At 35.9% G+C, this 72,089-nt stretch overlaps 1 protein-coding gene and 3 pseudogenes across 1 annotated transcript; 1 reads left to right on the top strand and 3 right to left on the bottom strand.

Annotated features, from left to right (window-relative positions):
• Positions 1-4,328: 4,328 nt before the first annotated feature.
• On the bottom strand, positions 4,329-6,967 carry LOC115963738 (stearoyl-[acyl-carrier-protein] 9-desaturase, chloroplastic-like). The gene is made up of 3 exons (XM_031082876.1): positions 6,756-6,967; positions 5,709-6,204; positions 4,329-5,216 (listed from the first exon to the last, which is right to left on the bottom strand). Exons 1-3 carry the CDS (start codon positions 6,875-6,877, stop codon positions 4,662-4,664), a joined length of 1,173 nt encoding a protein of 390 aa, XP_030938736.1. The 5' UTR covers positions 6,878-6,967; the 3' UTR covers positions 4,329-4,661.
• Positions 6,968-27,226: 20,259 nt separating this feature from the next.
• On the bottom strand, positions 27,227-31,048 carry LOC115962799 (annotated as a pseudogene).
• A 5,253-nt stretch (positions 31,049-36,301) lies between these two features.
• LOC115962798 lies at positions 36,302-37,226 on the bottom strand (annotated as a pseudogene).
• A 1,806-nt stretch (positions 37,227-39,032) lies between these two features.
• LOC115965026 lies at positions 39,033-42,526 on the top strand (annotated as a pseudogene).
• Positions 42,527-72,089: the final 29,563 nt, after the last annotated feature.

The raw sequence follows: 72,089 nt of genomic DNA, 5'->3' as shown, positions 1-72,089 counted from the left end.
TTGTAGGGGCAACAGTGCTTTGGTTTCATGAGTCCTTTTTTTTTTTTTTTAGTTTGTTTTGTGCTTTTAGTTTTTTTATTTATTTATTTATTTTTTATTTTTTTTATTTTTGTCTTTTCTTTCTTCTTTATATACAATGCTTTTGGTTTAGTTAACTGGCATTGGAGCTACAGTCCCTAAATTTTTTTAAAAAAAATATTTATGTAAGTTGGTATATATATTGTTATACTAACACAACAGATTTCACAATATTTTCACAACTATTGACCAACACTATAGCCACAGTGCCTAAGGTTTTTCTTTTTTTCTTTTTTTCAATAATCGGTTTGTGTTTTTTTTTTTCTTTTAAATATTTATGTAAGATGGTATATATATTGTTATACTGACACAAAAAATTTCACAATTATTGACGTGTCAATTTCTTACAAGTCGAAATAAAATAATAAAATAAGAGACTGTGACCAACCACAATTAAAAATAAAATTTTTGAGAAAATGTTACAACACTTATTGTGTAGTGCTTTTACTTTATCACGAATGCGCGTATGCATGGTAGCTACAGTGTTTTTGGTTTAGTTAACTAGCACTGTAGCTACAATGCTTACAGGTTTTTTTTTTCCCAGTAATCGGTTTGTGTTTTTTTAAAAAAAATATATATTTATGTAAGCTGGTATATATATTGTTATACTGACACAACAAATTTTACAATATTTTTACAATTATTGACGTGTCAATTTCTTATAAGTTGAAATAAAATAATAAAATATGAGATTGTGACCAACAACAACTAAAAGTAAATGTTTTGAGAAAATGTTACAACACTTATTGTGTAGTGCTTTTGCTTTATTCAACTGGCACTGTAGTTACAGTGCCTAATTTTTTTTTTAATTTTTTTTTCCTTTTAAATATTTATGTAAGCTGGTATATATATTGTTATACTAATACAACAAATTTCATAATATTTTCACAATTATTGATGTCTTAATTTCTTACAAGTCGAAATTAAATAATAAAATATGTGACTGTGACCAACCACAACTAAAAATAAATGTTTTGAGAATATGTTACAACACTTATTGTGCAGTGTTTTTGGTTTATTCAATTGACAAAGTAGATACAGTGCCTAAAGTTTTTTTTTTTTTTTTTTTTAAATATTTATGTAAGCTAGTATATATATATTGTTATATTGACATAACAAATTTCACAATTATTGTCGTGTCAATTTCTTACAAGTCGAAATAAAATAATAAAATATGAGATTGTGACCAACCACAACTAAAAATAAATGTTTCGAGAAAATGTTATAACACTTATTGTTATCGCAATATTTTCACAATTATTGAGATCTCAGTTTTTTATAGGTCAAATAAAAAAAAAATGCTAAGTCCACAATATTTTAACATTAATTTCTATAGTGTCTAAAGGGTTTTTTTTTTTTTTTTTTTTTTTCTTTTTAATATTTATGTAAGCTGGCATATCTATTAACTATATAAAAAGAGACAAAGGCTCATGAATAGTGTTTTATTGGTTTATTCAATTAGTGAGGTGCACTTTTTGTTTTCATTTTTTTTCCCCCTTCATGATAGGCCACAAATGGATTGGCCCCTTGTGATTGAAATTAATTAATTAATTAGCAAAATTATTAATTAATTAATTTGTCATGGAAAGGTGTGGTAGCACAAACAAATTACCAATAAATTAATTATACAGCAGAAAATAAATAACACGATGATTTGTTTACGAATGGGAAAAACCTAACGGCAAAAATCTCATCGGGTGATTTTCAAGTCACCACTCCCGAAACTCTACTATTATCACAACAAACGGTTATAAGTAAAAGAATCCCAAGTATCTTACCAACCTACACTTGAACCTTTACCCCAATACTCAATTAGACTTGTTCTGTAGTGACAGTTCCTCTTTTCGATGCACGGCTCACAAGTACATGACTAACCAATTGTGTGGATCTCAGTACGCGACTTCAATCACCAACTAAGAAGGTTGTTGGCTGCAAAGTTTTTTAGTTCATCCACACGATGAAGATCAAGAAGATGCTTAGTTATAAACCCCTACGGTGCACATACACAGCAACTTCTTCAAGAGAAAGAGATGAACTAAGGCAAGAACTTCGTCTCCGGTCACAATTTGCTTGAACAGAGTTTGCTCAATGCTTGTGCAACTTGTGAATTATTTGACGGCCCTTAAAACAATCCTTTTATATGTCTAGGGTTAGGAGAAAAGAAGGCCCAAAGATACATCCACGGATCCCAAGAAAAACATATCAGAAATTCTGTTTTTGTAAACCTCGACAGATCGAAATTGTCGAGCATCTGTCAAGCTAGTTGTCGAGCCACAGGGCTGAAACAGCTTCTTAAACCTCGACACATGTTAGCTGTCGAGCTTTAGTAACTCTGCACTTTCAGCTTGTTTTCTTGGATAGACTTGAAAGTTTCAACACTTGATCTTGAAACGTGGTTTCTTGAAATATTTAAACACATCCTAAATCTACTCAAATATAAGTAAAGTGCGTTTTGTCAAAGGATTAGCCTAATCTAAGTGTATATATGTGTAAAACTTCCTCCTGAAAACTTAAACCTCGGCATTTACCCCTCACACCCCACAAGTATTTATACTTGTGGAGTGACCACTGCACCAAGGGTGTGCAGTGGTCTAGATGTTGGTTTTAGTCACCTTAAAAAGGTACATGCATTAACTTTCTTGAGTCGAATGTACTAATTACATATTTCTTAGCACATGCATTAACCTTCTAAGGCACCAAATGTACCAAGTATGTGCTTTAACCATCTTAGTAACAGATATTTGTTTACTTGTTTTTTACGGCACTTTGAAAGGTGTTTGTTTACTCTGAAATTCAACATTTTAAAGCTAATGCTATGCATGCTTTAGTGCTATATTGTTAAATTCAAATACCTTCTTGCATTGCCATTAACCAATAAAACACAAATATTATTATTATTATATAATTTGCTCAAAATATAGTCTTACACGGTTACACCCCTTGATTTCGTCATGTAGCTAACGGTACTATATTGTTCAATTACTATTGTAAAGTGTGGAGCTTTTCCTTTCTCTTTCTTTCCCCCCTCAAGTTTTTTAAATAAAAATTTCAAAATAATATGATTTACATAAAAATCTATTATTAAAATTTTCAATAACTTTAAAGAATTATTCTAGTTGAAACTCTGTCTTTTATAAACATAAAAGGGGAAAAAAATTTATTAAACCACACTAATTTATTAGTTCAACTATTAGTTTTTAATTTACTTCAACTAAATCATTAATTTTGTTTAAACTTGTTAAAACATTAAAAGTTAATCTCAATTCTTTAACTAAACATTGATAATTTTTTTTAAAGTTATATTTATTTATTTCTATTTTACTGAACCATATCAATTTTTATTTTTATTTTTCTGTTTTGCTAAGTGTAAGAACTATGAAGTAAACTACTTTTTTCTTTTTTGATCTAAGAAAGTGAGTGAAATAGAAGAGTGGATAGAGTTAATAGCTTTTAGTTTTAAGTTCTGGGCAGATTAACCTTCTTGTGCGCCAAATGTACAAAGTAAACCACCTATGAATGCTCTTCTTGGTACCAGAAAATGACTCTCCTATTGAGAAGAAGTTAAACTAGCTAACCCATAAAGAGAGCAGTCAATAGAGAAAAAGAGAGGGCTAGTTGGGTTTTGCTTATTAAACTAGGTTGTGTTTTGATTCATATTAAATTAGCCCATAAATTGCTCATAAATACTATTGAAAAATGAGCCAAACAAGTCAAGTCTGACGTCACATGCATGATGCAACAATAGCATTGTCTTAAGTAAATTCTTTGGTTACCGATAGATAGGGCTAAGAACCAAGAGAGTTAATACCATATCAGATGTTGTATTGGTTTGACCAGCGGTACGATATATTTCGGATACCGGTTAACATCGGTGTACAGTTTCGGGTTTACCGCTATTTTTTATATTTATAAATAAATATATATATATATATATATATGTATATATGTGTGTGTATATATATTATAATAAATATAAAAGTTTACCATAAAACATTTCCTCAATTCAGAACTAATTATTCATGGTTTTAAACTTTAGTATCAATTAAAAGAAAAAAAAAAAAAGCACAGTACAAAAAATAGAAAGCTTAAAAGTTACCATTGCATACTAAGAAAACAAATAATACTAATAAGTTAATGCAAATAAGTTACCATTCTACCTTAACAAAAATTCAAAAATTACAAAACTTTAAAAAAAAAAAAAAAAAAAACTTTTTTCTGTATCGGCCGGTACGCCCGGTACTAGTCAGTAATGCCCAAAATTGGCCGGTACGTCCAGTATTTTTTCCGGTACGAAATAGGGAGGTCAAACGTACCGGATTGCTGGCCAGTACGATATATTCTGACCGTACCGGCCGGTACGATACGGAATCGACTCCCTTGCTAAGAACAACACCAACTTATCCTTTATCATTTAACATATGATCTGGACATTATAGCTAAGTGATATTGTTTGGTCTTCTTATAAAGAGAACTAAGCTTCAAACCTTCCTCCCCAATTATTTTAACATTTAAATTACAAAAAAGAAAGAAAGAAAGAGTAATGGTGGGAAGAAACTAGGAAAATAGGACATCTAATAAGCTAGCTACCCCACTCTACCAGAAATCCAGCTGAAAGGAATGGTGGGTGCTTTTTGGGCCTTTGCCATAGCTCTCTCCTCCAGCCTTCTCATCCTTTGAGCCAACCTACATACATAGTCCTGAGCTTCTCGTCCCTCACTTGTAAGTCCAGTCAGCTTCTGTACCTTCCATTTAGTCACCAAAAGTTCCACAATTTCTCTATAGTCCCTCGCCGTGTAGATCCCAATCCTTGATGCAACGATAGCAAAGTGATCAAAAAGATTATGGTCATGGCCATCATACATCAAATGGGCTGGCATTGAGATTTTCCTCTTCATCATGTCTGCGAAGGCTATTACCATTTCATTTGGATCAAGCTCAAAAAGCTTTTCAGCTATTTTTGTATATGCAGTTTCATGACGCTTCTCATCTGAGGCAATTATGCCACATATTTGGGCAAGCTTTACGTCCCCATGTTGCACGGCCAGCTTGGCTGTGTTCGCATGAGAGATAAATGTTGCTCGTTCTTGGAATGATGTGTAAATGGTTAGACGGTATGGATCATCCCCGAAGCCAAGATCCTAGTTGCAAAATGCACATCAAGTTAATCCATATAAATTTTAAGAGTAAAGATCTCCATCCGACACTATAAACTTTAAGAGCTTTGCATGTGGGAATAGTATAATAAGGAACATCTTAAGAAGGGTTTATGTAAATGTAACATGAAAGCAAGGCTTAACTCATCAATAGCTATGTTAGGTTTGAGATGCAAATTCCTTGTGACAGTGTTAAAGAGAGTTGTAATTATTGTATGAGTTAGAGATTAAAACTTGGTCAAAGAAATTATTGCAATTTTGAAAACCAGGAACTGTTCTGATTGATTTTGCACCTATCTAATAATTGATAATCAAATTTGATAAATAGAACAGCAAAGGGTAAAAACTGATTTTTCAAACTACAACTTGAAAATATATAGGATTCGATAGTAAAAATTAATGATTGTTTTCACAAAATAAAAAATATTGTTTTATAACTTAAACTTTTCCAAGAATCAATATTGTTGCATATCTCACCGTTCCTGACCGAATCAAGTACTGAGTTGTCTTCTCGATTTGTTTCATGTCCACTCTTCCGGAAAGGAAAAGGTACTTATTAAGAAGATCACCATGCCTGTTTTCTTCTGCACTCCATGCCCTAGTCCAAATTGCCCAAGGTGTGTCATCTACACCAGTTTCATCGTGAAAAATTTTAGTAGAATTAATTCGAGTTTGGTAAGTTGGAAGGGCTTCTTCAGTGATCATATCACCCACTAAGACCACAAAGTACTCATCTGGAATGTCTCTTGTTCTCTCCCTTAATTCATGGACTTCCTCAATAAATCCATCTGAGGTAAGATTTGGCAAAAAATCTTGTGGTTGCCAACATTCCTCAACAGGTTTTAGGATAGTTAGGACATTGTTTTTAGCCCAATCCTCCATAGATTTGAAAATTTCAACTTTCTTAGGTTGCATGGGATAGGATTTGTTGACATTGAATTCAGTAGGATGGCCTAAAGACTTTTCTGCTATTCTAAATCCAACAAGAAAAGAGACAAGAAATTTATGTTAGGATGCGCCGTGGTCAAATTAAATTCAATATGAAAAACATTTCTTGTTTATGCATGTCAATTTGGTATATATTATTTTTTAGCTTTATGAAAATGGATTTTTTTTTATATAAAAATTGTACCAAGATAAATAAATAATAAAAGTCTATACAATTGGTCCCAAGTGCTTATGCTTAGCTTCACCTGCCAATCGATTCTTTAGCAAAAATGGACATCAATATATCTTTTATAATTTCTAAAGAGTTAAATGATATTATTTGAGTTTCTCAACCAAAAAAAAATTGATATTTTTTTTATCATAAAATAAAAAAGTGATCATCATCATATTATTATGACTTTGTGTGCACGCATATATACCAAGTTTAAAGAGCAAAAAAAATAAAATAAATCAAGATATTATAATCGATGATATGAAAATCAACAATTCAAATGAGTTATTGATCCATCTTTTCATGCTAATTATGAAAAATGTTATCCCTGTGAAAAGAGGAGAGAGTTTGAAGTTTAAACTCACTTTGTGTTGGAGAAAAGGGTAGAAGTCATAGAAAATTTAGGAGATCTCGGAGTTCTCATTCGTGGGAGAGGAAGTATTGAAGGAAGGGAATAAAAGTTGAAGGAGTTGAGTACTAAAGCCATGTCTTCTCTTTAACCTCTTTTTTAGCTTCAGAACACCAAGTAATGAGATAAACAGGGAATTGTTAGTACTTAGTTGTTATGAAATTTGGAATATATATACATATATATATATATATATATATATATATATATATATAGAATTCAGTGAGAGATAGAGAAAGAGAGAGGAAGAGGTACAAGAAGAAGAAGAAGACGTGGCGGGCAATGGAAAGAGTTTAAGAATTTTTTTTTAAGGGAGTTTAATGACTTAGTGGAATTACATCACTCATAAGTCATATCTAAAAGAATGAGGACATGACCGCTGGTGTTTTTTTAACTTCGGATTTATTAGAAATCAATGACTTACAAAATATGTAACTTTATACATAGAGATGTATGTATATGAGAAGTGCTATAGATATTATATATTTTATTATATTGAGCTTACAAACTAATATGTTTCTATAATCACAAAAAGAAAATTAAAAAATATTCATTTTGGAGGTGATTAAAGCTCACCATTGCATTGATTCCCACATTTATAAGTTTTATGCAGTAAAATTTGTAATACTTCTAAGATTTTCCTCCATATTAATAAGTGTAGTGCTAGTTAGTCTACTATCTACATTGTATATGTGGAAATTAGGCATTTTAAGGATGTCGTCCCAATAGAAATAAAGAACTGTTACGTCTACAATATTTTCACAACAAATTATAGATGATTAGTTATTATTGGTTATAATTTGTATCTATCATTAAAATTATTTTTTTGTTCTACCAATAACTACCTATAATTACCTACCACAAAAGATTTGTGATAAAAATATTATGAACATAGCATTTCTCATAGAGAGGTGTTACTTTTAGAATTCTTATACATATATATATATATATTACACTATCTTTGTGTATATTTTTCATACTTACAAAACTCAAAGATAATCAAAGATCAATAGTCATATTATCAATTAATTATTTAAATTCAAATTTTTATAATTTAAAATAAATATAAAAGATGAAGTTATAAATTAAATGATAAATTACATGCCTTCTTTAGAAAGTCCCAGATATTTATTATGACCCATTCCTTTCAGTCGGCACAATTTTAGGTATGTTCAGACAAAAGCATTAATGGAACAGTGTTTTCCAACTAACATCCACCTCCGCAGGATCCACACTAATTACATGAAGCTGTGCCTGTATATGCGCTCGTGATGAATGTATTTTCCAACGATGTTAAAAAAATAATAATAATAAAATAATAATAATAATAATCTAGCAATCTAGCCAGCACTCTGTACTTATCAAAATGGCCATACTTATAATCACGCTTTTCTCTAATACACCAGTCCGTCGCCTCCTTGAAGCAGGGGCAGCTCAACAATATGGGCAATATATACAAACAATGGTGCCTGCTAGAGACTTTTTTCAGAATACCATTAAAAAATATAAATTATACAAAACATAATAAAAAGAGAACTTCATATATTGGGCTGCAATTGAGTTTTAACCTTTTTCAACTAAACTTTTCAGCAAAATGTCTCATGTCTGAAACTATTTAGGGATATGTTCCTATTTTAAATTCAATTTTTAGAAAATTGAGTTTCAATGAAAAATTCGATTTGGTGAAAATTGAGTTGTTGGAAAAAATTTGTATGGAACTCGAGTTACATGTAATTTTTTTTTTTTTTTTTTTTTTTTTTTTAAGTTTGTTTGCATATAACACAATTTTCACCAAATCGAGTTTAAAATAGAGACATATCCCTAAATAGTTTTAGATAGAAGACATTTTGTTAAAAAGTTTGGCTGAAAGGAATATATCCCCATTTTGGCCTCATATATTGACAATAACAAAATAATAATAATAATAATAATAAAACACTCAAATATATAAAGTTGTAAAAAAAATTTCTACGAGTTTTTTTTTTTTTTTTAATTATTTTGAAATCATTGCATGATATTCTTATTATAAATGTTGCAAGCTATATCTATTTTCAAATTTTAGTTCAACAAAAATTTACTTGGGCTTTTTTTTTTAAAACATTTTGTCAAGGGCCTAATATATTGTTAAGGGGATCAAAATTTGGTTATAAACTTAGTAGTAGCCTAAAGACTACATCTCTCATTATACAAATTAACATGACTACATGTTTTGAAAATCTAAATGTTGAATTTCATATTTTTTATATTCTTAACACACTTGTCAATTTTCATGCCAATCAAATGTTATTTACTATTTGATTCATAAATTTATTTTTTATGAATAATTTTATATTACAAAAACTTGAAATTTAAACATTTGATTGATAAATGAAGTTGTCAAAATTTACATTTAATAAAAAAATATTGAGTAGAATTATAATTTTAATCTATAATCAAGTTTGTTGTCAAACTTTGTCAAAAGTGTAATTATATTGAACCTAAAAAAATTTAGGATGATTACAAATTATTTTAAAGATGAAAAAATCATAAAAATTTTTATAAGTCAGCCCGTCAGGGTGGTCATGTCAAAGAAGGCCCTCTTTTAACTAATATAATATATTATACTTATTTATTACAATATTTTAATTAAGGTTGCTTCACTGACTAAAAATTTATAAGTCCCTGGCCTATTCCAATTTTATTGGATGTACCCGAAGGGACGCCCTGGCCTATTAAATGCATTGTTATTGTCTATTAAGATGTGAAGAGAGAATATTAAGGACCGTATTTTATCCAGAACACATAAGTTTTCCTCTTTTTTTTTTTTTTTTTTTTTTTTTTTAAACGTTTTTTAAAAAATGATGCAGCAGTGTTTTCAAGCCTTAACAGTTCTGGTTTTGGTGCTATTGTACGCAATGAGAAAGGAAAGGTTATGGCAGCCATGGCAGCTAAGGGACTAGAAGTATTTTGCAGTACAGAAGCTGAACTCCTTGCTTGTAGGAAAGCGATTGAATTTGCAGTGGATGCGGGTTTCTCAGAATTAGTTATTGAGGGAGATAATAGTTGAGCTATGACAGTTATTTCATCACTGAAGATTGATCAATCCTTGCTAGGGAATGTGGTTGGAGATATTCAACATTTGATTTGTAATTTGTAGTGGGTAAGGATTGATTGTGTTAGAAGAGGGGGAAATCGGGTTGCTCATTTATTAGCCCAATTTGCTAGGGATACTACTGAGGATATGTATTGGATGGAAGATGTTCCTCCAATAGCTAGAGAAGTTTTGTACCAAGATGCTAATTTTGTTGAGTAAATGAATGATATGCTTCTGTTTCAAAAAAAAAAAAAAAGATATTTTAAACCAATGACATCTGCTCTTAATGGTTATTCTTTATCATAAGAGTAAGTCGTCAATTTATTTTTGGTGTAGGCGAGGATCAAATTTCAGATTTATTATTCAGTGATAAGAGATTTTATCAATTAAACTAACTGGAACCCACAATTATTATTAAACATGAAGAGAGAAAATTTAATGTCACTAAGTGTCCCAAAACATGTGAAGAGACAAAATTAAAATCAAACAAAAGAATCCTAACAAAATTAAAATCTCAATTAATAGCAGACAAATTATTTAATAAAATCTAATGTTCATATGCCAAGAGAGAGTATATATATCCCTAATTTAAAAAAAAAAAAAAAAATTCACTATATCTTTCCATCTTAATTCTTGAAAGAATTAAATCCCAAAATTTTTTCTCATTGATCACTTTTTTCCTTTAAATTTACAATTCATTTCTCTCTTTTTCAGGTTGACTTATTCACAAATCTATTGGATTTTATAAAGGCCAAATTGGATGAGTGTCGGTGAGAGACACTATTACTTGGCTGTATGACTTCGAGTATAATTTGGAGTGCTGGTTGTTAAAAATTAGCTCTATAAAAGAAAGACCCTAATTATTTATGGAACTCGAGTTTGATAACTCAAATTCTAGAAATAGCTTGCATAACTAAATAATTTCAACTTAATGTTATTCTCCTAAAAGTTTCCTTAAAATTCAACCAATTTTGCCCTATTTTTTCGATCTTTTAAGGGAGTTTAATGACTTTCTGGAATTACATCAATGATATTTAGAAGGATGATGGCATAACCACTGGTTTACTTTTTATCCCTTGGATTTATTAGAAGTTATTGATTTAAAAAAGATGTAGTACTGTATAGGTGCAACTCTATACAAAGATGGGTTGAACATTTGGCGTTTAGCGTTATCCTTGCAAAATAAAGTCTCCCATATTAAAAGTGTAGTGTCGGCTAGCCTACAATCTACATGCTATGTCATTGTCAACTATATTTCTAGTGTGTTTATTATTAGTATGTCATTGTCATGAGATTCTAGCATTTTACCCTTAATTTTTTTAAAAATTGGCAATATACCCCTGTTTGCAAATTATATAGGAGCGTGCCTCTGTTTCGATACTCAATTATTCTAAAATTGAGTTCAATTAAATACTCGATTTGTAGAAAATCGAGTTATACCTGATCAAACTTAAATAATAATAATAATAATAATAATAATAAATTGCATGGAACTCGAGTTCCATGCAAAAAAATTTTTATAAGTGTGATTGCCCCATATTCAGGGAGTCCTATAGTGGCGTTTTTAAACCCTATAGTGAAGTTTTAAAACCCTATAGCGGCATTTTCCTGCAAAATTTTTTTTATAAGTGTGATCGCCTTGTTTTGGGAGCCTTATAATGGCGTTTTTAAGCCCTATAGTGAAGTTTTAAAACCCTATAGCGGCATTTTCCTGCAAAATTTTTTTTATAAGTGTGATCACCCTGTTTTGGGAGCCCTATAGTGGCGTTTTTAAGCCCTATAGTGACGTTTTAGAGCCCTATAGCGGTGTTTTCCTGCAAAATTTTTTTATGAGTCCCCATACCAGGTTCAAGGGGCCCTATAGTGGCGTTTTTAAGCCTTATAGTTACGTTTTTAAGCCCTATAGTGACGTTTTAAAGCCCTATAGCGGCGTTTTGGAACTCGACTTCCCTAAAATCGAGTTCCATGCTTTTTTTTTTTTTTTTTTTTAAGTTTTATTCGGCATAACTCGATTTTCTATGAATCGAGTATTTCATTGAAACTCGATTTTAAGGCAAATGAGTATCGAAACAGGGGCATATCCCTATATAGTTTCGAAATAGGGGTATATTGCTAAATTTTTTAAAAATTAAAGGCAAAAGGCTAGAATCTCCGTCATTGTCAACTATATTTTTTTATACAATTATAATTGACTTTAAAAAGTTAATTATATAAAAAAAATTACTTTAAAAAGTTCTATTATTTATTTTGGAAAACTCATTGCTTTCAGGTAGCCCAATATTAGGTTTATTCAGATAAATAGTAAAAACATTGATGGAACAATGTTTTCCAATGAACATCTTGTACCCTTTAGAGCATTCCCATCAGCTCAGGTAAAGTTTTTTAAAATGGAAAAAGGTACAAATTTTACACATTTTGAGCCAAAAAAAACCCACATCAATGGGTGTAAAGATGTTTATATATTTTCATGAGCTACAGTACCCGTGTAAATTTACACGGGCACTGTAGCATGTGTATTTAGTTTTTTATTAATTTCTGTTCGCACCAATTTTTCTCTCTCTTCTCCGTGCACAACGACCTCAGCTCCTTATCTTCTTTTCCTCAGATGCACACAAACACACCCACATAGACAAATTAACACACAAACACACCCACACACAAACAAACCCACACAGAAAAACTAACAGAGAGATAGATCGGTGCTCGGAGATCGGTGCTTGCTCGTAGATCGATACTCGGAGATTGGTGCTCGGAGATCGGTGCTTGCTTGTAGATCGGTGCTTGCTAGAGATCAGTGCTTGTAGTATGGGTCTTGCTAGAGATCGATGTGTGGTGGCTATTGAGATCGATGTGCGTCAGCATTTGGGTTTCAGCGTTTGAGATCGGTGGCTGTTAAGATCGGTGTTTGGGTTTCAGCGTTTGGTGTTTGGTGGGTTTTAGCTGTTAAGATCGAAGATTTTTGGTGGGTTTTGGGGATGTGGGTTACTGGATTTAAGGGGTCGTTTGGTGGAGATGGTGGTGGTGGTGGTGGTGGTGGGTTGTGGGAGTGGGTGACGGTTGCGGTGGGTAGTGGCTGTGCGGCTGAGATTTGGTGGTGGATCGGATTTGGTGGGTCAGGGTGAGTGTGTGGTTGAGATTTGGTGGTGGCTGAGATTTTTTGATGGTGGTGGAAAAGGAAGGTGGATGGGTTTTGTGATTTGGAAGAGGAAGGCCAGAGGTGATGGCTGGTGGAGCGGTGGCCAGAGAGATGGGTGTAGAGAGAGAGCAACAAATCAGAAAAATGGGTAGAAAGAGAGAGAAAGCGCGTATGTAAAGAGAGGTAGTTGAGAGAAATAATAAAAAAATTGAGAAGAATGAATATTTTATTGAAATATCTTGTAAAATAGATAAACTGATGTGGGTGTTTTGTAAAAGTGATAGTGTAAAATAGAAAGAGTAGGTTTTTTCGTGTAAAATAGACAGAAAATTTAGAAGAACTGATGTGGATGCTCTTAGATGTGGAGTATTTTAGGTTCTCAAAATTTTTTTTTGGGAGAGTTATTAGGTTCACAATTAGATTAAAACACTTGGTTACATTGACCAATAAAGTATATACTATCATTTTTTAAAATAATTAAATTTAATGCAATTATGTATTTGAATAGAGTCGATGAAGCTAATGTATTGTACCTAAAATATTGTATTTAAGATTTACCATATTATTTATTCATTTCACTTTTTCCAGTAAATCTTCAAGTGAGATTTTCCAATTTATGCTCTGTAATGTTTCAAAGGGAAAAATATTCATACACCTCCTGAACTTAAAGGTAGTGGCCAAAGCATCCCCTAAACTTTTATTTTAACCAATTTACTTCTTGAACTTTATACAACTATCAAATTAACACCTCTATTAGTCTCTCTTTTAAACACAAACATAATACATTAAACCACCAAATTTCCAAGGGCTAAACTGCATGAGAGGGAGAGAGACCTTCGACTCAGTTGAGGGGTCTATAAGTGATAAGGATAAAAATGAGTGCCTATTCATACAAGGCATAAAGCCGACGGTTTCAGGCAAAGCTATCAGACACAAGCTGACGGTACAATTATAACCGTCGGTTACGTCATATAGGAGTCAACAAATGATGTTCCAGATTGAGGGAAGTTTGCGAGATATGCTTAAAGGTTGACGATACCAACAAACTGACGCCAGTAAGGCTGAAGGAAATAAATAAGCTGACGGCCCTGATGCAAGTTTACTTGCTACCCACGATTACATGTATAAGGAAATACCTTGCCCTCCACGTTTGATGTTACTCAAAGGATCCCTATAAGGAAAGGATCCCGCCAAATACGCCCAAGAAGACTCCTATAATGAAATGACTTCCGCACCAAGGAAGAAATGTCAATCCCTTACTACTATAAAAGCCCTAATACCCTCACTAGCCAAGGTACGCATAATTTACCCTCTCTAACACCCTAAAGTTGTGAGAATAGTTCTGACTTGACCTTTGGAGAGTATTTGGCCGGCACCACACCGGTGCTCTCTGTTAGGTCTTCTCTTTTTGCTGTTTAGGTGTTGTTTCAAACGCGCGAGGACCGTGTGGCTTACTGGTGATTTTTTCAGCATCATCAATTGGCACCGTCTGTGGGAAACGTGTAGTGTAAGTCATATTACCGCTTCCTGGACAAAAGTTGCATGGTGCTCACTCGCCCAATGGCAACCGCTAATGACATTCAAGAAGAAGAGCCATCCATGACCGCCCTCAAGAGACAAGTTAAAACTCTTGCAGCTACTGTGGAACGCCTCACCAGACAAAATTGCGACCTGGAAGAGCAGTTGCGCCAGAAAAACGCAGCACCGGACAACCAAAGAGCAGACCAAGAAGGAACTAGCACTGACAGAAGGAATCAAGAGGGACCCCAGGCCAGTAATGCCCCAAGCAGACCGGAGCGGCAGAACGTGAGCCTCCCTTCCCTCGCAGATACGGCTCTACCACCTATTATTGCGGAAATGCAAGTGATGAAGGAACATATGGAAGTTATGATGAACGCTCTCAAGAGACGAGTGTCCAGCGATCTTGACGACCTTGTTAACCGAACTGACTCGCCATTCATCGCCCCCGTCAACTCCTTCCCCCTGCCGAGTAAGTTCCGCATGCCACAGATAGATAGTTATGATGGGGTCAGGAACCTTCTGGACCACCTAGAGACCTTTAAGACCCTGATGCATCTTCAAGGAGTAGCAGACGCAATCACATGTAGGGCCTTCCCTACAACGCTGAAGGGTGCGACAAGAATTTGGTTCAGCCGGCTGACACCCAACTCCATTAGCACCTTCAAGGAGCTAAGCGCTCAATTTACTGCGCACTTCATCGGAGGACATCGGTACAAGAAGTCTACGGCCTTCTTGATGAGCATCAAGTAGCGAGAGGATGAAACGTTGAGGGCCTACATATCCCGCTTCAATAAGGAGGCACTCTCGATCGATGAAGCTGATGACAAGATACTTATAGCAGCATTCACGAATGGGCTGAAAAAGGGTAAGTTTTTGTTTTCCCTGTACAAAAACGACCCGAAGACCATGTCAGAAGTACTTTACAGGGCCACCAAGTATATGAACGCTGAAGACGCGATGTTGGCCCGAGAAGAAAGGCCTAAGAAAAGAGAAAGGCAAGAAGACGCTCGGCAGGACCAAAACCGGAAGAAAGTAAGGACAGGAGATCGAAGGGATGAGAGACACCCTAAGCCCCTGGGGGGAAGATTCACAAGCTTCACCCCATTGACCGCCCCGATAGATCAAGTCCTAATGCAAATTAAGGACGAGGGGGCTCTGACGTTCCCTGGAAAGCTGAAAAGTGATTCCAACAAGCGGTCTAGGGATAAATATTGCCGCTTCCACCGTGACCAAGGTCACGACACGGCCGATTGTTATGACCTAAAACAGCAAATTGAGGCCCTTATCAGACAAGGAAAATTGCAGAAGTTCGTTAGTAAGGAGAAAACATATCCACCCCCACAAGACCAACACCCCCGACGAGATAATGAGCGACCGAGACCGACCATAGGGGACATAAGGATAATCGTAGGAGGAATGGCTGCCGCTGGGTCGTCCAAAAAGGCCCACAAAACCTACCTTAGGATGGTACAAAATGTTCAGCTGACGGGGGCCGTGCCAATGATAGCATGGAGAGAAGGCCCCATTATCGGGTTCTCAGAAGAAGATGCGCGACGCCTTCACCACCCACATGACGATGCACTCATCGTCAGCTTACGGGTAGGAGACTACAATATGCACAGGGTGTTGGTCGACAACGGCAGTTCAGCAAATATCCTATACTACCCGGCGTTCAAGTAGATGAGGATCGACAAGGAACGATTGATTCCAACAAATGCCCCGCTCGTTGGTTTTGGAGGGAGCCGGGTATTCCCCCTGGGCGCGGTCACATTGTCCGTTGTGGTAGGTAATTACCCCCAGCAGATCATCAAGGACGTAACATTCCTAGTGGTCGATTGCTCGTCTGCCTACAACGTTATCCTCGGTCAATCCACGCTCAATTCATAGAAGGCTATGATTTCAACTTACCACTTGATGATTAAGTTCCCTACCGACTATGGAGTGGGAGAGCTTTGCGGAAGTCAGATAGCCGCGCGTGAATGCTATGTAGCCATGATGGAAATGGAGAATCAAGTCCAGGCCTTGAATATAGAAGAGCATTGGACGGTGACAGAGCCAGTAGAGAAGCTAGAAGAGATACCCCTTGATAGTTTTGATCTTGACCGAACAACTAAAATTGGAACCCTCGCTAACCCCGCAATCCGTCAAGAGCTCATAACCTTTCTCAGAAGCAATCGAAACGTATTCGCTTGGAGCCATGAAGACATACCAGGAATAGACCCTTCAGTCATGGTACACAAATTGAATGTATCGCCCTTCTTTCCACCCGTCCAACAGAAGAAAAAAGTGTTCGCCCCTGAACGAGATCGGGCCATAGCGAAAGAAGTCCGCAAACTTCAGGAGGCGAGCTTCATTAGGGAGGTTTATTACCCCGACTGGCTGGCAAACGTGGTGATGGTTAAGAAAGCTAGCGGGAAGTGGAGAATGTGCTTGGATTTCACTAACCTGATCAAAGCCTGCCGCAAGGACAGCTATCCTCTCCCGCAGGTCGACGTTCTTGTGGACTCTACGGCTCAGCATCAACTGTTAAGCTTCATGGACGATTTCTCAGGCTACAACCAAATCCAAATGCACGAAGATGTTCAGGAGAAAACCTCTTTCGTAACTAGCCAAGGCCTCTTCTGCTATAAGGTGATGCCCTTTGGCCTAAAAAATGCAAGCGCAACGTATCAGAGGCTTATGAACAAGATGTTTGCGCAGCAAATCGAGAGAAATGTCCAAGTCTATGTTGATGACATGCTAGTAAAAAGCCGAAGGGAGGAAGATCACTTGGAAGACCTTAGAGAAACGTTCAACACCCTTCGCTCCTACAACATGAAGCTCAATCCGGGAAAGTGCGCATTCGGAGTGACGGCGGGAAAATTCTTGGGATTTATGGTGTCTCAAAGGGGGATCGAGGCCAACACGGACAAAATCCGGGCCATTATGGAGATGGAACCGCCGAGAAATGTGAAGGAAGTACAAAACCTCAACGGAAAAATAGCAGCATTAAATAGGTTCGTATCGAGGGCAACGGATAAATTTTTGCCTTTCTTCCGCACATTGAAGAGATCATTTGAGTGGACAGCCGAATGTCAGCAGGCATTCGAGAAGTTGTAGGCCTATCTCTCCTCCTCGCCGCTGCTAAGTCCATCACAGCCAGGGGAAGAGCTTTTCCTCTACCTGGTCGTTTCCCCCGCAGCCGTCAGCTCCGCCTTAGTCAGAGAAGAAGAAAGAGTGTAAAAGCCTGTGTACTATGCGAGATGAGCGCTTCGCGGTGCCGAAGAAAGATACCCACCTATGGAGAAACTCGCTTTTGCATTAGTAACGGTAGCTCGCAAGCTCAAGCCGTACTTTCAAGCCCACACAGTCAACATTCTGACTGATAAACCCTTTCGATGGGCAATGAGCAATCCTGAAGCTGCGGGTCGGCTAGCGCTATGGGCTATAGAGTTAAGCGAATTCGATATCCAATATCACCCCCGGACTGCCATTAAAGGACAGGTTGTCGCGGACTTCATAGCAGAGTTCACTCACGATGAAGATAAGGGAGTAGAAGAGTCCCCTCATTGGAGCATATATACGGACGGATCATCCAACAGACAAGTCGGAGGGGCCGGCATCGTACTACTATCACCCAAAGGAGATACAGTTGAATGTATGGTATGTCTCAACTTCCCCACTACCAACAATGAAACAGAGTATGAAGCGTTAGTAGCAGGTCTCAACCTCGCCAAAGCAGCAGGAGCCACGAGTGTAGTCGTTTACTGCGACTCTCAGGTCATTGCTAATTAAGTAAATGGAGATTACGAGTGCAAGGGCGAAAGGATAAAGAGGTACCTTGATCAAGTAAGGGCAAGAGTAGATGACCTAGAGGCCAAAATCGTCCAAATCCCTAGAGGAGAAAACGAGTGAGTTGATTGCCTTGCAAAGGACGCTTCAGCAGAACATATGATCATCCCTGGTAATATGCTCTCTTTTGTTCAGCTTTCTCCACTAATAGATTTCAACAACGTACAGGAAATAGGCTCTGAAAGTAGCTGGACTGTACTGTTAATTTCATACTTAAAGAACGGGGTCTTGCCGGATGGAAATGAGGCTGCAAGAAAGCTGAAAGTCCAGGTGGCGAGGTTCATCTTGATAAAAGACATCCTATACAAAAGAGGCTTCTCCCGTCCATATCTAAGATGCTTGGGTACGGAAGAGGCAGACTACGTCAAGAGGGAGGTACACGAGGGAATCTGCGAAAACCATTCGGGATCAAGGTCATTGGTGCATAAGCTTGTGCGAGCAGGGTACTATTGGCCCACCATGCAGAAGGATGCCGAGGCTTATGTTAAGACCTGTGACAAATGCCAAAGATTCAGCAATATTATTAGACAACCAACCGAAGAGCTAACCCTGATGACGGCCCCATGGCTGTTCGCTCAGTGGGGATTAGATATTATGGGACCATTCCCTACAGCAGTATGACAGCTGAAGTTTTTGGTAGTGGGCATTGACTACTTTACAAAGTGGGTGGAAGCTGAAACTTTGGCCACCATTACGGTGAAAAACGTAGGGAGTTTTGTCTGGAGATGCATCATATGCAGGTTTGGCATTCCTAGAGTCTTTGTCTTGGATAACGAGAGGCAATTCGACAACGACTCCTTCCGGGATTTTTGCTTGCAGTTAGGAATAAAGAATCACTACTCCTCCCCCGCCCACCCTCAGGAAAATGGCCAGGTCAAAGTCACGAACTGATCCTTGCTCAAGATTATCAAGACTTGGCTCGAGGGGGCAAAGGGTATATGGCCTGAAGAATTGCTAAGCATACTATAGGCATACAGGACAACGGTAAGGACACCCACAGGAGAGACACCATTCCGACTAACGTACGGGAGCGAAGTAGTCATCCCGGCCGAAGTTGGGCTCACGAGCTATAGGGTGCACAACCATGACGAGAACAAGAATGATGAGGCAATGCGACTACAGCTTGACCTAGTAGATGAGATTAGGGCTGCGGCAGAACAAAGGCTCGCTAGGTACCAGGACCGCATGGCCAAACACTACAACTCTCGGGTCCGACACAGAGACTTCCAAGTTGGAGATCTCGTTCTCAAGATGGTCATGGGCGCCACTAGAGATCCTACCCAAGGGAAGCTTGGCCCCAATTGAGAAGGACCTTACCGAGTTACGTCATAGCAGAGGAAAGGCAGTTACCACTTGGAGACGTTAGATAGACAGAAGTTGCCACATCCATGGAACACCGAGCACTTACAAAAGTATTACCAGTAGAGGCGGCAACATGAAGACCAACCTTTTTTATTTACATTTCAGCAAATTTTAGTCATACTCCTCAGTTTTATCATTTACTTTAGTTTTTGCAACAATACCTCTTTTTCATTTTAAGCCCAAAGGGCAGGATTTGGTTTTCGAACTACTTTTATTTACAAATGCATGGCAATAAGAGGAGTTTATTCAAAAAATTGCTGAAGTTTCTATTTTACAAATCTACAGTTTAAAGTTCACAAAAGTGGATGACTAAGTTCACAAAAGTGAACAACAAAAGTAAATGACTAAATCCATAATACATGGACTGAAGCTAAAAAGCTGACAGTCTCACCAAATAGATGAGACTATCATAATATGGACAGTGTTCTAAAACCAACGGGCCTACAAAGATGACAAGCTCATCAAGTCCATGACAGAGACTAAAGCTAAAAAGCTGACGGTCTCACCAAATAGATGAGACTATCATCATATGGACAAGGTTCTAAAACCAATGGGCCTACAAAAATATAAAGCTCATCAAGTCCATAAAATGGACGAAATCTAGAAAGCTGACGGTCTCACTGAATGGATGAGACTATAAAAAATTGTAGTCCATAAATGAACGAAATCTAGAAAGCTAACGGTCTCATCGAATGGATGAGACTATAAAAAATTGTAGTCCATAAATGGACGGAAACTAAAAAGCTGATGGCTCACCAAATAGACGAGACTATAAAATGCAGCCCATTAAATGGGTGCCTTCATCTCAAACAAGTAAAAAATTGTAGTCCATAAATTGGACACACAATAGACGGGTCGACAAAGCAGACGATCCTAATATACAGTCCGCCAAATACGCGACTTCGTCTCAAGTAGATGAAAAATTGTTAAGTCCATAAATTGGACAAACTTGTTAACGTTAATAAATTAGACAAAGACATTAAAGGTGACAGGCTTACCAAATGCTCATTAAAGTTGACGGTCCCACTAAGTGACCATTTGCTTAATATGTCGTTAAAAGTGACGGCTTCTGGAAAATACCGTAGGTTAACAGTGGACGGGTTCCCCCAAGTTTGCATATTAGAGGACCATCAAAGTTGACGGACTCACCAGTTCTCAAAGAACAAATTATAAAATCCCTAAACACAATGGATGGATCCATATCCAAATAGCTTACATCCATAGTTATGCACAAAAGTGGACGCATTTGTCACGCGAAGCAGACGGGTTAATCTCTAGCTTATGAAAGCATAAGCACACAAACATAAAAAGCAGTGCATACATGTTCAAAACGACGGATACCAACTATCATAAGTGAAAGTAAAAAACTCACAAGTAAAAGCCCAAAAAAACAAAAGGGCACTTAAAAACATTGTTTGGAAATTAGATAAAATATGAAAATTACAAAAATAAGGCCAGAACTAAGCAGCGGGAGCATCTTTAGAGGCCCCGTCAGCTTTGTCCTTAGCGTTTGGTTCTTCTACATTTAAAGGCTCGACAGACGGGTTGGAAGCAGGAATAGAAGGGTTGGTGGCAGGTTGGGCTAAAATGACACCGTCATCATTGAGAAGGTCCAAATTTATGGGCTCGTCACCTTTGTCAGCAACGGTGTCACCAGTAGGAGTCATCGACACGGGATCATCCAAGGTAATCCCAGATAGATCCAACTCCGGAAAGGCTGACGCAACTTGCTTAAGACAATCATCAAACCCAGTGCCATAATACTCAGCACAGGAATCAATGATTGACTGCATTATCTTGAATTTTTGGACTGCATCAGTCCCAGCCGTCTCTACCTGCTTATGTGAGGCCGTCAGTTCTCCCTCTAATTTCTCCTTTTGACGGCCTGCCTCTTCCAATTTCTCCCTCAAATCCTTCAAATTGGCGTTTAAAAGACAGACGGCCTCCTTATACTGCGCCTGCTGGTCCATCAGATTAGAGTTATGCTTCCTAACCCGAGTGATGACTCCCTCCTTGGCCACACACCAATCTTGAAGTGCTTTAACATGAACCAAGGCCTGAAAGGAATATGGTCGTCAGCCACTAACCAGGAAAAGATCAGATTAGTCAAGGAAGAAAGCATACCCGTGCTAAATCAAAAAAAGTTGACGCCTCCAAGTCCTCTGTCCTTAACTGAGCACAAGGATCCAGGTCCGTCGGTTTTATGAAAGATTCTACTTCTTTGACGGCGTAATCTTTGTGAGTAAGCAAGCAACGGGGCCCCTCGATAACGGGACCAGAAGAAGTCATCACCCATTTCCCCACGCCACGGCTAGATTTGTGAGAGGACTTCTTAGGAGGCACATCCCCAGGAGTGACGACCACCTTTTTAGAAGTAGGATCATCCTTCTCGTCAGCCTTCCTCTTGGCTGAACCCTTAGAAACAGCATGAGGGGCTGACGAGGATACCTCCTCCTTTCCTTTGGACTTCTCTTCTTCCTTTTTGCGAGCCGCAGCGGCCCTCACCCTTTGCTTAGCAGCTTCCATCTCTATGCAAAATAACTGATGAGTATCAGTAAAGCAAACGGAGTGAATAAACTGACGGAGGAAATGAAGAATCTACTTACGTCGGTGAGAAAATTCGTCCAACTTACGAGCCTCAGCCTTCGGCTTTGGACCCCCACAATACAAATGGAGAGTATTTAGGGTAATCAAGTCCCTACACTTCTGTTGCTCAAGAGGGATGTCAAGGACCCGACGGATGAATTCCTTCTGCTCGTCAGATATTTCTGGACGAGTGCTAGCTGAAACGAAAAGGGATAGACGGTGTTAAAAAAAAAAAAAAAAAAAAAAAAAGGGCGTGAGATGGGATTAACCTGAATCCCTAATAAAGGCCCTAGTATTGTCAAAATAACCACGAGGCATTGTACCCCACTCATCCTAACGGCACACCCAATCTGTCCCTTTAATAAAGAAAAACCTATTTTTCCAATTCCTATTTGAGTCTGGCATATCAGACACTAGTCTTAAGCCCTTCTCACAGGCAGCAAAATGGTATGTCCCCTTAGAGGATACTTTATGCTGGGGTTTATAGCAATAAAAGAATTCGTTTAAAGAAATGTGACGGTTCCCCCCACTTAATCGACCCCATAGGATCTCAGCACTTATGAAGATCCCCAGGCGTTCGGAGCGATCTGGTTGACGGACAACCCTAGGAAATCCGCCAGCTGATGATGTAAAGCCGTCAGTGGTAGTTTGAGGCCTGCAGCAAACATAGCGTCGTACATACCGACGTTTGCAGTCCTCCCTGTATAACACTTTTCGTTCTTTCTAGGAAGACGGATGGGGATATGGTCTGGGATTTGGAAACAAGTACGTAACTCATTGAAAACCCTGTCACTCATCTTTGGTAAGAATTTATTGACGTCCCACTCCTCAGGAAGAATGAAGGGACTGTTGCCTCCAGGACTTCCTGAAGTTCCCTCACAGGACTCCTCGTCACCTTCATCTCCATCTCCGTCATTATCATTCTCCTCTTCTCACCCCTCGACTTCAACCTCACCTAGTACTTTCTCCCCAACTCCCTCGACATAGTCTTCTACGTCGTCGCTAGGAGACTAGGCTGACGTTTTCCTTCTTGACAACTCAGAAAAGCCGTCGGACTCTTGACCTGAGCCAAAAACTTCGTCGTAGCCCGCTCCATCGCAGACTGACGACTGGTCACTCGACGCGTCACTTGACATCTAACTACCTACAAGTGACGGATCCATTCTAAGTACCTAAATTGACGTCCTCAGTAAGAAATTGTTCAGATAGAGCAAAAATGCAAAGAAAGAAGGAAAAAGAACTTACAAGTAAATAAGTCTTGGAGGAAAAGACGGCCTAGAAAGTGACGGCGTTAGCAATAGCTGACAAATCAGCAATAGCAAGGGCAACGAGCTCTCTCTTGAAATGGAGAAATGAGGAGAAGGATGTGCGTTATATATAGGAAGAAAAATGCGAGGAAGGCGAGGCGACGCCCTTGTCTAGAAACGAAGCCAATGAGAACGCGCCACGTGTCCAAGTATTAAATAATGGCGGCTCGAGGAATCATTCATAAATGATTTTCCTGCCCCTCTGAACCAGAAGATAGTTAATCGATAAAAACTAACTCCACATATCGTCGGTTTAAAATGTCGAGCATGTAGAGTAGGGGCCAACTGATAAGGATAAAAATGAGTGCCTATTCATACAAGGCATAAAACCGACGGTTTCAGGCAAAGCTATCAGACACAAGCTGACGGTACAGTTATAACTGTCGGTTACGTCATATAGGAGTCAACAAATGATGTTCCAAATTGAGGGAAGTCTGCGAGATACGCTTAAAGGATGACGACACCGACAAACTGACGCCAATAAGGCTGAAGGAAATAAATAAGCTGACGGCCCTGATGCAAGTTTACTTGCTACCCACGATTGCATGTATAAGGAAATACCTTACCCTCCACGTTTGATTTTACTCAAAGGATCCCTATAAGGAAAGGATCCCGCCAAATACGCCCAAGAAGACTCCAATAAGGAAAAGACTTCCACACCAAGGAAGAGATGTCAACCCCTTACTACTATAAAAGCCCCAATACCCTCACTAATCAAGGTACGCATAATTTATCCTCTCTAGCACCCTAGAGTTGTGAGAATAGTTCTGACTTGACCTTCGGAGGGTATTTGGCCGGCACCACACCGGTGCTCTTTGTTAGGTCTTCTCATTTTGCTATGCAGGTGTTGTTTCGAACGCGCGAGGACCGTGTGGCTTACTGGTGATTTTTTCAGCATCATCAATAAGCATTTTTTTTTTTTTCCTTTTCTAAGCTAAAATACACTTTACCGTCTCTTTAAAAAAAAAAAAAAAAAAACAAAAAAGAGAGAGAGGAGAACTTTACTTCCTTCAATTTTGAGAGCATATCTAAATTAGTCATCAATTTTTAAAATTTACAATTTATGCCGTCAAGTATTCCAGGGTGTGACACTTCCATCAGAGTCTTTCGCTTTTTGGCCACCAAACCTGGTAAATAAATAACTCCATTTAGAAAAGAATATAAAGTTAAAACTCTGTTTTTAAAAATTTTAAAAATTAATTATAACCACACCAATTTATTAGTTCTAATACTTGTACTTCAACTTCATTAATTTTTTCAATCTGTCAAAACCTAGTAAATAAATAACTCCATTTTTTTTCTTATAAAAAATTAGAAAAGAATATAAAGTTAAAACTCTGTTTTTAAAACATTAAAAAAATAATTATAACCACACCAATTTATTAGTTCTAATACTTGTACTTCAACTTCATTAATTTTTTCAGTCTGTCAAAACATTAAAACTTCAACTTAATTCTTTAACTAAAAACATTGAAGATATATTTTTTTTAGTTATATTTATTTGATTATTTCTATTTTACTAAACAACTTAATTTTTTTTTCTCCCTGATTTGCCAAGTGAATGAAATAAATCACCTTTTATTTTCAATAAAAAAAAAATTGAGGGCAAAAATGGCAAAATACCCATTTCGCCCAAAAGTTTCAGCGAAATGCCCTTGTTCTAAAACTATTTAGAAAAATACCTCTGTTTTGAAACTCGATTTGGCGAAAATAGAGTTACTTGAAAAAAACTACATGGAACTTGAGTTTCATGTAGTTTTTATTTTATTTATTTATTTTATTTATTTTTTTAAGTTTGATTGCCTATAACTCGATTTTTTAAAAATCGAATTTTTCTTAAATTAAGTTTAAAACAAGGGCATTTTCTTAAATAGTTTCAAAACAGAGGCATTTTGCTACATGTTTTACGCGAAAGAAGTATATCCTCATTTTGGCCAAAAATTGAGTGAAAAAGATGATTAAATGAAATTAGGTGTTGGTTTTAGTCACCTTAAAAAGGTACATGCATGAACTTTCTTGAGTCGAATGTACTAATTACATACTTCTTAGCACATGCATTAACCTTCTAGGGCGCCAAATGTACCTAGTATGTGCTTTAACCATCTTAGTAACAGATATTTGTTTACTTGTTTTTTACGGCACTTTGAAAGGCATGTTTGTTTACTCTGAAATTCAACATTTTAAAGCTAATCTGCATGCTTTAGTACTATGTTGTTAAATTCAAATACCTTCTTGCATTGCCATTAACCAATAAAACACAAATATTATTATTATTATTATTATTATTATTATTATATAATTTGCTAAAAATATAGTCTGGCACAGTTACGCCCCTTGATTTCTTCATGTAGCTTAGGGACTATATCGTTCAATTACTATTGTAAAGTATGGAGCTTTTCCTTTCTCTTTCTTTTCCCCCTCAAGTTTTTTAAATAAAAATTTCAAAATAATATGATTTACATAAAAACCTATTATTAAAATTTTCAATAACTTTAAAGAATTATTCGAGTTGAAACTCTGTCTTTTATAAACATAAAAAGGGAAAAAAAATTATTAAACCACACCAATTTATTAGTTCAACTATTAGTTTTTAGTTTACTTCAACTAAATCATTAATTTTGTTTATACTTGTTAAAACATTAAAAGTTAATCTCAATTCTTTAACTAAACATTGATAATTTTTTTTTAAGTTATATTTATTTTATTTCTATTTTACTAAACTATATCAATTTTTATTTTTATTTTTCTGTCTTGCTAAGTGTAAGAACTATAAAGTAAACTACTTTTTCTTTTTTGGTCTAAGAAAGTGAGTGAAATAGAAGAGTGGATAGAGTTAATAGGTTTTAGTTTTAAGTTCTGGGCAGATTGACCTTCTTGTGCGCCAAATGTACAAAGTAAACCACCTATGAATGCGCTTCTTGGTACCAGAAAATGACTCTACTATTGAGAAGAAATTAAACTAGCTAACCCTTAAAGAGAATAGTCAATAGAGAAAAAGAGAGGGCTAGTTGGGTTTTAGATTTTTTTTTTTTATAAGATAGAATTCTACTTTAGTCTAATCTAAATATATATGTGTGTGAAGTTCCCTTTTATAGACTTGAATCCCGACCCTTGGCCCCCATACCCCACAAGCACTAATACTTGTGGAGTGACCATCGCACCAAGGGTGTGCATTGACAATTTTTATGGGTTTTGCTTATTAAACTAAGTTGTTTTTTGATTCATATTAAATTAGCCCATAAATTGCGCATAAATACTATTGAAAAGTGAGCCAAACAAGTCAAGTCTGACCTCACACGCATGATGCAACAATAACATTTGTCTTAAGTAAATTCTTTGGTTACAGTTAGGGCTAAGAACAACACCAACTTATCCTTTATCATTTAACATATGATTTGTACATTATTTTGCTCATATAATCTGACATAAGGGTTTTTTTTTTTGGTAGTTTATTTCACTTATAGCTAAGTGATATTTTTTGGTCTTCTTATAAAGAGAACTAAGCTTCAAACCTTCCTCCCCAATTATTTTAATATTTAAATTACAAAAAAAAAAAAAAAAAAAAGTAATGGTGGGAAGAAACTAGGAAAATAGAACATCTAATAAGCTAGCTATACCACTTTCCTAGAAATCCAGCTGAAAGGAATGGTGGGTGCTTTTTGGGCCTTTGCCATAGCTCTCTCCTCTAGCCTTCTCATCCTTTGAGCCAACCTACATACATAGTCCTGGGCTTCTCGTCCCTCACTTGTAAGTCCAGTCAGCTTCTCTACCTTCCATTTAGTCACCAAAAGTTCCACAATTTCTCTATAGTCCCTAGCCGTGTAGACCCCAATCCTTGATGCAACAATAGCAAAGTGATCAAAAAGATTATGGTCATGGCCATCATACATCAAATGGGCTGGCATTGAGATTTTCCTCTTCATCATGTTTGCGAAGGCTATTACCATTTCATTTGGATCGAGCTCAAAAAGCTTCTCAGCTATTTTTGTATAAGCAGTTTCATGGCGCTTCTCATCTGAGGCAATTATGCCACATACTTGGGCAAGCTTTACTTCCCCATGTTGCATGGCCAGCTTGGCTGTGTTCCCATGGGAGATAAATGCTGCTCGTTCTTGGAATGACGTGTAAATGGTCCAAAGGTATGGGTTATATCCGGTGCCAATATCCTAGGTCCAAAATGCATTAGACATTAACATGTTGAACTACATGAATTTTGAGAGTATAGATCTCCATCCAATAACATTATAAATTTGAAGAGCATTTCATGTGGGAATAATATAGCAAGGCTTAACTCGTCAATGTTAGGTTTTAGATGCAAACTCAATGTGACATTGTGTTAAAAGAGAGTTGTAGCTATTGTATTTGAATTATGTTAGAAGTTTGGACAATTAAAAAACTGACCGCAATTTTGAAAACCAAGAACTGTTTTGATTGGAATTGCACCTATTTGATAATCAAATCTGGTAATTAGAATAGTTAACCCCTAAGAAGCATGGATACTTCAAAACTTCTAATATGTCCATGTCGGACACGCCAAGAACACTTTTGCATTCTTGTCCTCATTAATTTGATATATCTTTAAAATTTTGATAATTTTTATTTACTTTGAAACCTTACAAATATAAATGAAATATGCCTATAAGTAAATAAAATTACCTAATATATTAATTAATTGTGGTATCTCCACCATATCAAGTCTTAATTTTTTTTTAAAGAATTATCTTGTCATCATGTCTCATGTCTTCACAAAAAATATATGTAACTATTTAAAACTTTTTTCTTGCAGACAATATGTGCTTAAGACTAAATCATGTTAATTGTTTTCTCAAATAAATTTATTTAAGTTTTTTATTTTTTATTTATTTTTTATTTTATGAAGGTGTAAAATGAAAAAATTGTTAAAATACTAGTTAAATTATTAAAATCGTCTCATGTCATCACAAAAAATATATATAACAATTTATAACTTTTTCTTGCAGACAATAGGTGATTAAGACTAAATCATGTCAATTTTTTCTCTCATAAATTTCTTTAAGTTTTTATTTTATTTTATATTATATTTTAAGGTGTAAAAGGAAAAAAATTGTTAAAATCCTAGTTATTAAAATCTTCATTTCTTAAAAAGTAAAAAAGCTTTGAAATTCTTATGTTGCATATCTTACCATTCCTGACCCAATCAAGTATTGAGTTGTCTTTTCAATTTGCTTCATGTCCACTTTTCCAGAAAGAAAAAGGTACTTATTGAGAAGATCACCATGCCTGTTTTCTTCTGCACTCCATGCCCTAGCCCAAATTGCCCAAGGTGTGTTATCTACACCCGTTTCATCATGAAAACTTTTTGTGGAATTAATTCGAGTTTGATAAGTTGGAAGGCTTCTTCTGTGATCATATCACCAACTAAGGCAACAAAGAACTCGTCAGGAATGTCTCCTGTTCTCTTCCTTAGTTCATTGACTTGCTCGATAAATCCATCTGAGGTAGGGTTTGGCAAAAATTCTTGTGGTTGCCAACATTCCTCAACAGGTTTTAGGAGAGTTAGGACATTGTTTTTAGCCCAATCTTCCATATATTTGAAAATTTCAACCGCCTTAGGTGGCATGGGACGGGCTTCGTTCACATTGAATTCACTAGGATGGCCTAAATGCTTTTTTGCTCCTCTAAATCCAAAGAGATAGAAGCAATTAATGTTAGGATGTTGAATCTAAAATACAAACTATGGTCAAATTAAATACTTATGAAAACAACAGTTTATTTATGCATGTCAATTTGGTACAAATTAATTTTAGCTTTATGAAATTATAGTTGTCTAAAAAACCTGTACCTAGATTAAAAAAAAAAAAAAAAGTTTATAAAAGTTGTATCATGAAAAAAAAAACTGTTTCTAGATGTCCAATAGAGGCCAATGATACATGGCAAAGAAAATGGCTCAATAACGTAAATTTGCAAGAGGCAAAACAGATTAAACAATACTTTCAAACCCTATTAGTGTCAAATACAGCAAAATGAGGAAAGTAAAGGAGATAGTAAAAGAAGTAGAGAGCACTATTGTGCTACCACATGTACAAAATACCCTTAAGAGCTGTAATCTTAGATGGTCTTAAGTGATTGAGTAGAGTAAGGGTTTTAGGTAAGATGGATATTAATGGGTTATTAATGCAATGCTTTGTAATAAATTTGAGATGCTCCTAAGATCCATGAAAGGATGGCAAACTTCAATTTTGTTTTTGCATAAGTACTAGGGTGGGCTGGATTAATCATAATTCAAATCTTTTTTTTTACTAAACTTGATTTTATGAACCCTTTTAGGCCAAAATGTTACTTAGAGAACCTATTAAATCTGCCAAAGCTCGTTAGAAATCATTAAACGAAGTTGGCATGCTTCTCATTGCCAAATGCGGTCAGGCAGAATTATTAGTCACATAGAGCAACTTGTGAAGGTATCCTTTTGTGTGTGAATGGTTAGCACATGGGTTTATTCATGGTTGTTCAAATTTTGCAAGTGACACCGGCCCACTTTGGAAGCTTTATATCTTGGGCCATGTTAAACCCAAAATAGACCTAATCTTTACCCTCCATACTATACCCTTTTGATTTCCCTCATTAAAGTACATGGGCTTAGGCCATGTGTAGGATGAAATAAGATTTTACAAAACAAAGATAATTGGTCCTAAGGGATTGGGCTTTGCTTCTTATGGGCCTATCAGGTCTTTTGCAAAAATAAGCATCAACATATCTTTCATAATTTCTAAAGAATTAAGTATGAAAAAAATTTAGCAACAAAATTGGTAGTAGTCTAAAACTAAAACCTTATTCAATATTTTTTTTCATTGGATTACATCTTCTTCGTATATCCTCCATACTTGCAAAAATTTTAAAAAATTAAAGATCAATAGCTATATCATCAATAAATTGTTTAAATTGCAATTTTTTTGAAGTTTAATAATATGTATAAAATATAAGATTATTGATCACATAGTAAACAATATCTGATTTATACAAAATTTGACATGTTTATTAAGAGCATAATGAACATGCAATTTAACGGTTAAATTTTCAAAATATGTATTAATATTTATTTTATTGAGTAAGGTTGTAACTCTAGGCTACATCCAATTTTGTAACTAAACTTTATCCATTAAGTAATCATATCGATAATAATATAATAAAAGTGATCATCATATTATTATAACTTTGTATGCACGCATATATACCTTGTCTAAAGAGCAAATATAATAAATCATGATGTTATAATACATGGTGTGAAAATCAACAATTCAAATGATTTATTGATCCATCTTTCATTCTAATTATAAAAAAAAAAATGTTAATTCTTGTGAAAAGATGAGAGAATTTGAAATTTAAACTCACTTAGTGTTGGAGAAGATAGAGGAAGTCATAGAAAATTTAGGAGATCTCTGAGTCCTCATCGCTGGGAGAGAAAGTCTTGAAGGAAAGGAGTGAAAGTTGAAGGAGCTGAGTATTAAAGTCATGTCTTCTCTCTAACCTCAGCTCTGGAACACTAAGCACTAAGATAAAGAGTGAACTGATAGTACATAGCTATTATGAAATCAGGAATATATAAATTCTTTCTATTGTGGTTCCTTGCCTAATAAAGTCTCACATATTAGGCTTTCTCTAACAAAAAGTCTCCCACATTAGTAACTCTAGTGCCGGCTATTCTACAATCTACATGGCATGTTGATTATATTCTAGCGTGTCTATTATTAAGGGGGTGGAAATTAGGCATTTTTAGGACGTCATCTAGTTAAGATAAGTTTTAATTTTTTATTAGGCCAATTAATATAAGTTACTTTAAAATGTTAATTATGAAAAAGAAGAAAGTTACTTTAGAAAGTTCCATAATCCATTATTACATGAAGTTATACTATTTAGGATAAAACTTAAGTATAGCACCTTAGATGTAGTGTATTAGGTTCTCAATTAGATTTAAACACTTGGTTACTCGGGACGGAGCTAGAGGGGGAGGTCATAGGGAGCCATGGCCCCCCTTAGCTTTTTGGAATTCTCATTTATAGTAGTGCTAAACTTAAAAATTATCTAAAACCATCTCTAAATACACTTACCCACCCACCCCCAGGAATTTGAAGGAAAATGGAAATACTGGTTTGGGTTTCACTCAAATTTTAGAATTGGTTTAGAAAACAACCCAAAACATAATACAAAAATGATGGAAAAAAAAAAAAAAAAAAAAAAAAAAAAAAAAAGAATTCCAGCCCATTTAGCCCATAGCCCCTTCAAATAGATACAAACAATAATAACATCTTCAGCAAATCCCAATTCAGCAATATTATCTGGGGAAAAAAAAAAAAAAACCATCTGCAGTTTACTAAAAAAAATAAACAACCATCTGCAGTTTACTAAAAAAAATAAACAACCAAATTTGTTTAGATAAAAAAAAATAAAATAAAAAAAAATAAAAAAAAATCCCTTACTCTGCTCTACACACAGTATTGCAAAATTTGCCTCGACGACTTGCCAGTAAGCCCACGCCTAAGCCATAGACGGACTCCGGTTCAGTCATTGGTGTGCTGTGTGTAGTGGATTATCTCTCTGTGTTTATGCCTTTTTTTTTTTTTTTTGGATAGATATGTGTGTTTACGCATTGCCCGTTTGGTAACAATGTTTAAACAATGAAAACTGTTGTTTAAACACTACAACAGTATTTAAATAATGAAAACTGTTGTTTAAACACTACAACAATTTTTTCACACACACATATTTCTACAAAACTTAAATAACATTACTAAAAATTTCTTACCAAACTGCCTATGTTTTTTACTTTGAGACTTTTCTAGCTTTCTGTTCATTTTGAGAAATTATAAAGTCCGCATAGTGGACAAGTGACGTGGTCCATCATTTCATTAAAAAACTAACACCTGTTTAAAATTGCTGAGTTAGAAAATTTTTTTAAATAGAAATTGATTACTAACTCAGTAATTTTAAACAAATAAAAGTCTTTTAGTAGAATGATGGACAAATAACGTGATCCACCAAATAACCGTATAATTTCTCATTCATCTTGTTGTGGTTTACACTTCCAGCTTGCATCAGAATGTTATATTATTTTATATTTAGTGTTGATAACAGTGCAATCTCTTTTCAATTGTGACTTTTAAGATCTAAAGGTATTTTTACGATTATAAATTATTTGTGACTTTTTATTATGGTAAAAATTTGTGAAAATTTTTGTGATCCTAACATTTTTCAAATTTAAATAACAGTGTGTATGTTTTGTGGTTTACAACTATCCCTATTAATGTTTATAATTATCATTTACATTTAGTTTTTTGTTTCGTTTATTTGACACACATATATATTGATAATAGTGGTTTGAGTAATTAAATTAATCTATTGTTGTAATAATATATTAATATGTTTGTTTATGATATATATATATATATATATATTTTTGAATATTAATCTGTACTTATCTATTTATTTTATTGAAGTAATCTAGCAAACGCAAATTCCCTTTAATTGTTTGGTTTTATTATAACTCATTTTTGCACTATAGACGAATGTTATTTTTTTCATACCATAAATTTTTTTTATGAGATAACACATTTTGGACGAGTTTTCTTTTTTGGCTATACTTAGCTTGGCTTCCCTATAAAAAATTTCTAGATCTACCACTGCTGATTCCATTGACCATTCCATTGACCAATAAAGTACATATAGTGGTATTACTTTAAAAAATAATTAAATTCAATGCAATTATGTATTTGAATAGAACGAGGAAGTTCCTATACTACACCTAAACTATTATGCTTAAGTTTTATCCTATAATTTTTATGACTTTTGTTAACAGTTATCGTCTGGCACTTAGTTAAGTTTGCATTGGCACTAGTTAAGATTTTTATATATTTATTTTAGAATCAGGTGGTAATTAAGATCGTTAGAGTTGATTTTTCAGGTTAGTTGAGTTTGTGTTTGTGAGAAAAGAGAGAATGACAGATTCCCTAAAACACCCGTTAACTGGACCCTTTATTTATTTATTTCACTTCTACCAATAATAACCATTTTCAAGTGTATATTTTTAGGATACTTCCTAGTCTATCCTCTATAAATTTTTAAGCTAAAATACACTTTACCCTCTCAAAAGAAAAATGCACTTTGCTTCCTTCAATTTTGAGATTACTTCTAAATTAGTCCTCAATTTTTAAAATTTACAATTTACACCATCAAGTATTCTAAGGTATGAGTGTGAGCCTTCCATTAGAGTCCTTCATTTTTTTGCAACCAAACCCAGTAAAAATAACTCCATTTTTAATATTAAAATTAGAAAAGAAATAAAATTATATATAAAAAATGAATATAAAGTTGAAACTCTATTGTTAAATCATTAAAAAAAGACATTGTGTGGAATTCTTAGAGCATTCTCATCAGCTGTTCTATAAAAATGCCATTTTGACACACCAAAATATCTACTTTATTATTTTAGCACATCATTTTACAATATCTCCTACATCACATGTTTTATTTATAATATCTCATATATGTTAAAATAATATTTATAACATATTAACTCCTCAATTCATAATACAAGTACACAACCAATGTGGCAGTGGCCACCAACAACAACCATTGCTGCGAACATACCACCTTGACACAAAACCATACCACTACCACAACCATACCACCACTGGCACAAACCCATTACCAAACTCATACCCACAACAAACCCACAACCACCAATGCCACAAACTCATAGCCACCACTGTCGGAATCCTCCCACAAATTAAATTTAAAAAAAAAATAGAGAGTGGTTTAAAACCCCAACCCAACCGATCAATCAATGACCAAATTCAACCAACCATTGGCTTAAAACCCCAGCCCAATTGACCCAAAACCTCAACCCACAACCCACACAACACCGCTGAATGCCGATCCAAAATGCCGAACCCACAACCCACACAACTACTACTGAATCCACCGTTAAATCACCAAAAAAAAAACAAAAACAAAAACAAAAAAACAAAACAAAACCAAAAAAAAAAAAAAAAAAAAAAAAAAACAAAAAAAAAAAAAAGAAAGAAAAGAAGAAGAAGAAGAAGAAGAAGAAGAAGAAGAAACCATTGCGATAGAGATTGGCCTGGCTTGATGCTTCAACCTGGGTTTCATCGGAAAGGGAGAAAGAGACGTCGAGTAAAGGGAGAGAGAGAGCATAGAAATGGTCGGAGGCTCAGAGCAAGAATGAGAAAGACAGAGAAGAAAGAAAAAATAAGAAGAAAAGAAAGCGGGCCCACCTGAATAAAAAAATAATATAAGTTTTACAATTCATGAACAGTGTGATCTTAAATTTGAGATTGCACTGGTCATCAATACCAAATATTTTGGCATTTAAAACACTTGATGTGAGTGATTTTTTAGTGTTTAGTGTGTCAAATGCCAAATATTTGGCATTTGACACACCTGATGAGAATGCTCTTGAGCATCCCCATCCGAAAATGCCATCATATCCTATTTTACTATCCAAAAAAGCTACTTTATCAATTATAGCATACCATTTTACAATACCCCCAACATCTCAAAACTCTATTATTTTACCATTTTATCAAAATATTATTTTTTTAATCGTCCTGGAGTAGAAGGTAAACATAAAAAAACATTTTTTATTTTTCCTCTCTCATTTTTTCATTCCTTCTCTCTCTCTCTCTCTCTCTCTCTCTCTCTCTCTCTCTCTCTCTCTCTCTTATCTGGGTTTGATTGTGCTCTGGTTCGTGCGTCTGTAAGATCGTAGGTCTATGCTCCAGTCATGGATCGTGAATTCGTGATATGGGTTCGTGGGTTTGTACTCCAGTTGTGATATGGGTTTTTGTTAGTTGTGCTCGGTTTTTGTTGGTTATAGGGGTTATATTTGTGGGTTTGGCCGTGCTCGATGGCGTTGCCATCAGTTTGGCCGTCGATTGTGGGTGTCACCGTTGGTGTGGCCATAGGCCATGGGTCGTGGTTGTGGTGCTAGGTTTTTTTTGCTTGGGTTGCTGGGTTGCAATGGTGGTTCGGTGTCTGGCTACAGCGGTGGTTGGTTGTGCTTGTGTCGTGGGTTGCCATCTGATCTGTGGTGCTGGGTTAGTTGTGTTGTGGGTTGCGGTCTGATCTGTGGGTTTGATGTTAGGTTTATGAGATGAGTAAATCGTCAAAGGGATTTGGAGATAGGTGAGGGTGAATTGGTAGAGACATTCAGAGAGAAAGAGAGAGGCTTGGTGAGAGGCTTCAGCGATGGCAAGAGAGAGAGAGATGAGACCATGTGAATGAGAGAGAAGAGAGAGGCTTCGTGAAGCTTCAGTGATGGAGAGAGAGAGATGAGAGACGTGTGAATGAGAGAGAATACCTGATATTTAAAATAAAATATTAATATTTCCTTTTACAATTGAGCTACAATCTGATTCTGCATTTAGAATCGCACTATAGCATAATTGCAATTTTTTTTTTTTTTTTTTTTTTTTTTTTTAATAGTTGGCTTTTACAAGTCCGGATGGTGGGGAGTTTTGGGCTTTTATGCTAAATTTTCCCTACATATAGCATTTGTCATTCCCAATGTGAATGCTATAAAGAGAACTAAACTTCAAATCACCTCCCCAATTATTTATATATTTAAATTATCCACACAAATAAGCAAGTAAAACAGAACCCATCAAATCTAGCTACGCCACTCTACCAGAAATTCAATTGAAAGGAATGGTGGGTGCTTTTTGGGCCTTTGCAATAGCTCTCCTCAAGCCTTCTCATCCTTTGAGCCAACCTACATACATAATCCTGGGCTTCTCGTCCCTCACTTGTAAGTCCTGTTGGCTTATCTACCTTCCATTTAGCCACGAAATACTCCTCTATTTCTTTATAGTCCCTAGCCGTGTAGACCCCAATCCTTGCTGCCACAATAGCAAAGTGATCAAAAAGATTATGGTCATGGCCATCATACATCAAATGGGCTAGCATTGAGATTTTCCTCTTCATCATGTCTACAAAGGCTATGATCATATCATTTGGATCAAGCTCAAAAAGCTTTTCAGCTATTTTTGTATAAGCACTTTCATGGCGCTTCTCATTTGAGACAATTATGTCATTTTTGGGCAAGCTTTATGTCCCCATGCTGCACAGCTAGCTTGGCTATGATCCCGTGAGAAATAAATGTTGCTCGTTCTTGGAATGATGTGTAAATGGTTAAAAGGTATGGATCATCCCCAAAGCCAAGAGCCTAGGTGCAAAAATTAACGATTGTTTCAACATATAAAAAAATTATATAACTATTTAAAATCGTTTCTTGAAGATTTAGGCCGTTAAGTCTGAATCACGTTAATTTTTTTTTTCTATCATAATTTTTTTTTAAGTTTTTTTAATATATTTCAAGAAATTGCAAAAGAAAAAAATTATTGGGATCATATCACCAACTAAGGCAACAAAGTACTCGTCAGGAATGTCTCTTGTTCTCTTCCTTAGTTCATTGACTTGCTCAATAAATCCATCTGAGGTAGGGTCTGGCAAATAATCTTGTGGTTGCCAACATATCTCAATAGGTTTTAGGATAATTAAGACATTGTTTTTAGCCCAATCCTCCATAGATATGAAAATTTCAACATTCTTAGGTGGCATGGGAAGGGCTTTGTTTGCATTGAATCCACTAGGACGGCCTAAACATCAATGTTGTCAATTCCGTACCGTACCGGCCGGTACGGCCGGAATATACCATACCGGCTAGTAATTCGGTACACTCGACCCCCCTGTTTCGTACCGGAAAAAATACTGGCCGTACCGGCCGTACCGGCCAATTTTGGGCAATACCGGCCGGTACCGGGTGTATCGGCCGGTACAGAAAAAGTTTTTTTTTTTTTTTTTTTTTTTTTTTTTTTTTTTTAAGTTTTGTAATTTTTGAATTTTTGTTAGGAAAGAATGATAACTTATTTGCATTAACTCATTAGTATTATTTGTTTTTTTAGTATGCAATGATAACTTTTAAGCTTTCTATTTTATTTTTTTATTTTTTTCCCTTTTAATTGATACTAAAGTTTAAAATCATGAATAATTAGTTCTAAATTGAGAAAATGTTTTATAGTAAACTTTTATATTTATTATTATATATATATATATATTTATTTATTTATTTATAAATATAAAAAATAGCGGTAAACCCGAAACGGTACACCGGTATTGACCGGTATCCGAAATATATCGTACCGGTGGCCAAACCGGTACGGCCTCCGGTACGGTATTGACATCCTTGCTAAACACTTTTCTGCTACTCTAAATCAAAAAAAAAAAAAAAAAAAAAAAAAAAAAAAAAAAAAAGAGAGAAGTAATTAATGTTAGGATGTTAAAGCTAAAATGCAAGTCGGATTCAAATTTTCTAGATTTCCTAAGGTACTCTACCAAATAAATTTCCTTAAATCTTAGCCATTCTTTAATGATTTAATGGTTTAAATTCTACTATGTTAGCATTCTACTAATAATAATCTTAAAATAATAAAATAATGTTTACATATTTTGAAAATCTTACAATTGGATTGCATTTTTTTTTTAATGTTTTTAACATGCAAGTCAAATTTAGTTCAAATCGGATGTTATTTACTATTCGATCTATAAACTTATATTTTATACATAATTTTATACTACAAAATTTGAAATTTAAACATTTGATTGATAACATAAATATGGATCTTTGATATTTTGAAAATTTTGTAAGTATGAGGGATATAAGAATAAAATATTATCCAGTGATTTATCAAAATTCAACAAAGTTGGTGGTAGACTAAGGGTGCAATACTTAATATTTTTTTATTGGATGTGAATTTTGACAAATCCACCAGTAGATTACATTTTCTTTTTATGTCCTCCATGCTTGCAAAATTTCAATAAGATTAATAGCTATATCATCAATCAAATATTTAAATTTTAAGTTTTTGTACTCTAAATTTATATATAAAAAATAAGTTTATGAATCGAATAGTAAATAACATTTGATTGACATAAAATTTGACATGTGTTTTACGCTACGTCTGTTTCAATGTAAAATATTTTCATGTTTGTTTTACTATAAAATATTTAGTCAAAAGTAAAATATTTTCAACCAAATTAACATAGGTAAAATATGTAGTCATATTAATTTGTTTAGTGAGAGTAGCAACTAAGTTTTTATTTTATTTTATTTTATAATTTGGTTACAACTAAGTTTGTAATCAAATTCTTCTAAAAAAAAGGAAAAAGAAATTGTAACTTAATCTACAACCAAGTTTGTTGCGAAACTTGTTTCTCAAAAAAAAAGTTTGTTGCAAAACTTGTTTCAAAAAAAAAAAAAAAAAAAACCCAACCCTAATGATGGTGTACAAGGCAAAAACGTAGCGTTTTGGTTTTTGGTGATCACCCTCACAGAAGTCTTGTATATCGGTCTCGGAATCGAAGCAAATGCAGTGGTATCTGGTGGCGTCTCTGCTGACCATTCTGATCAGCTTTCAGGCATTCTCTTCTCTTAGGATTGGTCTTATGCCACAAAAAGTGTCAACAGAAAAAGCCACAACTCGCCCATGTGGCGAGTTATGGTTGGTGGAAGGGTGGTGGTTTATGTGGCACTAGAAGTAATCCTTCTCTTATTGGCAAATGTCTTCATTCATTCTGACTGATTTAACGTGGACTTTTATATATTTGTGTGACTCCGAAAATGAGCAACAATATACTTAACTGTAACTTTTCCTATAACCAAATTTGGAGATTACACTTTACACCACCAAAATATGAATATCTTCTTGTTCGACAGGGAGTTTTGACGACGCTTTCAAAGGCTAATGCCAGATATAGGTATGACTACGCATTGCAACTGTTCCGTTTCTGGCCGAAGTTTTTATTTTTTTTATAAAGAGTCAAATTGAAATACTTAAAAAAATATACACTCAAAGAATGTGAAGAATGAAAATTCTCTCTAAACTTTTGAATTGAAATTACTGTCAAAGAGAAGAATCAGAGAAAAAAAAAAACTTTTGTATAGGATTATCATAGTGAATGTAATCTAGAACCACGGACATTTCATTTGGGCTGGTGTTTTAAATTTTCAGAAATTGTTCATGTTGCTGTGTCGTACCCGTACTTGTTATCGTGTCCGTCCTTTCTAGATTGTAATCCATCTGTTCACAATAAATAATAAAAATTTGTTACATATTTTTCCACTTGATTTTCAGACTAGAAACTTATTGTCTACACTGTCAAACTAATTCATTGCCTGTTAATATTTCAGCTTCTAGTATCAAGTTTTCTTCTTTGGAAAGAGATCCAGAAGTCACCATGCCACCTCCAAAGATGACTACAGATTGGAAGAGCGTTCGTTTGTTCCCTATTCCTTCAATCATATACCTGATCCACAACAATGTTCAGTTTGCTACCCTAGCATATGTGGATACATCCACATATCAAATCATGGGAAATCTCAAGATTGTCACAACTGGAATATTGTTCAGGTGCTTCTCTTGGTCTTTTAAGGAGCTACAGCTCATCAACTATTTTTGCAATTCCAATTGTCTTCATTTATTGATCATTGAGATTACTTTAAAGGAAAAAAAATACCATTTTTGGTCTCTACATTATGGGGTCACTGTCAATTTGATTTTTACATTTTGATAACAGTCAATTTAGTTTATGTTATTTTCAACTTGTAGTCAATTTAGTCTTTATTGTCGACTCACTAACGGAAATTGACTGCAAATTGAAAATAGTAGGACCAAATTGACTACTATTAAAATATAGACCAAATTAAGGATACACACAAATGATTTAGCAGCACCTGGCTCATAGTTGTTCCAACGGCCAATAGAACAATTACCATCCACTGCAAATTAGAAAGCTTTCTCCTCAAGAGTAGCCTATAACAGGAAACAAAAATATCTGCTAATTTGTGAAATTAGATCAACATCAGAAAGAAAAAAACTACAATAAATTTGAAGTAGGCAAAAAATCATTTGTGTGTATCAGGTATATGATTGAAGGATGTGACTCCCTTTTCTCAGGGCCAATTCAGGGCTACATGTTCGGAATTTTGTCTGCTTGTCTTTCAGCATTAGCTGGCATAAACACAGAGTTTTTGATGAAGAATGATGATACTTTGTACTGGCGGAATGTACAATTATACCCTTAGGTGGCCTTTCCTTGCATACTGCTGATAAACTCTCAGTTTTAAGAGAACAGAGGGTATGCATGTTTTTTAATGATGGATTCTTGAAAGTTCTTTTTCGTAAGTAGATTTTTCCTGCCTCCTTTGTTGCCAAAGTGATTAGTTGCACAAAATTCTTGAAAGTTGTTTATTTATTTTGTATTTTTTTACTCCAGGTGGAGGTTACTAATTGTAAATAATTACTTAATAATAATGATAAAAAGTATAGAGAACAATTAAAAACCTTCAGGCAGAACAGCTTACATTGTCCATAGATTTAAAAATTGGAATTGTGTGGTCCTTGTGGCTTATTAAGTAAAAGATTGGATTTGTGTTTGATCTTTACAACAATATTGAGATTTAGCCGTGTCCTCATAAGTACTCCACCTATATTTTTGCATGAGTTTTCTTTAGGTATCAATTTAAATTAATTTAAATGGTCAGGTGATGTTTCGCAAAACAACAATGGGTAATACAGATCTTCCTTGCAAAACACCCTTGGCACTACTTGTAAAAAGAGCTCCATTTCTATCTAGTTTGGTAAAAATCCTCATTTTAAGAATTTGAATGAGAGGAATAGCCATAATCTATCTAGGGATCGTAGTGTGGCATTCTGATGCCAATTTCTAAAATTGCGGAAATTAATAAAACTATCATTTTCCCTTGCTGATAATTAAATAAACTTGTTTTGGAAACATCAGATTATGTTACATGGTCACTTGTCAACTAAAATGTTACGACTTTCAAGCTTGTGAAAGTTGATTACCATGAGCAAAATGCCTGTAGTTATTAGAAGCTTTGGGCTCGAAATAATTCAGAATGGTACATATTTTTCCAGATTTGGGGCTATTTTCAATATGGCACGGCTTCTCTTGGATGATTTCAGAAATGAATGTGAGAAAGGGCCATGGTGGCAACACCTTTTCAATGGATACAGTATCACAACCTGGCTGGTGATGTTAAATCTAGGTTCAACAGGATTTTTATTTTCTTGGTTAATGAAATATGCTGACAATATTGTAAAGGTGACTCCTATCACCTGTTTGCAGTATCTGTGCTTTTGTCTGTTTCTCCATAAGTTTATATCGAGTGATAACTAGGAATTTATGGTATTTTTATTTGGGTACTTGGGATAAAACAACTCATTGTTCTCTTGCATTCCTCTTAATTGTTATTATTATTAGTTTTTGCTTTGCTTTAGGTGTATTCCACTTCAATGGCAATGCCACTGACGACGGTTCTGTCTCTATTCCTCTTCGATTTCACGCCAACATTGCAGGTAAGATTCCATGCCTATGAAATTGGTTTCTTCTGCATTTACTATAATTTTCTTATTTTGTAGTAAGCATTTGAGTACTACAACTGGATTGAAATTGTTGTATGTTCTATAGAAATTTTTAAATCAATGTTTTGCCATTCTTTAGGACTAGTTTATGCCCTTAAATGCTTTGAAAACATATAATTGGTTAGAAGTTTCAATTCATATCTTCGCCATTCATGGATAACAAGATCCTTGTAAAACTTAACTGTTTATCTGATGCTCCTTGTGTCACAATCACTTCCCGTTTCATCTCAAAATTGCCAAATAATAAGTCTTTTTCTTGTGCTGCTGCAGCTTTTCTTGGGTATTGTTGTTTGCATGATGTCACTACACGTGTATTTTGCCCCTCCAAGTATGCTAATTGATTTGCCGAAGATGCTAAATGAAGATTCAGAGAGTCTTCTTGAAGTTTGTGTTGATTGAAGAATAGATTCATCATGATAATTTATATCTAAGTGGAGTGAAACATTCTCTGGTATCTCTTTCTTGAAAGGAATGTATATATATGTGTGTGTGTTGTCTTTTACTGTTTTACATTGCCTATTAAGATGTCTAGTTTAGAAGATTTAGATGGAGGGAATCCTAACAAATGTCCATTAACATGTAACTGGTCTTCTGTATTTCTTATAGTCTTGATTGAGCTTTACTTTTAAGAAAAGCATTCAATGTATCTGAGCATATCATTTTAAAGTTCTTTGCATGTAGTGTGATGTAGCACAACATTCTAAAAGAAATTTGTAGGGACAATAAAACAGAAAATGTATAAATAAATAAATAAAAAATAGGGATGGATAAGCCTGAGAATCAAAACCTTAAGATTGTTTAGAACCAGCATCAAGCGGGGAAAAGAAAATAAAACATTGGAGTTGGCATCTAGGGCTGCCTGAAGTCAAAGTCAAGCCATTGGAGAAAATTCCAACAGTTCATTTTATTAATCAGGCGAAGAAACCAATACTAAGTTCTGGGGCCTTTAAATAGGACTCCCAAATTTCATCAGGAAAGGAACTAACTTTGCTAACCAAGCAGGGAAGGGAAATGATACTTTGTTAACCAAGTAAGAAAGGAAATAACTCTTAAATAATTACATGAAATCCAATAATATTAAAATTTAAGTAATTACATAAAATCCAATAACATTAAAATTCCAAATTAAACAGGATTTATTAAGTCAATTGGGCCTAACTAACAGCAGACCTCCATTTTTAGCCATGTGATTAGGGGCCTGCATCTGGTGTATGTGCCAACTACCTCAAAGTGGGAGAAACTCAACTCTGTCAAGTGTTGCTCTTTGTTGGTTCTAGTATCACTCCAAGAGTTCAAGGTCTAGTTGTTATGGCTCCTCTCTGGTGATCCAAGTGCAATCTAAGTTTGGTCATCTCTTCCAACGAACTAGTAGCGACTGTAGCATTGATCTCTTCTGTCCCTGGTGAAAATAATCTGTTCATCCAAAATAGTATCAATGTGTTCTTTACATTTTGATGGAAGGTTTATTGGTGCTGGATTAGGTAAGGTTCACAATTAAGTCCTGGGAAGGCTCATAAAAAAGGCCATCTAGGATAACTGCTAGACCTCTATAAGATGAAACGTCAACGACATAAGCATTCGGTATGACCTGCTTCACCACTATGAATGGTCTGGTACTACAACCTTGCAGTTTCCTTGTGGTTTCAGAGGGAACCCACTTGGGCCTAATTGGAACCATTATATATTCCTACAAATTCCATATAGCATGAATAAGCTTGACTTTTATATTGATTATCACTTGCTTAAATTTGTTCGTGGATCTCATGATGCAATAACATGTCCTGCAAATGCTCCTGCTAACTCAAATACTCTTAATATGCAGTCACATCGGGAGAATATCTGAAGGCATCCTAGAAGTATAACCAAGCATGACTTCAAAGAGACACATGCATGTAGATCTATTGACAGAACTATTGGGTGCATGTTAGGCTACATGGAGAATGGACTCTTCATTTGATGTCCCTTTTAGGCCCTTTTGGGCTTATGATGCTTAAGTTCTTTTCTTTTGTTGCCTCTTTAGGATTGTCTAATAAACAATTAACTAAATCCACTCTGGTATATCGAGACTACGCCCTTGGTGTTCTACTTGGAAGTGTATATATATATAACCTGAATGTCATCTTAGGCTCATAGATTTTTTTTGAAGATCATTTTCTGTCACCTGCATGCTCCATCAATAATGACTTTATTGTCACATTTGGCAGCGGCATGATGAAAACCCTGGCAGTGAAAGCAAAATCTGAGAATTCAGTTTGTGGAGCTATCAGTGGTATACTACCTAAAGGTTGAGAACTAAATGTAGGTTTGAAGCACCTCACAAACTTGGGCTTAGTGATCAGTTCATAGTTTCAGACTAAGGTGAATGCCTAATTTAAGGTGGTTACCTACCGAAAACAAGCTCCTTTTTGAGGTATCAATGAGCGCTTTCCCAAACCTGTTCAAAATCATCGTCTCATCCTTAACTACATGACTTACATCTCATTATGTAATCATCAAATTGTGCTAATTAAGTGGTCAGTATTACACTTTTCCCTTGTCCCAAAATGTTTCACTGATGTAGGTCACCTTGATAGGGTTGGGAATGGGTATTTTTCATTGAGTTTTTCCTTCATTGGACCCAATCAGTTATGATAGGTTGGTTTCCTCTAGCGAGGAGTTGTTTCCTACTTTTTTGGCTCGAACTATGTGTTTCATTTTCGTAAAACTGATTTTTTTCCCCTAACAAGTTGATGCAACAAAAAATTCTTCAAAGAAATATAGGAATCAAAATGGATGGTTGCTCAGTGTAATTTGCCCTAATTAATCAATTTGGGTAATTGAATTAATTAACCGGGGTCAATCTATAACCCAACAAATGTCATATAATATTTAGAAAAAATAGTTTTTATATATATATATATGATAATCTTGTTTGTTTATTATATATTGATGTATAATTATTTGGTTTTGAGATAAAAGAGAAACAATTGCTTATAATTGTTTGGTTTTATCTAACTTATCCTAATGGTAGTTTACACTAACTTTCACACAATTTTTCTTTTTCTTTTTCAATTTTTTCTATAACTAGTTTATAAAATTTAGAAAGGATCAAAGTTTTTTTTTTTTTTTTTTTTGGGTTAACTGAAAGGGCCAAAGTCATTAACCTAAGAATAGATATTGTTTTCTTAAAACAGGAATTTGGATTATGGAAATCAATCTAATAAAGGCATTGAAACTAAATGGTCTTTTGCATTCCTTTTAGAATATTCCCTGTTTTGGAAATTTGAACATTCAAATTTGTCCTAAACTTTTTTTTTTTTTTTTTTTTTTTTTTTTTTTTTTTTTTTTTTTATAGATAAGTAGATAGTGGGAGAGGAGGGAGTCGGGGTTTAAACCTTAGACAAATGACACTATAAATATTGTAGGGGCCTTTTGTGCTTTTGGGCTAAGGCTTTCTATAGTGGGTAAGAGAGTTGGCTGCTTGTTATTTCTGCAGAATTTGCACAAGACAAGACACTCCAAAAGACAGACAAGAAATATATATATATATATATATAGTAGCAAAAATGAATATTAGTCCAAATAACTTGTCAGTGGTTAGACATAGTTAGTAGTAGAATCATAATATAAAGGGGAATCTCTGTAGGAAGTAGGCTAAAAAGAGTCCAAACTCTAACTTATATAATCTTATTACCCTATTAGGCCATAAATTTATGCACTTTGGAGGATAGGTCAGAATACTTACTTTGTCCAATGAGATTACAAAGAGTGGGTTTATTATGTGAGCGAGGGAAAATATTTGCCTATTGATGCATGCAGTTTCTACCGTAATCATTCTTCTCTCTTTTCTAAGTCTTACTTCATCTTTTCTTTTTCTCTCTTCTTTCTCTTTCAATTTCCTATTTAGATTTCCTAGAACATTATCCTTGTTCTTCTTATGGGTATTGTTCCTATTTATATACCAAATCAAGCTTATGTGATTTCTCATTTTTGTCCTCATTGCTCACCAACCATTTTTGTCTGCTGCAGTCACTCTTCAGAGGTGCCCACTACCCTTCTAGCTATATGGGTTCAACCTCCATTCTTCTCTAAGCATGTGTAGAATTTTCTCTCTCTTCTACTACTCATCCCACAACAAACACTCACTCATTCATTCTACTATGTACCTCTCTCTCTCTCCCTTTAAATGATAATACCTTAGGTCTCTTTCTACCAATTTTCTATAGCATGCATCAAGTAGCCCTAGCCGATTTACAACCTACTTTGGGTAGAGATGCTTTCCTAGCAAAGCACATCCCAAAAGAGGTCCTAGTAAGATATCGAAAATAGGTTATTTTCCCCCCTCCACCAAACCACATCCTCTGTGATCCCTCAAGCCATGAGCCCACCTTCCTTGCATTGGTTGGGTTACAGGTTGGTGGTGCTCCGACCATTACATTGTTGTCTTCTCCTTCATGCCTTGTTTTCTTCTTTCTTCGGGTGCTTTCTGTCATTGCTATCTAGTTTTGTCCCTTTACTTCTTTGTCGAGACTAAGATTTTCCCATCCATATTCATCCTTTATAGAGAATTATGTGGGCTTATTGGGCTTGCCTCATTTCGTTTGGTTGGGTTAGGCCTGTGGGTCTTTTGAAGCCCTTCCCTTCTTGCTTTCCATTTGTTCCTACCTTTTGCTTTAATCCTTCCTCCTTGGGCCCTTTCAAGGCCTATTCTTATTCCTTGAAGAGGGCCATCACACCGTGGTTAACTTTCCCACATTACCTATATCCTGTGATGGGTCAATGTGTCATTGTCCTTATTCTTTATAGGCATTCTCTCTTTTTTGGTCCTTGTTTGGGCCATTCTTATTTACTCTCTAGGCCTTTAGGATGTAGCCCTATTGCCTTACTTTCTCCACTTCTTAATCTCTTTTTCTTGGCTTGGTTTGGGCTTTTCTGTCGTTGGGCCTTTGGATCCATATTATCAAAAATGGGTATCACCATTCAGCCCCCTAAGCATGTGAATTGTTCTGCAACTCACATGTGAACATCTCTTCTATTTCTTTTGTAGGTTTTTTGAATAGTGGTTCCCAACTTTCTTCTTCCTATTTCTACTGTGAACAGAGCTGTCTTTTCCAATTCCTTTGTTTAACTGCTACTCCAACACACAATCTCCAATTCATTTAATACCTTACTTATTTTGGAGCAATTCTCATCATTTGCCATCATTAATCTCATAACAAACTCTTCTCTCTTTTCATTATTCTCATCTCTCTCTTTTCATGAAATCCCTTTCTCTCCTTTGTCCGCTTTGTCTTTCTCCTTTCTTCTTCACACCATACTCTTCTTTCATGTCTCCGGCCAAGAGTAAGGGTTCTTCCCACCACAAAGGCAAAGACCCCATTGTTAAGAAGTCTCCCTCTAAAAAGGAAGGGGATAAGGAGATCTCTACCACCGAAATGGAACATTCTGACGGCGAAGAGACCATTCATGTTCCCAATAGGGAGTGTCTCCCTCTTCTCGACTTGTGGTACAATGCGCACATCCATTTTCTGGTAGTGGCCAGTGGCCATACATACCCTCCACTAGATTAGGTTTTGTTGTTCTTGAAGTGAAAGGTCACTAACGTATCTTAGGAGTTGTTATTGAGTGCCATTCTAGATATCATTGTTCGCTGTGGGGATGCCTTAAGGGTTCCTATTCACTTCGAGTTTGGGTAGGGTACATCGGTGAGTTAGAAGGGATGGCTAGACTAAGAGCTTTCTAATGTGAGTTTCATGGAAACACTTCAACGAGACGGCATTTTGAAAGCCATCCTCTCTTTTCGGAGTTTGTACAACTTTCGTGACTTGCTCAATCTCCGACACTTAGTTTGTCATTGGTGTAGCATCACCCACACGTTCTTCCTTTCCTACGGCGTACTGTTACTTTGGAAGATGTGGCCAACCAGTTGTTGCTTCCTATTCTTGGTGATGTTAATCTTTTAGAGATTCAACTTTCCGACGACGAGATGGCCATGGAGGCAAAGTTGTGTAAAGGGCTTAGTCGTGGTAATGCAAAGCTTTCTAATTGGATTGGGGCTTTTGCTGAGGCTTCTGTTACTGTTTACTGTGTCGCCTTTATCATTTTTTGCCTATGTAAGTTTGTCTTTGGTGCATATCCTCATTATGTTGTGAAGCCTTTGTATTTTCGATTAGCCATTAAAATTTCTGCCAGGGTGAGTTTGCCATTGGCCCCTCTGTTTCTTGGCCACTTGTATGTTTAGTTGGATATTCTGTAGAATGATGAGCATGAAAAGGGTTCTTGCCATATAGTCACTTCTTCTATGCGTAGCACTATTTTGTAAAATTTTCTTTGAGAGTGCTGTTTCAAGCACTTGTCTAAGTGCAGGCATGTTCGTTTTGCGAAGACTAAGTTTAAGAAATGCCCTAAAATGATCACCAATTTCTATGGCAGTTTTGTGGATGAGTTTCCTATAGCTTATCGTTTTGTTGGGTTAAAGCCCATTGGTCATCCAGCAAAGGAGTTTTTTTTATAAGGAGGTAGGTTTCTCTTGAAGGGCTTGTAGGAACTTTGGGAGAGGTTCTACTTGCAAGGATTTGGTCATAAGGTCTTTTATGAGCACCATTGGCACATCTAGCCCTTTAGGTTTTGGTGATGAGAAAGGACCCACCTATTTGACTACCACTAATGCTGGTTAGTTGCCTTATCTGATTAATCAGGGGGTGAGGTATGTGGCTTACTTTGCCCATTGGGTTAGGACACAGTTTAGCCTTAATCAGGAGGTTCCCCGATGATCTGACTTTAGTTCTTGACTACATGACCTCGCTATATCCTTTTCTCTGTCCTCATGCCTTTGATTATTGGATTAGGTGTTTCCCAATTGTTACCTTCCCTAGTTCGCAACGACTGGGTCTCGATATTGCTTCCATGCATGCTTATTCACAAGCAGTTATGACTTCTTCCCAAAGTATATTAAGGGTGGTGCTGGCTTCTCGCAGATTCCCCATTTGCATGCTCTCCCTTCCCCAAACCTGCATCTACTTCTTCCCACCAAGTTAGTAGTTGGATATGCAATAGGTAAGGTTAGGTTGGCATATTTAAGTGGAGTGAGAGCCAACAAGATTGGTTCTGGTATGATGGTGATTTTCCTCCAAGTTGGGAGAAGAAGAGCAAGGGTGTTGCTACAAGTACACCTACTGTTTGTTCTAATATCGTCCCATATGGAGAAAAACTTCCCCTTATTGGTAGCATTGTTTTAGATTAGACCACTCTTGTGGTTAAGACTCGTATTGCCAGAAAGTTTACAGTAGTTAAGTCTAAGCCTCCATCGCCAAAACAACCTTTGGATGCAACTCCTTCCCACAGGACCAATGGCAGTAAGAGGAAAACTTCCCCTAAGGCTTCCACTACCCAATTCGAGAGGAAGGTATGTCTCTTGAATCACTTCTTTATTTCTTTCCTTGGCATTTCCCATCATTTCATTAGTGGCTAATCTTGTGTATATGTCTCTTTTACTAGTCCAATTTTAGGAAGGATGATACTGTTGCCCAACCCATTGTGCTAGATGATGTAGAGGTAAATTTCTTCTTCACGCTCCTTGTTTTTCCCATTTTCTTTTTGTTTTACCCTTTTCCTCCCTCTTCTTTCGTGTGCTTGGTCTCCATGTTATGCCTTTTCTTTCTTTTTTGTTATTTTCAGACCGAGGTTGAGCCTATTCTTGCTGATGGTACCCCTATTGTTGTTTAGTGAAGATGTTCCCGTGGAGCTCACAACTAGTGTTAAGACAATTTCTGCCGAGACTGGTGTTTCTATAGAAGAGAAAGGTTATGTCGTGGCCAATTTTTCTATGAAGGAGTTTCTTGCTGAGAATGAGTTACTGCAGACAAAGGGATTTCTTCCATTGATGTGCCTGTGGAGGATATTATTGTCGAGATCAACATTCTTATAGGGCAAGCAATTCCTGCTAAAGAGAAGGCCTCTATGGAGAATGAGGTTTTGTTGAGCCCATTACCCCCCGAAAGGAAGACGTTTCTCCTATTGGTGGTCAACCCAAGGAGACTTCTTTCTCTACTCCCCTTCTTATCTTCGGATAATCCCTTCGCTTCTCTTCCGTAGGCCGTTGGTGGTAGGCCTTCTCTAATGGTTAGCCCATCTTGCATTCCTTATTCTACAATTGAGATGCCCGATATTGAGATGTCACCTGATGAGGTCTCTAATGAGGTTCTTGAGGATTCGGATGACAAGCCCATCGTGAAGATCAAAGTTTCTGATTCTGTGGATTCATCTACCAAGGATACTGATACTACAAGTGTAGGTGTTAACCCTCTTTCCTTACTCCTTCTTGTGTTTCTTTCTATGTTGCGCTTGTCCCCTTCTTATAAGAAGATAACTAACTGCTCTCTAAGAGACTTAAAGAGCCAAGGGTCACAAATATTACTGTAGAGCCCATTCGTACCAAACATAGTACATCACACTTTTTCATTGATCCCTGTTGTCCCATTCTCTTTGCTCTATTTCCTTATCTTTGAAATTTGTTTGTTTTCTCTCTTTTCTATTTAGGTCTTCCACCTTCCCTTGGAACTCAAGGTGTTGTCCTTCGTGAGGGGAGCAGTTTTGCTGCTGCTAGTGTTGGTGATCCTGCCAGCGAGGCGGCTTCCTTTTTCATCCGTTTTGACCAAGGTGAGCGTAATGACTTTTGTCCAATAGACTTCTGGGGCATAAGAGGCCCATATGTGGACTTCCTTGGATATTCGATGCCTCAAGACTATGTTGACCTGCTGGCTATTTTTTAGGAGCATGGGGACTTTACCCAAGGAGTTCTCCTTGGTCGTTCTGCAAGGGAACATTTTCTTAAGCTGCCTGGTTGTGTTCTAAACGACATTCAGCACAACTTTTTGGACACAATTTCTGAAGAAAGGACTCTACAGTGGAGGGCAGCCATTCAGGATTTGATCAAGATTGGCTTTGCTATGCAGTTGTTATTGTTAATGGATCATCTCCATTGATGCTAGGATTCAAAATTTAAGAAAGAAAATTGCTAACTTAGAAGTTTGTCGTGACCGTGTTCTTTCTGCTGGGGCTGCTCTTGATGGTTTCAAAGACCACCCTCTTATTATTGGTCTTATTTGATTCCTACTATGCATTTAACTATCTTATTTTGTTAACTATAACTAGCTCTTACACAATCTTACCTATGTGTTTGGAACTTCTAACTATTTCTATTATGTCTTGTATGACTTATAGTTCTTTTGTTTTTGTAACTTATTGCTAATTTTGCTACAATGATTGACATAATTTATAACATAGAGAATTTCTACTTTTTAGCTAATACTTCATTTGGCATAGCATTACTTCTCATTCATTGCTCTTTTGATGACAATATTTTCTTACAAAATACTAGATCGATTGCTTGTGACATGGGGTCCCTTGCAAGGGGAGTCACTTGGAGGAAATATAAAAGAAAAAAGGAAAATTACATAGTACTATCTTGGCATGGTATTGCTTTAGCAATTTGCCATTGATGGGGTCCATCGAGTCACTCTCATCCATCTTAGCCAAGTGGTAATACTCACTTGCATTTACTTCTCTTATAAAAAAAGATCCTTCCCACTTAGGTACGAACTTGGATGGGCCAACCATTCCCTTTCTGACATGTTCTGCCGCTTTTAATACTAGTTGCCCTTCTGAGAACACTTTTTCTCTCATAGTTTTTCTGTATCCTCCACCATCCTTTGCCTATATCTGTGGCCATGTTCCTAAGTTTCATTCATCTTTTCATCCAATCCTTCCAAGTCTTCTCATCTTTTTGCTAGGAAATCATTTTCTTCATTTTCTTTCTTTTGTGCTTGGATGATCCTTAAAAATGGTATCAACAATTCTGCTGGGCTGACAACTTATGTTCCATACACTAGTAAGAAAGGAGATGATCTCGTGGTAGAATTTAGCAAATTACGGTAAGCCCATAATGCATCTGTCAAGTGCGAAACTCATCCTCCACTATATTCCTAACTCATCTTACTGATAATCTTGATGATGGTCTTATTCATAACTTCAGCTTACCCGTTTCCTTATAAGTAGTATGGCGAAGATCTATGGTGCTTTGCATGGTAGTGGTCTAGCATTCTCCTCACATCTCTATTCATAAAGGCTGTACTATTGTCACTTATGATCTTGTGAGGTATCCCAAATCTAGTGATTATGTTCTCCTTAATGAAGTTAGCCACAGCTCCTCATGTAGCTTTCTGAAGTGGGATAGCCTCCACCCATTTAGTGAAATATTCCGTAGCTACCAAGATCCAAATGTTCCCATTTGATGGAGGGTTGATTGGTCCCACAAGATCCATCCCCCAAGTGTGGAATGGTAGTGGGGTTACCATGCTATGTAAGCCTTGGGGATGGGTATCAATCAAGTTATCCTGTGCTTGGGATCTGTGGCATGTTTTCACGAATTCTGTAACATCCCTATTTATACTTGGCCAATAATAGCCCATTAGTAGAATGTGTTGGTACAACTTCTTTCTCCCTTGGTGTTCTTCGCATTCCCCAGAGTCTACTTCCTTTAACATCTCTTAAAATCCTTTGGCCCTAAGTATCATAATGGATCTCCATCATACTCCTTCCTGAATAGGACACCTTAATGTAGGAAGTATCAAGTTGCTAGCCTTTTGAGTTTGTACCTGCCTTCGTGTTTCTATGACAGAGCATTGTTGCCCAAGTACTCAATAAAAGGGGTTCTCAAATCTTCTTATGTGAATACCGTGTAGCTTTCTTCCCGATCCATGGCAAGTTGGCAGGTCTCACATTGGCTTTGGATCTGGTCTACTTTCTTACTAATATTGGGCCAATAGAAGTCCACTCTTTGCAGTCTGTGGTACAAGCTGATCTCTCTGCAAAATCCACAAGTCCTGTTGTGTGCATCTTCTAGTCTCCTCTAGGCTTCTTGGTGTTCAACGCATCTTACCATGATCCCTCCAAGAATTTTGCGGCAGGGCTCTCCCTTCATTTGGGTGTAATCCTTCATGCTCTTTAACCTTTCGATGGACTCTTCCTTCATCAATGTTTCCCTAATAGGGGTCCCCCAATTTTTTTGCACCCTTCTTCCTCTGCAAACTTTTCCTTAAGGATTTCAATTATGGGTTCTTTCCTTTTGTTTTCTTTTTCCACCATAGTGCTACTCCTTTCAAAGCCTATCTACGATCCCAATGCAACTAGTGCATCTACATACCTATTCACATTCTGCTGAGAATGCTATATCTTGAACGTATAAAACTTCTTTTTCATTTCCTAGGCTAGCATCTTGTAAGGGGACAAAGATGGCTCCTTTAGGGGAAAAATACTCTTTGTCTGGCAGATCACTAAGTTGGAGTCACCTATAACCCTTAAGTGTTGAATTCCCATTTCCAAAGCCACGACCAACCCAGTTAGGTAGGCCTTCTATTCTGTAGTATTATTGGAACATGTGAACTCTAGCTTGAAGGATAGGACTACAATCTCCCCTTTTCCATGATACAAAATTATTCCTTCTGCTCCCGAGTTTGTCGTAGAAGAGCCATCAAATTTCATGGTCCATTCTGCTGTTGTTGTTTTTGCCATAGCCACTTCTCTAGGAACTTCATCATCAAGCGGGAATTCTTCTTCTTCTAGGAATTGGGCTAATAGGTCAGCTATGGCTTGGCCTTTTATTGCCTTGGGTGTCCCTGCCTTTAAGTCATATTATGACAATTGCAACAACCACGATGATATTCTGCCAGACAAAATGGGTTGCTGTAGAATTGCTTTGATGGCATGTGTAGACACTTGATTTTGCACCCATGATTTAATCAAGGAAGATGACTAGAATGACTATTCATGTACCCAAAATTCATGATTGTATTACATGCATTAATTTGTTCATTGCATATCATAAAAATGATCTTGAGATTCTAACAGTCATGACGGTATGTCCAATTTCCAAATTAGACCGTTGGATTGAAAGATATCGCATGATCAAGTTTGCACGGTCAGCATACATTGTGTCTAGTAGAATGAACCACTCATGATTAATTTAAATTAATTCTGATTAGTTAAACAATAAAAATTAATTAAATAATTTTGTGATTGGTTGTTAGTTAGTGTCAAAAATAGGCTTGCTTGCATGGGAATAAAGGGGATAATTGGATAACAATAAAATTGTGGATAATCAAGACTTTTAGAGTATTTATCTACAAGATAATCATTCCTGAAAAGACCTAAATTATCAGAAAAAGAGTTTAATTTTTAGAATGTGGATTAGAAACACGTCTATGTGCAAGTCCTAGCTTAAAAAACCTCAAAAAAGGAGTCCAAAATGGACCAAAATTCAAACGAGGGTCTAGCACCCATTCTGCACTTTTGGAGTGCCGATTGGCACAAACTCGGGCCTTGGCCCAAGGGCACTTAGATTGAGATAAAACACATCCTTTCCGATTTTTTAGAGATAAGGACACATCCCAGTTCGTATTCTGATCATCTAGCTAAATTTTCAAACACCCTAGCCTCTATCAATAGAGGTTGCATCTCAGAATTCAAGACACTATTTCACGCTCTCAGATTTCCCCTCTTTCTGACTCTCCTTTCTATTATTCTTACTTTTACGTTAAAGAAGTTCTAGAGGCTCTAGCCTTAAGAATTTCTTTTTTGTAAGCAAGGTATTTTCAGTTTCAAAGATAATTGAACAAATTTCTTTGAACCCTAAAATATTCCATCAGTAAGAAGAGTACGTCCATGCAAGAGGTAGTTTTTCTTTACTTTTTTTTCTTCTGTCTCTTTTAATTTGGTAATGTATGAGTAAATGCTTTTTAGTTTTAATTTATAAATGTTCATATCATGTGTAGTCAATATTTTTTTTGTTGAAATATGTTCTTGATGCCTTTATTATTATGATTTTTTTTTTTTTTTTTAGTTTCAAAAATCTGCTTGTCATCACATCTTTTTCAAAATCAAATTTCTTTTTTGTATCTTCCTTAGATGCAAATTTGAGTTTTTTTTTTAATAAAAACTGATTTACATCTTCCTTAGATGCAGATCTGAATTTTTCCAAATCAAAAGCATATTTGTATTTTCCTTAGATACAGATCTGAATTTTTCAAAATCAAAAAGTGATTTGCATCTTCCTTAGATACAAATCTGAATTTTTTTCCAAATCAAAAATAGATTTGTGTCTTCCTTAGATACAATCTGGATTTTTATAACACAAAAATAGATCTATATCTTCTTTAGATATAGATCTGAATATTTTAAAACATAGCAGATTTTGAAATAAAAAAAGGAGGTCATGAGTAGTGATGTTTTGTCTTGTTTGATGCAAGTAGCATAGATTTATTTCATGAATGTATTTCTCTTCTTAAGTAAGAAAAAAGATTTTTATTTCACATAAAAAAAAACATATCTGATTTTTTAAAGCTCTCTACAAATCTAAAATTTTTATTACAAAACAGATCAGATTTTTTTACATACAAACCAAAAACCAATTTTTTTTCTTTAGTTCCCAAAATAGATCTGATATTTTTGAACTGGAAGACTTTGTTTTACTTAATAAAACAGGTTTGATTTTTTTTCTTCACCAAAAACTTTTTTTTTTTTTTTTTTTTTACATATACAAAAACAGGTCTGATTTTTTTAAAAACCAAATCAATTTTTTTGTTACAAGACAGATCTGAATTTTTTTTAAAAGAAGAGGATACACACATAAATAGACTTATGTGACTTAGTTTGGATAAAGTGTTTCATGTGTACAACATATCATTCATAGCATGCATAAAAGGGTACATTGGTCATGAGAGTCTAGAAAACCAAACTCTGTCTGGGCGAAATGGGTGCCTAACACCTTCTCATTCTATAACCTAGCCTCCGAATTTAGTGTCTTTGGATAGGTAGACTTAGGCTTTATTTATTTTTATTTTTATTTTTTGGGTAGATTGTAATTAGGACAAAAAGCCATGTAATTCTTTGGTAGTTTGTAACTAGGACCTAAAGCCATGTAATACTCAATTTATTAAGTTTGTATTTTTAGTCAATCAATGAAAATGAAACAATTCAGTCATGTAAATTTGTATTTAATTTTTTCTTTTTTTTGTATAAAAAATAAATGGCGACTCCACACCACTTACCCAAAAAGAGAGGTGTCTTGAAAAAGCACCCAAAAATCTCTTTTTTGAGAGCACCCAATTTTCTGGTCTCTCACAGCATGAGACTTGGTCATCAGGTGTATCTCGTAGGCTAGGAAATAATGGCGGAGTCTTTGCGATGTATAGACAATTGCCAAGCACATTCTTTTTGCCCCTGGATAATGTGTTTTAGCATCCTTCAAGGCATGGCTAATGTAGTACATGAGTTGCTCGATGCCTCCTCCGTCTTCTTGAACTATCAATGCTCCAATGGCTAAGTGGCTGGAGGCCAAATATAGTAACTAGGGCTTTTTGTGCACTTGGGTTTGTACCATGAGTAAGTTCATCATAATTTGCTGCAGCTTATGGAAAGCTTTCTACTGCTCGCTGCCCCATAGAAAACTGCGTCCTTTCCCCAACAATTTGGTAAAGGCTGAAGTAATTGATGCTAGGCCTAGTATGAATCTCCTAATGTAAGTGACCTTGCCTAAAAAACTCCTTGACTCCTTAATGGTGTATGAAGGCTTCATGGTGACTATCGTAGATGCTTTTGCTGGATCAACGTCTATTCCCTTGCTATGGACCAGGAATCCTAAGATTTTTCCTACAGAAACACCAAACGCACATTTCAGTGGGTTCATTCTTAGCTTGTAAAGTCTGCACCACTCAAACACTTTTCTAAGCATTTTCATTCTTAGCGGCGCATCATGTCATGAAAGATTGCTGTCATAGTGCATTGGTAGGTTGCACCCGCATTTTTTAGCCCAAAAGGCACCACGATGTAGTAGAAATTCCCTATAGGAGTCCTAAAAGCTGTCTTCTTTGCATCTGTTGGTGCCATACGAATCTGGTTGTAGTCGCTAAACCCATCCATGAATGAGAATATGGCATATCCTACTCCATTCAGATTCCTAAAATCCACATAGCACCTGATCTGCCCATTCTTCTTCTTGACCAGTACGATGATGGATAACCACTTAGGGTGTTGGATGGACTTGATGAATCCAACTGCAACTAATTTTTGTACCTCTTGCATTATTTGCACCTCTATGCCCGTGCGGAACACCCTTGCTGTCTGAGCAATTGACTTGGTTCCAGGCTCCATGTTAAGTGTATGTACTACCAAGTTTGGGTCCAACCTAGGCATCTCAATATACTCCCATGTGAATACATCTTTGTATTCCTTTAGTAATTCTACCAGGCTTGATTTCTCCTCTTTGGTTAGTCTTAAGCTGATTGAGATGGGTCTAGGTTTCTATAGGTCATCATTCAAATTCATTTCTTTTAACTTTTCTTCCACGAACACTTGGGCTTTCTTTTCCATCAATACTGACTTTTCCTTTTCCATGTCATCTTCCTCTTTACTACTTTCTTGGGCTACATGGCATACATAAGGTTTATGCTTGGGCCCTTCCTTGGGACCCTCATATAGGCCGCAAGGGGGTCTTGCACACCTTCATAATTTGTACACTATTCTGTCATTGGGCTTCTTGACCTTGATGCAACATGGTGAACTGTTTGATTCTGTGGTTGGTGCCTCCTTCCTTTTTCTCTTTTGCTCTAACAACTCTCTCAAATTAGGCTCTCAATCATCTTCAATGTCTTCCCACCTTAGCACAAATGTTCCTGAGGGTTTTTCCATGGTGCTTTCTCTAGATGGAGCCCACTCATCGTAAAATATTGTCTCCACCAAGTGTGCTTCTGCTTGCTCAAAAGGGGATGGGTTTGCAGCTATTTGGATTAGTCTGCCATTAAGTCTTCCATTTACACACCGATGGTATGTCGAAGGAATGAGGCAGTGCTTATGTAGCCATGGCTGTTCAAACAATATGTGGTAGGAAATCTCTGTCTTCACCATGTGAAAATGAGTTAAGGCAGCTATGGGTCCCACTTTCAGCCATAGTTGTCTGTATCCAACAATGTACTCACTAGTTCCCCTAAATCCTGTTACCTCGATGGGAAATCTTAGAATCTTGCTTTCTAGTATTTTTGCCACCTCTAAGGTGTTAAGTGGTATTAAATTCACAAACGCTCCAGTATCCACCAAGGCTCTCTTAATGGGGATTTGATTTATAGTAGTTGCTAAGTGGAGAGGCCTCCTATGGTTTAGGTTCCTCACCTCCATGTCTTCATTAGTGAAGGTAATTTTGTTAGTGTCTTCAAGGAAGGCTATTTGGCTCGATGCAATGCTCAAGAGTGCTTTTGTTGCTACTTTCCTTTCGTTTGCCATGGACTCAATTTGATCAAACAAGTTCTTGAACCTAGGGCTCTTCTGCAAGGTCATAATGGCACCGAAGGGCAAGGAAGGCTTTTCTTCATCGTCGTCAAGGTCTCGCAGATGACCACCACTGCCACCCCTTTGCCTTTATGGTTGGGGAAAGGGTTCCTCTAAACCTCTGGTTGTGAGAGCTCAAGAGTGCCTTTTTTGATCCTATAGTGTACAAGTCTACGGAGGGTCCAACATTCCATAGTGGAATGTTGCATATAGCAATGCAAATGACAAAAAGGAGGATATCTCTGCTTCTCCGTAGGCTACTTGGATACCTGGTTGGGCTTAAAGACCCATTAGTAATCCACCGATCTAGGAATGCATCTAGTTCTTTCGCTGTGTAAGGTATTGGTGGAGGATTTTTGAACTCCTTCCCCTCACGTTTCTTCCTTTTTTCTGATTTCCTGTCTTTAGCCTTTACTAAGTAAGGTCTTATAGACTAGGCTGTCTTCCTGGCTTTTTGTAGTAGCTAGGCGAACTACACAATGTCCAGATTTTCAAGGACAACTTAGTACTCCATGATCATGTTGTCTATACACATTTCCACCAATGTCTTTTCCTCAAAATGATCATGGCAGTCAAGTGATATGTTTTTGAACCACTTAATGAACTCTAAAAGGTATTTCCCATTCCTTTGCTTCATACTTTGAAGGGTTGCCAAAGTGACAGTCTCTTCTTTGTGGAAATACTTACTGCATAAAACATCCACCATATCATCCCAAGTAGGGAGAGATCCTGACCTCAAGCCAGTGTACTAGGTATATGCAAGATCACTTAGAGACTTTGAAAACTCGCAAAGACACAAGTCTTCATCACTTGCGTAAGGACCCATAGTGTCCATGAATTTGCTCATGTGTTCAAGAGCACTTCCCTTCCTTCTGTCATATTGGGCAAGTGTGGGCAACTCGTACCTCTCCGAGTACGACTTGTTGAGTAATTCCATGGGGTATGCTGGCCTTCTAAAGAAAAGCCTCTCCTTTGACATCTAAGCGTTCTCCCTTTCTAGCAGAGCTGCTACGTCTACCATGGTCTTAAATTGAGACTCAACATTTTATAGGCATCCTCCCACTAGTATCTCTTCCTTGTTTGCCATGTTCTTAGAGTTATGTTGACTCCCCTTTTCTTTAGTATTTTTGGCTTTCAATTGACAAATCTCTTCCACCAACTATTGCTGAGTGTGCAGCATGGACTGCATCATTTTAATGAAGAAGGTGGTGTTATCTCATGGATCCTCTATTCCTGCCGCTGCTCAACCCCCAGTTTAGACATTCCTTCCCCTTGACGGGGTGGGTGAGGGTTGGCTAGCCGAGATTTTGCTTGGGAGGGTACAAGGGTTGGCTAGTCGAGATTTTGCTTGGGAGGGTACAACACTAGCATTTCACATCATCTTTGATCTTGGAGGCATGGCTTGTAAGGGTTTTTTGGTCCTTTATCCCCTTTCTTTTTCCCAACTCCCCAGTGGAGTTGCCAATTTAATGTAGGAGCCTTTTGTACTTTTGGGCTAAGGCTTTTTACAATGGGTAAGAAAGTTGGCCTAGCTCATTATTGCCACAGAATCTGCTTAGAACCAGTTTGGAACAAGACAAGACACTCCAAAAGATAGACAAGCAATAGCAATATATATATATATATATATATATATAACAACTCCAAGTAAAACCTATATCCAACGGATATATCATTAGCAATGATGTGAGAATTAATCTAGGTTTTCAAAAGATTATCAACAATTGTGGCTCATTTGTTTTTAATTAGTGTGTCCACCACAGGTACTTAAGCATGTTGTGTCAACTTATGCACCAAACACAAGTTGACACTTAAGTAAGGTATGAATTTGAGTGTAGAAAATGGTGTTTCAAGTTTTATTCATGTGAAAGACACCAAACATTCATGAAGAAGTTCCACCGAGGAAACTTCAAGGAATAAAAATCCTATATATATATATATATATATATAGCAGCAGAAATGAATGTTAATCCAAATAACTTGTCAGTGGTTGGACATAGTTAGCAACAGAATCATAATATAAAGGGGAATCTCAGTAGGAAGTAGGCTAAAAAGAGCCCAAACTCCAACTTATATAACCTTACTACCCTATTAGGCCTTAAAGTTATGCACTTTGGAGGATGGGTCAGAATAGCTACTTGTCCAATGTGATTACAAAGAGTGAGCTTATTATGTGAGGGAGGGAAAAGATTTATCTATTGATGCATGCAGTTTCTGCCATAATCACTCTTCTCTATTTTCTAAGTCTCACTTCATCTTTCCTTTTTCTTTTTTCTTTCTCTTTCGATTTCCTATTTAGATTGCTTGGGTTGCTATTCTTGTTCCCGTTATGAGTACTATTCCTATTTATATACCAAATCAAGCTTATGTGATTTCTCCTTTTTACCCTCATTGCTCACCAACCATTTTGGTCCACTGTAGACACTCTTCAACGGTGTCCACTACCTTTCTAGCTATATGGGTTCAACCTTCACTACCCTTTAAGCATGTACAATGTTTTCTCTCTCTTCCACTACCCATCCCACAATAAGCTCTCACCTATTCATTCTACCATGTACCTCTCTCTCTCTCTCTCCCTTTAAATGGTCAAACGTTGGGGTCCTTTTCTACCAATTCCCTTTAGTATGCATTAAGTGGCCTAAGCCGGTTTACTACCTATTTGAGTAGAGATGCTTTCCCAGTAGAGCACCTCCCAAAAGAGGTCCAAAAATGATACCAAAAATAGGCTTTTTCCCCTCGTCCACCAAACCACACCTTCTGTAATCTCTCAGGTTGTGGGCTCACCCTCTGTGGTGGGCCTTTTGTGTTGTTGGGCTTTGATCTCTTCTGCTGTAGCATAGCCCGTGATTCTAAGGTAGGAGAGTTGGGACTGGCCTAAGTGAAACACACCTTAGGCCAGTTTGTGCACAAGTTGGGCCATCCTAGTATAGACGCATCTTGGCAGGAGTCTTGAGTGTACAGCGTGCCCACGGCAGGAGCAACTGTTACAGACATTATAGCAGGAAATACAAATGGCAAAATAACTATAACATTTGACAAATAATACGAATGCCTAAATAAAAGGACAAAGAAATTTAATGAGGTTATGGCAGAATAATACAACCACAAATAACAAAGTTACAGTAAGCAGTTCAGTAATAAGATAACAAGCTAATCGTTCATCAATCACAAAAGTAAAACTCATCTACCAAACAAATGGGCTTAGCTTCTCAGCAAACATAAGTCCAAAAAAGGAGCTGATCTCCAATGAGAGTAATCTCTGGGAAGGCTTCTACCATAGAGAATACGCACTTTGGAAAAAGGACCTAAATGGCTTAAACTTTAACTCTTAACTTCTTAGAGAGTAGGTCTGTCATGAGGGAGAGAAATTGGTAGCCTACTGATGCATGCCTCTATTCCTACCACTCATACTTTTTTTTTTCCTGTGATAGTTGATCCCCTTTCACTGTTCACAGCTACTATTTTTTACACTGTCTGCCATGACGAGATTTACCATTTTTACCCCTCAACTACTTTTGGCTCGTTATGGGCGTCCTTCCAAGACTGCCCACTGGCTTGCCGGTTGCCCAACCACTACCATTGCACCGTGTTGGTTGTACCACACCTCATTCCCAGACAAAAAAGGCTTGTCTTACCTCTTTCCATTTTCATTACTCGCCTCTGTATAAGGGTTTAACCTCTCCCTCACCTACCTCTATGGCATGCATCAAGTGATTCCAGCTTATACTTGCTTCTTTTAGGTGAGATGTCATCCCAACAAGACATATCTTCCCAAAGAAGTTTTAGCGGGAACCCCAAAATAGACTCCCTATTTCTTCTCACTGCCTGACCTCACCCTCTGATACCCTTGACTCATGGCCCACCTTCGATGTATTGGCTAGGTTCATGTAGGTGGTGCCTGGGCCTTATGTGTATGCTCCACTTCTGTTTGAATTTGTTCCTTTTTTGGAATTCACGCCTTTGTTGTTGCCTTCATGTTTGTCTGATTCTACTGCACGTTCTGGTGGGGGTGTTTTAACTCTTATGGCATGAAAGACATATGGGCTTTTGGGCTAATGTTCTCTGCCTTTCATCTCTTCTTTGGACTGGGCATTACTTGGGCAAGAGTCATCATCTTCTTGCAGAGCCAATATTCTCCTTTCTTGCGTCTATGGGCCTCTTGGCCATTGCTCTTACCATGTCATTCCACTATGCCTGCTATGGCTTTGTCGTTCTTTTGCTTCACATTTTTGTCATGGGCTCACAGTCAGCCCACCTTCTTGTAAATTTTTTGCTCAAGACTTCTCAGACCCACTTTTCACTTCTTTACCTCTCTTAGGCTTTGTTGGCCAACATTCCTATTGTACCAACCCATTTCCTTATGTCATTCTTCGGGCTTCCCTGACCCATTTACTACCTCTTTACTTCTATTACTCTCATGGGCTTTTTACTAAATCTTTTGGACTTTCTCAGCCCAATTACCGCATCTTCACTTCTTATTGCTACTTGGGCTTATTAGCTCTTAGACCAACCCATTGAGTTTACTAGCTCATTTCCTAGGCTTCCTCAACCTATTTACTCTCTCTCTACTCCTTACTAGTCTCATGGGCTTACTACTTCATTCCTTGGGCTTCCTTAGCCTACTTACTTCCTCTTTACATTCTTGAGGCCCTGCTTGCAATCAATCCTGCCATTTCAGCCTGCTAGGGCTTGCTTTACTATTTTCTCTTCTCACTTTCTTCATATTGTTGGGCTTCTTTTGTTGTTAGGCTTTTTGTCAAAAGTGGGCATCAACACACTCTTTGCCTTGGCTGGGTTTTAGGTTACTGGTGCTCCGGCCATTACATTATTTTTCCTATCCTTCATTCCATGCCTTCTTCTTTCTTCACGTGCTTTCTGCCATTGCTATTTGGTTTTGTCCCTTTTCTTCTTTGTCAAGACTAAGATTTCCCACTTGTATTCATCCTTTATAGAGAATGATGTGGGCTTATTAGGCTTGCCTCATTTTGTTTTCCTGGGTTAGGCCCATGTGTCTTTTGAAACATTTCCCTTCTTGCTTTCCATTAGTTCTTGCCTGATTGGTGTATTGGGCCCTTATTCCTTGAAGAGGGTCATCCCATTGTGACTAACTCTCCCACATTGCCTATATCTTGTGGTGGGTCAATGTGTCCTTTTTCTTGTTCTTTATGGGCATTCTCTCTCTTTGGACCCTTGCTTGGGCCTTGCTTATTTACTCTTTAGGCCTGTAGGACATAACCCCATTGTGTTACTTTCTTTACCGTCGGCCCTTGCTTGGGCCTTGCTTATTTCTCTTTTTCTTGGTTTGGTTTGAGCTTTTCTACCATTAGGCCTTTGGGTCCATATTATCAAAAATGGGTATCAACAAGGATATCATTACCACTAAGCTATCACTTAAACCCTAAGTTACCGCAACTTTTGGCTTTCAACATAAACAACACACAAATTTTACCCAAGCACATGGGAAATGGAAATACATTGCAAGTAAATGTTGGAAATTCCAGTTTTGCATCTCATACAAAACAAGTAGTGGAAGAAACACAATGATTTACTTCATTCATGAAAGATAACATACAATTTTGAATTCTAGAACAAAGAATAGAAAGTGTACCTTGATTTAGTGAAAATCAAAAGCAAATAGTAGATAGTACCCTAAGAAGACCTTCAATCTTCATCCCAATTCCACATGGTGTCTAAGATGTGTGGTCTCTCAATCAGTTCTCACATACATACACTTTCTTATCGTTGAAAACTGTGTTCAAGAGAGATTAAAGAGAGAATTGTTTTCTCTTCTTTTAATCATACGTACGTTTTAACTGTTGGAAAAACACATGTTTATATCATATACAAAACACATGCAACGGAAAATTAACGAATCTACTTCATTCACAATTGATAACATTTACTATGTAAATTTCAAAATAAAAGAATAAGAGTGTGTACCTTAGTGTGGTAAATTTCAAAACAAAGATTAATTAGAAGTACTTGGGAACACTTTTAATCTTCACTTCAATTTCACTAATGCCCAAAAAGTGTGGTCTCTCAATCAGTTTTTATGATTGTGTTCAAGGGAGAATTAGAGAGTGTCCAACACTCACATACAAACCATTTCATTCTCTCTTTTTAAAATTCTATATGTTTCTCTTTTTATAACTGATTATCTAATTGGGCTAACCTTTTGGGCCTTTCCAATTGGGCTTTAGTATGTGGCTTGGAGTGAGACCAAAAGGGAACAAATAAGACACTAGCTCTAATGGACCTTGGGCTTTTCTGTTAACTTTTGACAAGTCCAAAGTTACCATTAATTATATTTAATACCACTATATAAATATAATTGCACTCTAGGCCTTATTAATAAATTATATCCCAAGACTTTATTGTACATGCAACCCCTTCATAAAATATTCATAGTAATACAAAGTCATGAATGTAGACTGCCACTTTGTAGATCACTACATCTTAATCATTGAGTACCTGTTTTAATCCTTTAAGTTATTCATCATATATTTATGAAATCCAATTTCATAAATACATACTTTAGTAACTCTTTACTAAAGTAGTTAGGTCTAACATTCTGAATAACCAAACCCATCAAACTTATCTCAAGGGAATATTTTATATCTCTGTTAAGAGATTAGGAATTCCATCTTGAAGATATATGTTTCATCAACACTAAATTTGGCTGCCCAACATACTGAGGTTTTGACCGTGACTTTAGATCTCACTCCTAATATATCAAAGTAACCTACACTTCATGATCAGGTCCATTATTCTCTCAGGATTAAGAGTTCATGTAAATAGAAGTCGTGAGATTTATTATTCATTTGACAGTCGTTAGGAAAATAATAATTCTCACAGTGGTCTAGTTCAATACGTTTTAACTCTTAAAACATATCAACATATCAACTAGAAGTCTCAACTTCCATGATCAAGACAAATCATCTTAGTTGATATGTTATAATCTTTGTAGATGAAATTCCCAATTTCATCACCGACTACGAACTAAAATTCTGAGTTTACAAAGAACTTGTGATTTATATCTTCTGTGACTTTTCACCTAAATCACATACTATGCATCTCATGGACTATATGATAATGTCCGAATATTCATGTTACCATTATTTTAGATATTAATAAAACAAATTTATTAATCACAATATTAAGTCACACATAATATCATATATAATATCATATATATAGCATCATACAATAGGATTTAAGGACACTAATCCTAACATTAACTGCCTAGGAAGTTACCTTATTTAATAACTCTTATTAAATAAATACAACTGATTATCTAATTGGGTTAGCCTTTTGGACTATCCCAATTTGGCTTTAGTGTGTGGCTTGGGATGGGACCAAAGGGACAAATAAGGCTCTAGCTCCAATGGGCTTTAGGCTTCCATCAACTCTTAATAACCTCAAAGTTACCATTAATTACATAACAAGTACCACTATGGAAATATAATTGCACTCTAGGCTTTATTAATAAATTATATCTCAAGACTCTAATGTATCATTTGACCCTTCCATGAAACATCCATAATGAACAAAGTCATAATAAACTGTCACTTTGTAAATCACTAATCTATTCCTTGAGTTCCCGGTTTAATCTTTTAGTTATTCATATATATTTTATGAAATCTAATTTCATTAAATATAAACTTTAGTAATTCTTTACTAAAATGGTTGAGCCCAGTACCTTGAATAACTAGTTCCCATTAAACTTATCTCAGAGTGATATTTTGCGTCTCTATAGAAAAAAATTATGGATTCCATCTTGAGAATATGTATTTTCTCAACACTACATATAGTTACCAAACATACTGAGATTTTGACCATTAAATTAGATCCCACTTCTGATATATTGAAGTAACTTACATTTCATAATCAGATTCACAATCTTCTCAGGATTGAGTATGAAAATAAAAGATGTAAGATTTATTATTCAAGTGGCAGTTGTTAATTGAATAATTAATCTCACAGCAATCAAATTCAATGTGTCTTACACACTTAAGACATACCAACACATCAACTAAAAGTCTCTACTTCCATGATCAAGACAATCATCACAAATGACATGTTATAGTCTTTGCAGATGAAATCCCCAATTTTATCACCTACTAGAAACTACATTTTTGAGTTTACAAGGTACTTGCAATTTATATTTTCTATAACTAAATCACATAAATCATATATAATTCATCTTAATAATTATATGGTTCATACTGAAATAGTCTCATATAATTAAACAATTGAATTATTTTTAACATGTCAATAAATTGGATTCTAGTGTACAAATGTAAATTGATGGATCCCTTCTCCCCTACCAAAAAAAGAAGTAATGAAAGATGTAGGATCGCACTGGATTTTGTGTGGGGCTATGGCATCTAATGCTGGTTGTTTCCTGCTCCACCTACCGACAGCTATGACACAAGAAATCATTCCACCATATGTGGTCTACATTTCTTTCTGGTTATGCAATTCATATATCACCACGAGTAATTTGGGTATGGATATATAATGATAATGATGATGATTGTTAGAATGTATAGTTTCGTCATATTGAATGCTCTCTCTGATTGATGGAGAAATTGGTTGCCATGTCTCCTACTCCACACAGTGATTGTGTGGACAAGAAATATTGAATGAACACGCTCGTATGGTTGCATTTAATAGACATAATATAGTGGTAAAGGGTTACATCAACATTGAAAACCTTATTTTAATTGGTTCAGAAAAGATAGGCAATCTACTTCTAAAAAGAAAAGATAGGCAATCCCTCACGATAGCATAGGAACAATTTAATGTACATCCAACTTTGTTTGTTTACCTGAAAATGAATGTTCCAGTACCCAATTAGAAAATGCCAAAACAAGTTGTATGTTTTCAGTAATTTTTTCCTATATATTTTAGGCCATAAAGAGCTATTGCAGAGAATGATCCTTTAAGGTAGATTCATAATAATAGAAGCTAATAGGAGACCAAACCTCACGAGAGGTTGGCGATTTTTTTTTTTTTTTCTTTGATGAATTTTTTCAAAAAATAAATAAATAAACTTATATTTCTCCCCAAGAAATGATGGAAAAGGATTGCCAACCTCTCGAATATACATCTAATTTAGTTTGTTGAATCTGGCCAGAAAAGTGATTTTAAGGATATGGAAAAATCTCTTATGCGCCAGATGCATGAGACCTGTCTCTTACAGACAAATGGACTCCATATGTGTGTGGCCCACCTACTTGTGAGAGGCTGGTCTCATACACCTAGTGTGTGGGGCCCACTTGCCTATGAGAAGCAAGTCTCATGCGCCTGGCATATGAGATATCAGCTCGTAAGGATATATAGTTTCTCAAAGATGCAGCACGTTATAAATTTTAACTCATATTTTGAGTTCGTTAGTAAAGTACAAATAATATTATCTTTGTCAAATGTCAACAATTTAGTTATATGTTTGAATTTAATTGAAAATTTTAATATTATTTTACTTAAAAAATTGCACTTAAAATGATCTGAAATTAGATTGAAAAATGAAAAAAAAAAATCATAAGTCAATGAGATTAATCACTATCAGAATGGCGTAAGATACCGCACAACTTTCGATCTTTTATTGTTTATTTGATAAGCTTCTTGAATCGAAGGGCAATGAGGGGCATGGGCCGCATGGCATGGCTTGCCTCACTTTTGCAACTTGCACCCCTTCCCTCTTTTACTTAAATAAATTAATTAAAAGGGTTTTTTTTTTTTAATTTTTTTTAACCTCCCTAATTTTTTTTTAATATATACATATTATATATATTTAAATTCTAGTGATCTTGTATAATATACATTTTTTTAAAATTATCTTTATTTTAAGTTGTACATTTTTAGAAATCTTTTAAAATTAATAAGAAATCATTTTTCTAAATCTCTTCTAAAATTAAGGCAAAGTTGTTAAATATTTTTTATTTATATGAAGAAAATCTTATTGGCCTGTGACTACGGAATTACTACATAAAAAGCAAGCCTTTCACAGGGATAAACTTAAGACCTGAATTAATACGATCACTCTTTTTTGCTAAGACCTGAATTAAGACCGGAATTACCCCAGAGCATGTTTTGCTAGTTGCTACATGCTCTGAACTTGAAATTTGCTAATGCATGCAGTTCTCTTTTATGCATCCCAACTTCCAAAGGACTTGGAATTTTGGACTGTGTGAGGTTTAATAGTTCGAAGGTCCTAATTAATGATGGGGAATGCCAATACATGTAATTTTAGTCTGGGGTTACAAAGCAGGTTTTGTTAATTGAAAGACCAAGATTTAAAACTAGTAGGTCTATTCACTTTCACTTTATTTAAGCATGGACAAGAGCACCGATTGTGTAGGTCTGCTCAAGCCACAGTTGGTGCCTTGGTCGAAAAGTTGGAACTTATTAAAATGCCTTGGAGAAGGGGAAAAGAAAATATCTAATGGTGGACAAAGGATTTTTGTTTTTTCTTTTTCTTTTTCTCTCTGTCTCTCTAAGTAATGGTGGAAAAGTATCACATTAAACATAGTGAAGTGAACCAACCTAATGTTGACTTTGCATAACAATATGATTATTTCTATTTTTTAAATCAACAAAACTTTTAATTTTGGTAAAACTGCAATGATTCAAACGCCAAAACCTTCCCGACATAATTCTACATTTTCTTGTGTACTACAGTAATTTTTTGCCACATAGGAGTAACTTCTCTTGAAAATCAATAACCTATTACAACCGTCAATAGTAAATTGCAATAACATCCGCTATGCTTGCAGAATATTCCCAACACAAAACTCTCTATAAATACGGGCCAGACCAGTTTGCCAAAACTACTATAAAGCAAAACTCTCTATAGTGATTTTAGAAACATGAGTGGAGGAATGGAGTCAATGAGTAGTAGACTCTCTCAAAAAATAGGCAACGGAGGAGCCAACGGAGAGCAACACACGAGGGAGTGGTGTGGGCACTTTCAGATGCCACTGCACTACCCTAGGTACACTCAAGCTGACTATGAGACCATGCCGGAGTGGAAGCTTGATTGTTTGCTTAGAGAGTATGGGCTACCAATCATTGGAGATGTTGACCATAAGAGGAAGTTTGCCATGGGATCCTTCTTGTGGCCTCATTAGAATTCTTCATATTTAGGGGTTGTGATGACTTGTGATGCTATTATATTTGCATGATTTTGTTATCTACCTTTAAATTTTTATCTTTTGTCTTCTGTGATGTACATTATTACATTAGACAAAGATTGAATTTCTGGGGAAGTAGCAAAAGCATACATGGAAATAGCAATCTTGAATCCATAAGTAATACTGTGGCAAGTAAAAATTAGGTATGTATATATAAATTTTAATTGCAGTATTGTGTCCTTTGTTTTGGTCTGTACCAGCTAGTAGTCTAGTATTCCCTATTTTCGGGGTAATGTCTTGGGGTTTGATGTGGGAATTTTGATATTACTTATGTATGGACTGTGAGAGTTTGATAATAGTGATATTTGAGGATTTATCCCAACTTTTCAGTTAGAACTAGCATATTCTAATAGGTGTTTTGCAATTGGAGTGGAACTTGTTTTTGTGCCTATACCAATGTACAATGATAGGAAAGAGAAGGTTATGAAGGATGTTGCCCAATTGTATTATTATGATTATTATAGTTCCTATTCATAATCTCCTTTTGGGACTACTACTTAAAATTATATAGGATTTTATTAATGTGTGCCCTTATGGCATATATTAGTAAACTATTTTAAGAAAATTTTTATGAAAAACGAAAAAGTAATTACCTGTTTTGACAGTTTTTTCAATTCTCCATAAGAACTTTCCCAAAATGAATAGTTAATGTATATCCTAAGGACTCACGTTCACCGAACCCAATTATGTATCTGGCCCAATGAAAGCAGAAAGCATTGAAAGCACTGAATTGAAACTGGTGGTGGTTAGCAATTTGGTTGGTATTAGTAAGACGGAAGTAGGGTGTAGCCTTAAGGGAGGAAGAATGGTAAAGCCCACCTTTCTTTCGTTTTTTTTATCTTTCTTCTTTTCTTGTGGTTGTTTTTGACCTTTTTCTTCCAAGTGTTTTTTTTTCTTTGGAAGTGGGGAGGGAAGATCTATGTGCAGATTGCAGAACATCCAATGACTTGGTCAATCATGAAATGAATGTGACAAAACAAAAAATAAAAATATACAACAAAAGCAGGTATGATCAATGTTTTGAATTTTGTTCCGTGCTGGTCGGAACCAGTGAAAAATATCGTACTGGAATGCAAACTAAAATTATTCCGCATCGGATAAAATTTTGGCCCATTCCAAGTCGTTTTGTGTGTACATTTTGGGCTTTTCTGTTTCCCTTAAAAGCAAAACCACTACCAAAAAAAAAATTGATCTTAACACGAGAGATGGGAAAAAAAGAGAACAAGATGAAGCAAAGTCAGTGTGAGATAAAAATAAAAAAATAAAAAATAAAAAAATATAAGAAGATAAAAATATGAGAAGAGAAGACTGAAAAGAGCATAAAGCCACTACAGACACACGGTGGAAATGCAAAAAATTCTAGGATGTGATTTCATGTAAAAATGATAGACAATCAATTATAGTCTACCACATAAAATAGTCGTGGAAAAGAGTGTGATAAAAGTTGTGCTCATATAATAAATTTAAATGAGATGAGAAGAAAGAATAGTCAAAATTAGGTGATATGAGGAAATAAATTGAGGAAGTCACGTGAGTGGGTTTGGGAAATGGAAAAAGTAAGTGGAAGGAAACTTCTTGAAAGGTTCTTAAATACAAGTACCCTACGGGTTTGTTTATTTTTTATTTTTATTTTTAAAAAAAGCCATAAATAATTTTTTTTATATAACAATCTACTCACTTTATTTGAGATTTTTCAAAAGAAAACTATTAAATTTATTATTTTATGTAATATATATATATATATATATTGTTAAATAAATATAAAATAGAGTTGCTCTAAACCTAATCTTTCAAGAAGTGCGAAACATGGCAAAGGACTGCACGAGTGTTTATGCAAACTATCACTCACTAGATTTTATTTTCCAAAAGTACCAATAAATAAATAAATATATATTTATTTATATCTACAATAACCTTGAAAAGGTACACTGACATAGACCAATACTAAAGTATTCCACTCTAATGAACAAACTGAAATGAGATCCAGTATTCATAACTTTAGGTATGATAGTGTTGAGGGTTCTTTTTACACTTCTTGTACCTTAGACACATGTCGTGATGTTATTAGACAATGTTTAGTCTATGCTTTTTATAAGAAGGAAGTTGGGCCTGACGCTTCGTGGAATGGGCTCCAAGATCCCATCCTGTCACTGCCAATTTGTGCACGAACATTGTGTCCAAAGTCCAGGGGACAACGCTGCAAATTATTCTCCGTTTCTACTATAGAAGGAACATTTCTCCAGTTTCTGCCGTAGAACTGACTTTTCTTAATTTTTTGTTGTGCAGTAAAGTTTTCTACACTTTTCTACAACGTGAGTGACGTTTTTCCATTTTCTGCTGTAGAAATATTTCTTCACTTCCTGCACATAAACAACTCTAAAACTCAAAGAAAATAGCAATCAAGCAAATGTTAGTTTACATGGGTTAGT

The sequence above is a fragment of the Quercus lobata genome, chromosome 10 (assembly GCF_001633185.2).
Source record: "Quercus lobata isolate SW786 chromosome 10, ValleyOak3.0 Primary Assembly, whole genome shotgun sequence".
NCBI lineage: Eukaryota > Viridiplantae > Streptophyta > Magnoliopsida > Fagales > Fagaceae > Quercus > Quercus lobata.
This window is presented reverse-complemented; position numbering and strand designations above follow the sequence as displayed.

Coding starts and splice junctions, on each gene's coding strand:
- LOC115963738 (XM_031082876.1), bottom strand. CDS start 6,877: ATGGCTTTAGTACTCAACTCCTTCAACTTTTATTCCCTTCCTTCAATA. Junction 6,205..6,755: donor ACCCTTTTCTCCAACACAAA/GTGAGTTTAAAC, acceptor TGTTGGATTTAG/AATAGCAGAAAAGTCTTTAG. Junction 5,217..5,708: donor ACTTGATTCGGTCAGGAACG/GTGAGATATGCA, acceptor TTTTGCAACTAG/GATCTTGGCTTCGGGGATGA.